We start from the raw sequence: 72,089 nt of genomic DNA, 5'->3' as shown, positions 1-72,089 counted from the left end.
AGTCCTAAATGCATGCTCATGAACGTTTATGCCAATTATATCAAGCAGATATACTAATAGCACATAACACACATACAGAGAATGCACAGAAGCATAGTCAGTCCATTCCTCAGGCTCTACAGGAACGAACTGCTCTGATACCATAATGTAACACCCTACCATACAGAGTCTTATACTTAAGTCATAATTCAGAGATGTCAAGGTATTACGACCTCTAAAATAAAAATTTAGTACGTATAGTAGTATGAATGATTGATTATAACTAGGAGCCTTTGTAGAAAAAAGGGGGTAAACAAAAATCGCATCTCAAAAGCGCAACACTCCGATCGATAACATAACGAACAAGGATAACCAACGCGTGATTATATATATACAAAGGAGTGTCAAAAACAGGAATATCAAGACTCAAGATCCGGCTGCGAAGATAACCGGTCCGAGCATAGCAATATATACATATGATAAAATAAGGAAAACCCCAAAGGAAACCCAAAGGGACACAAATACATAAAACCTAATCTCCAAAATCTCCCATAAGAGGAGTCATCATAGTTGTATTATTTAATAGAGATAAAAGTATCTAAGCAAAACATATAAACCAAAACATATCCCCGAGAACAAAGGATCTTCGCAAAAATAGAAGTCTCCAGCATGCCTCAGCGGGAAACCTCACGTCCTGCATCTGAAAACCACAAAATCCGCATGGGTGAGAACCAGAGGTCCCCAGCATAGTAACAGCTTCCACATATATAATACATAATAATAGAGGAAAGCCGAAGGCAATCCTAGAACTTCCTCCAGATAATATTAAAGCTTATAAACAGGCTAAACCATAAAGGGCATCTGACTAAAGATTCTTCAGTCTAACTAATACTTCCTTTTCCAATTCCTTCAGACCTCCCAACCACCAGCAGGAGTATAATGAAGCAAACACAGTTATATCAAGCAAGAAATATGCAATTAGGAATAAGTAAGGCATTTAGACAATTAGCAAGTAATATGCAGTCAAATAGGCAATCTCAAACAATTCAAATAGTATGCATATGATGAATGCCTGTCCCTAGTGGCTGATGATATCATCTGTCGGTTATAGAGCCAACCTGACAAGTCCTGGCAGTTAACCATTGGACTGTCCCTCTGTCGTGTCTCCCCAACTTGAGTCATGCTCATTATAACTTGATCATAATCATGATCCATATCCATCACCCTCACTGGTGAATATTTATCCATCACCATCACTGGTGAATATTTATCCATCACCATCACTGGTGAATATTTATCCATCACCATCACTGGTGAATATTTTTGGGGGTGAGCTCGTCCGGGAATTTCACAGTGCCCGGCCACCCTGACGACATAGGGTCAAAAGAGCTTCAAGTCTCGACTTGGAGCACATAGTGGCTAGCCACTGCTTTCTCCCAGGGAAACTCTCATCTCCGATAACGGAAGTGCAACATTCACAATTCATTCAACAGCATATATATGCATGTATACATAGCCATAATCATGGCTCCGTCATAACACGGCAATAATCCAGCCATCCGGCTCACGGTTAAATCCATAACCAACCGTTTCATTAACAATTACAGCCTTTCGGCCTATGGCATAACAAGCACTTCCACCACCATCCTCCGCATCTCACATAATCATGCTTGATCCTCATTGATCATTCATTTTTCCCATGCTTCACTCGCAAGTTACCACATTCACTAGCCTTTCTTCTCATAGCTAGACATATCATAATGATTTAAGATATAAGTGGTGAGATCAGAGGCTTAGAAGTATGAAATTTGGCTTTTAAAACTCAAAAATCAACTTTGGGATGAAAACAGGTCCACGCGTACGCGCACTCCACGCGCACGCGTGGATGGCCTCAAAAACTCATCGATGCGTAAGCGTCATGCACGCTAACGCGTGGATTGAAAATAGCCAAACGACGCGCACGCGTCAACCACGCGTACGCGTGGGTACTCTCGTGCCCCAGGCACAAAACTGGCACAGTTCTGGCATAACTCACTGGAAAATGGCTGGGCATTGGGTGCAGCACATCGGCGCGCCCGCGCACATCACGCACACGCGTGGATGGCGCTTTCGAGAAGAACGGCGCGTACGCGCCAAGTGCGCCTACGCGCGGGGGGTCATTGATGAGCGGATAATTTGTACGCTTTTTGGCATTGTTTTTAGTATGTTTTTAGTATGTTTTTAGTATGATCTAGTTAGTTTTTGTATATTTTTATTAGTTTTTAGTTAAAATTCACTTTTCTGGACTTTACTATGAGTTTGTGTGTTTTTCTGTGATTTCAGGTATTTTCTGGCTGAAATTGAGGGACCTGAGCAAAAATCTGATTCAGAGACTAAAAAGGACTGCAGATGCTGTTGGATTCTGACCTCCCTGCACTCGAAGCGGATTTTCTGGAGCTACAGAAGCCCAATTGGCGCGCTCTCAACGGCGTTGGAAAGTAGACATCCTGGGCTTTCCAGCAATATATGATAGTCCATACTTTGCCCAAGATTTGATGGCCCAAACCGGCGTTCAAAGTCACCCTTAGAATTCCCAGCGTTAAACGCCGGAACTGGCACAAGAATGGGAGTTAAATGCCCAAACTGGCATAAAAGCTGGCGTTTAACTCCAAGAAGAGTCTCTACACGAAAATGCTTCAATGCTCAGCCCAAGCACACACCAAGTGGGCCCGGAAGTGGATTTTTATGTCATTTACTCATCTCTGTACACCCTAGGCTACTAGTTCTCTATATATAGGACCTTTTACTATTGTATTTAGGAGCTTTTGATCATGTTTTTATGATTGAACCCTCATTGGGAGGCTGGCCATTCGGCCATGCCTAGACCTTGTTCTTATGTATTTTCAACGGTGGAGTTTCTACACACCATAGATTAAGGTGTGGAGCTCTGCTGTACCTCGAGTATTAATGCAATTACTATTGTTCTTCTATTCAATTCCGCTTGTTCTTGTTCCAAGATATCACTTGTTCTTCAACTTGATGAATGTGATGATCCGTGACACTCATCATCATTCTCACCTATGAACGTGTGCCTGACAACCACCTCCGTTCTACCTTAGATTGGGTGAATATCTTTTGGATTCCTGATACACGATGCATGGTTGATCGCCTGACAACCGAGCCAGCCATTCCGTGAGATCAGAGTCTTCGTGGTATAGGCTAGAACTGATGGCGGCATTCAAGAGAATTCGGAAGGTCTAACCTTGTCTGTGGTATTCTGAGTAGGATTCAATGATTGAATGACTGTGACGAGCTTCAAACTCCTGAAGGTGGGGCGTTAGTGACAGACGCAAAAGAATCACTGGATTCTATTCCGGCCTGATTGAGAACCGACAGATGGATAGCCGTGCCGTGACAGGGTGCGTTGAACATTTCCACTGAGAGGATGGGAGGTAGCCACTGACAACGGTGAAACCCTTGCATAAGCTTGCCATGGAAAGGAGTAAGAAGGATTGGATGAAGACAGTAGGAAAGCAGAGAGACGGAAGGGACAAGCATCTTCATACGCTTATCTGAAATTCCTACCAATGAATTACATAAGTATCTCTATCTTTATCTTTATGTTTTATTCGTATATCATCATTCATATCCATTTGAGCTGCCTGAATAAGATTTACAAGGTGACCATAGCTTGCTTCATACCAACAATCTCTGTGGGATCGACCCTTACTCGCGTAAGGTTTATTACTTGGACGACCCAGTACACTTGCTGGTTAGTTGTGCGAAGTTGTGTTTATGCCATGGTATTGAACACCAAGTTTTTGGATTCATCACCGGGGATTATTTGTGTTGTGAAAAGTATTGATCACAATTTCGTGCACCAGTCATTCTGCTAAAAATTTTCTAAGTTAAAAGCTGCAGAATTCACAATTTCAACCCCCAATCTTCCGACGGACATAACTTCCTCATTTTAAATCGTTTTTCACCCGTTCTTCGAACGGCAGGGACATCTCGGATCCAATTTCCTTTCTAAACAGATTTGATACAAAACAGAGATCCGTAGTCCAAGTTATGTCCCATCAAAGTATGCCCAAAAACCATGTTTTTCATACAAAACCACAACATGCCATTTTCAAAACAAGCCATATTCAACTCTTTTCAAAATCAATCAAAACATGCCAATTTCATCCCTTTTCTTTGAAATCAATCAATATATATCAAATTCAACATCAATCCTCCTCAACTCACACATTGACACATTACCACAATTTACAAAATCACTATCTCATCATTTTAACCCACTTCACCCAAGTGGCTCAAACTCAAACGTATTGACATATCATATACTCTTCCTCATGCCAATTCTCAACAACACCAATTCCAATAAATCATCATTGTACACAATCAATATCATACTCACCATCAACATGGTTCAACCCACAATTCAACCATAACCAATCATCAAGCATATATCACAACATGCATATTTCTCATACATCATACCACCAAGGCATCAATAATCATCATCACATATATGACCACATCATATATCTCAATCATTCAACAACATCAACCATTCAATGTCTATCTTAGGGCCTCTAGCTTAAGTATTTCCTACCACATTACATATTAGATACGGGAAACCGAAACCATACCTTAGCCGATTTCCCAAGCTCAACCGGAGCACTTCCAAATCACTTATCCACAAGCTCTCAAGGCCTCAACGCCTCCAAGAACAGATTTTTCACCACCAGATCCCTTTTTAAGCTTTTCAATATCACCAATCAAGCTCCAATATTTACACATACACAATCTAAGCCACAATCATCATACCCATACACAGCATCTCAATACCCAAACATCATAGAATCAACAATTTACACTAGGGTTGAGAATCTTACCATATCGAAGGTCCAAGGAGACAAGATTAACCTTCTCCTTCAAGAGATTTGGGTCCTATAACATCAAAGAGCCCAAAATCTCAACATTTTTGCTCATAAAACTCGAAAACAAGGCTGGAATTTTGAAGAGAAAAACGTGGCTTACCTCAAGATTAATTGTATGAGTTTTGTAGAGCTCTCTGCGGTGAACGCGTGGCCGCAAACGGAGCGGCAATCGGAGCTCTAGATCAAAAGTTATGGAGGTTTGAAGATCAAGAGAGAGAAAGAACTTGAGAGAGAGTTCTCCCCTCCATGGCCTCCATTTTCAGCATGTGAGTGTGTTTAGTGAGGAGAGATAATGCTGAAAACTAGGGTTTTGGTTTAGTTTAGTTGGGCCAAGGGCCCACTTTGGGTCCGGTTGGCCCGGTTTGGCCCGTTTGGTCCAATCTTGGTCCGAGTTTTATAAAATTGGTACCGAAATTCTTGTCTCAGTCTCCTCTATCACATTTAGCCATAAAAATCACATTTTGGGCTTTCTAGAATAAATTCTCATTTATGGGTTAATTAGCCGTTAATTAACCGGGTTTTACATTAGTTGTTTCTTACAAGTCAAGTCAAATTTTCAAAAATTTAAAATTCTTATCTTTTCAAAATCTTTTTCAAAAATCATATCTTTTCCAATTTTTCCTCTTTTTCAAAAAATTCAAAAATTCTTTTTCAAATTATTTTCAAAATCTTTTTCTTATCTTTATATCAAATTTTCGAAATTACACTAACAAGTAATATGATTGATTCAAAAATTTGAAGTTTGTTACTTTCTTGTTAAGAACGGTTCAATCTTTGAATTCTAGAATCACATCTTGTAGTTTCTTGTTAGTTAAGTAATTAATTTTAATTTTAAAAATAAAATCTTTTTCTAACCATATCTTTTTAATCTTATCTTTTTATCTTATCTTTTTATCACTTCTTTTTCAAAATTTTATCTTTTTCAAAAATTTGAATTTAAAATATCTTATCTTCTTACCTTCGTATCTTTTCAAATTTGATTTTAATATCTTTTTCAACTAACTATTTGACTTTTTTTTTGTTTCTTATCTTTTTCAAAACCACCTAACTACCTTTCCCTCTCTAATTTTCGAAAATATCTCATCCCTTTTTCAAAAATTCTTTTTAATTGTTTTAAATTTTAATTTTAATCATATCTTATTTTTAATTTTCAAAATTACTAACTCCTTTTCAAAATTAATTTTCGAATTCTCCCTCTCTTTTCTTATTCTATTTAATTATTTATTTACTAACACTTCTCTTCACCTCTCTTCATCCCAAAATCCGAACTCACTCCTCCCCCTGTGTTTGGATTCTTCACTCTTCCTTCTTCTATTCTCTTCTTCTTTTACTAACATAAAGGAATCTCTATACTGTGACATAGAGGATTCCTCTTCTTTTCTTGTAAACTAGATACCTGGATTCAGCAAATTTTACCTCAAAAGAGACAAGATCCTGACAAGTTCTTAATACCTTGTACCACAGGCACCATGACCTTTGAAAAAGCTCTGTGTGATCTGGGGTCAGGGATAAATCTTATGCCACTCTCTGTAATGGAGAAGCTGGGGATCATTGAGGTACAACCTGCCTTGTTCTCATTACAATTGGCAGACAAGTCATTAAGACAAGCTTATGGATTAGTAGAGGACGTGTTAGTAAAGGTTGAAGGCCTTTACATCCCTGCTGATTTCATAATCTTAGACACTAGGAAGGAAGAGGATGAGTGCATCATCCTTGGAAGACCTTTTCTAGCCACAACAAGAGCTGTGATAGATGTCAACAAAGGTGAATTAGTCCTTCAAATGAATGGGGACTACCTTGTGTTTAAGGCACATGGCCATCCCTCTGTGACAAAAGAGAGTAAGCATGAAGAGCTCAGTACAAAGTCAAACAGAGCCCCCATAGTCAAACTATAAGTTTGGTGTTGGGTGGCCACAACCAAACACTAAGTTTGGTATTAAGACCCCATATCCAAACTCTAAGTTTGGTGGGGAGTTTACAACATTGACCTGGTCACCTTTGTGGCTCCATGAGAGCCCACTGTCAAGCTATTGACATTAAAGAAGCGCCTGTTGGGAGGCAACCCAATTTTTATTTATCTAATTTTTATTTTATTTTATTGTTATTTTATGTTTTATTAGGTACATGATCATGTGGAGTCACCAAAAAAAATATAAAAATTAAAAACAGAATCAAAAACAGCAGAAGAAAAATCACACCCTGGAGGGAGGACATACTGGCGTTCAACGCCAGTAAGGAGCATCTGGCTGGCGTTCAACGCCAGAACAGAGCATGATTCTGGCGCTGAACGCCAGAAACAAGCAACATCCTGGCGTTTGAACGCCAGGAATGTGCCTTGAGGAAAGCTGGCACTGAATGCCAGTAACAAGCATGGAACTGGCGTTCAACGCCAGAAACATGCTACACATGGGCGTTGAACGCCCAGAATGTGCATCATCTCGGCATTTAAATGCCAGAATGGTGTGCAAAGGCATTTTACGTGGCTAATTGGTGCAGGGATGTAAATCCTTGACACCTCAGGATCTGTGGACCCCTAGGATCCCCACCTAACATATTCCCACCTTACCTCCTAATCCTATAACACTCTTCCCCAAAACACACTTCCCAACAACTTCAATCTCTCTTCCCAATTACCCCCTTCACCACTCACATCCATCCACTCTTCCCCATAAACCCCACCCACCTTCAAAATTCAAAAAGCTTTCCCACCCAAACCCACCCTAAATGACCGAAACTACACCCACTCCCCTCCCTATATATACCCTTCCATTCTACTTCATTTTCACACAACACAAACCCCCTCTTCTACACCTTGGCCGAAACACCATCCCTCACTCTCCTCCATATTTTCTTCTTCTTCTTCTTCTCTTCTTTCTTCTCTTGCTCGAGGGTGAGCAATATTTTAAGTTTGGTGTGGTCAAAGCATAATCTTTTTGTTTTTCCATTACCATCAATGGCACCTAAGGCCGGAGAATCCTCTAGAAAAGGAAAAGGGAAGACAAAAGCTTCCACCTCCGAGTCATGGGAGATGGAAAAATTCATCTCCAAAAGCCATCAAGACCACTTCTATGATGTTGTGGCAAAGAAGAAGGTGATCCCTGAGGTCCCTTTCAAACTCAAGAAAAATGAGTATCCAGAGATCCGACATGAAATCCGAAGAAGAGGTTGGGAAGTCTTAACCAACCCCATGCAACAAGTCGGAATCTTAATGGTTCAAGAGTTCTATGCCAATGCATGGATCATGATTGGAGAGGAAGTAGAAGTTCATGAAGTTATCTCCCATGAATTCTACAAAATAGCCGAAAAGCCCTCCACCATGACAAGGCTAGCTTTTCCTCATCTTATTTGCCATCTATGTTACTCAGCTGGAGTTATCATAGAAGGAGACATCCTCATTGAAGAGGATAAGCCCATCACCAAGAAGAGGATAAGCCCATCACCAAGAAGAGGATGGAGCAAGCAAGAGAGACCCCCCATGGATCTCAAGAGATGCATGAGGAAGCTCATCATCAAGAAATCCCTGAGATGCCTCAAGGGATGCACTTTCCTCCCAACAACTATTGGGAACAACTCAACACTTTCCTAGAAGATTTGAGTTACAATATGGAACATCATGAGCACTCCATCATTCTCCATGAAATAAGAGAAGATCAAAGAGCAATGAGGGAGGAGCAACAAAGGCAAGGAAGGGACATAGAAGAGCTTAAGGACATTGTTGGTCCTTCAAGAAGAAGACGCCACTAAGGTGGATTCATTCCTTGTTCTTATTTCTTTCTGCTCTTCGGTTTTTATGTTGTGTTCATTTATGTTTTGTGTCTCTACTTCATGATCATTAGTGTTTAGTAACTATGTCTTAAAGTTATGAATAATTCCATGAATCCTTCACCTTTCTTAAATGAAAAATGTTTTTAATTCAAAAGAACAAGAAGTACATGAATTTCGAATTTATCCTTGAATTTAGTTTAATTATATTGATGTGGTGACAATACTTTTTGTTTTCTGAATGAATGCTTGAACAGTGCATATTTTTGATCTTGTTGTTTATGAATGTTAAAACTGTTGGCTCTTGAAAGAATGATGAACAAAGAGAAATGTTATTGATGATCTGAAAAAATCATAAAATTGATTCTTGAAGCAAGAAAAAGCAGTGAAAAAAGCAAAGGCTTGCAAAAAAAATGGCGGAAAAAATTAGAAAGAAAAAGAAAAAGCAAGCAGAAAAAGCCAATAGCCCTTAAAACCAAAAGGCAAGGGTAAAAAGGATCCAAGGCTTTGAGCATCAATGGATAGGAAGGCCCAAGGAAATAAAATCCAGGCCTAAGCGGCTAAACCAAGCTGTCCCTAACCATGTGCTTGTGTCATGCAGGTCCAAGTGAAAAACTTGAGACTGAGTGGTTAAAGTCGTGATCCAAAGCAAAAAGAGTGTGCTTCAGAGCTCTGGACACCTCTAACTGGGGACTCTGGCAAAGCTGAGTCACAATCTGAAAAGGTTCACCCAGTCATGTGTCTGTGGCATTTATATATCCGGTGGTAATACTGGAAAACAAAGTACTTAGGGCCACGGCCAAGACTCATAAGTAGCTGTGTTCAAGAATCAACATACTTAACTAGGAAAGTCAATAACACTATCCGAAATTCTAAGTTCCTAGAGAAGCCAATCATTCTGAACTTCAAAGGAAAAAGTGAGATGCCAAAACTGTTCAGAAGCAAAAAGCTACAAGTCCCGCTCATCTAATTAGAATTAATATTCATTGATATTTTGGAATTTATAATATATTCTCTTCTTTTTATCCTATTTGATTTTCAGTTGCTTGGGGACAAGCAGCAATTTAAGTTTGGTGTTGTGATGAGTGGATAATTTATACGCTTTTGGCATTGTTTTTAGGTAGTTTTTAGTAAGTTAAAGCTACTTTTAGGGATGTTTTCATTAGTTTTTATGTTAAATTCACATTTCTGGACTTTACTATGAGTTTGTGTGTTTTTCTGTGATTTCAGGTAATTTCTGGCTGAAATTGAGGGACTTGAGCAAAACTCTGATAGGAGGCTCACAAAGGACTGCTGATGCTGTTGGAATCTGACCTCCCTGCACTCGAAATGGATTTTCTGGAGCTACAGAACTCCAAAAACGGCGTTGGAAAATAGACATTCAGAGTTTTCCAGCAATATATAATAGTCCATACTTTATTCGGGAATTGACGACGTAAACTGGCGCTCAACGCCAGTTCCATGTTGCTGTCTGGAGTAAAACGCCAGAAACACGTCACGACCCGGAGTTGAACGCCCAAAACACGTTACAACTTGGCGTTCAACTCCAAAAGAAGCCTCAGCTCGTGGATAGATCAAGCTCAGCCTAAGCACACACCAAGTGGGCCCCGGAAGTGGATTTATGCATCAATTCCTTACTCATGTAAACCCTAGTAGCTAGCTTATTATAAATAGAACTTTTTACTAGTGTATTAGATATCTTGGGACGATTAGTTCTCAGATCATGGGGGCTGGCCATTCGGCCATGCCTGGACCTCTCACTTATGTATTTTTAACGGTGGAGTTTCTACACACCATAGATTAAGGGTGTGGAGCTCTGCTGTACCTCAAGCTTTAATACAATTACTACTATTTTCTGTTCAATTATCTTTATTCCTATTCTAAGATATTCGTTGCACTTCAACTTGATGAATGTGATGATCCGTGACACTCATCATCATTCTCACCTATGAACGCGCGTGACTGACAACCACTTCTGTTCTACCTTAGGCCGGGCGCATATCTCTTGGATTCCTTAATCAGAATCTTCGTGGTATAAGCTATAATTGATGGCGGCATTCATAGGAATCCAGAAAGTTTAACCTTGTCTGTGGTATTCCGAGTAGGATTCCGGGATTGAATGACTGTGACGAGCTTCAAACTCCTGAAGGCTGGGCGTTAGTGACAGACGCAAAAGAATCAAGGGATTCTATTCCAACCTGATTGAGAACCGACAGATGATTAGTCGTGCTGTGACAGAGCATTTGGACCTTTTTCACTGAGAGGATGGGATGTAGCCATTGACAACAGTGATGCCCTACATACAGCTTGCCATGGAAAGGAGTAAGAAGGATTGAAGGAAGAAGTAGGAAAGTAGAAAAAGAAAGGGCACAGTATCTCCATACGCTTATCTGAAATTCCCACTATTAATTTACATAAGTATTTCTATCCCTTTATTTTATTTATCTTTTAAATATTTAATCCAATAATCTCTTAAATTAGTTAAATCCGCCTGACTGAGATTTACAAGATGACCATAGCTTGCTTCATACCAACAATCTCTGTGGGATCGACCCTTACTCACATAAGGTATTACTTGGTTAACCCAGTACACTTGCTGGTTAAGTTGAACGGAGTTGTGTCCACACATAGCAAAGAGCCATTATAATTATTCCATACAACAACAAAGAATACAACATTGATGATCACAATTTCGTCCACCAGCGGCGTTAGCTTTCACGCAGCACAGTGGTAGAGGGAATCATCGGTGGTGAAAGAGCAGTGGAGGCCCCGCGACGGCTGAGGCACAGCCGCAGAACAGGAACCCCCTTTCGTCGATCTCTTTCTCTCTCTCTTATTCGAGCTCCTCTCACCGGCCCTCCATGGATGACAATGACTTGGGCTCTGTGGTGAGGATGACAACGGCACAAATACAACAGCGGCAGCGATGAGTTGGTTGGCGACGAGAACGGCGAAGGTCCCGCATTCGGCCTCTGATCCGCTCTCTCTCCTTCGCGCGCCTCTCCTCCCCATACAGTCTCCTCGGCATTGGTGCAACGGCAATGCGACGCGACGCGACAGCGGTGGTGAAGCCCGACACGCCAGCTCGGTCTCCCGCCTCCTCTTCTCTTCTTCTCCTTCGGCCAACAGTGCTTCGTGGGTGTGTGTGTGTTGTGTTTCTGATTTACCCCTTGTCTCCTCTTTCTTTCATTCATGGTAAAGGGAAACTTTGAGTGCGTTGTTGCTACTGGGTCCTTGGGGGGAAAGGTTTCAGTGGCGGCTGCTAGGGTTAGAGAGGTTAGGGTGTTGAGTAAAATTAGGATTAGGGGTAATTTGGTAATTTCAAATAAAATTGGAAATAATATAGTAGTTGAAATCCAAATTAAATCCAACACTAATTATATATAGAGAATACTATTTGCTCCTCAATTTTACAAATTATTTTCAATAGAATGCAAATCCAAAAATTATAAATAATATACTTAATTTCTTCATTTTTCAAAACATCAGTATTAATATTTAAAATATTAATTATTGAATCCAATTCATATAAAATTTTTATTATTTCATAACTATCAACTTTATAATTTAAATATAGAAAATAATCTAATAATTGTAAAATTTGATAATAATCATAACTTATTCCAAATTCAATAAATCAAAACTTGCCTTAATTATCTTTAATAAAAATAATTTCTGAAATTAAGACTCAAATAATTATATGATTTGAGATTTGATCATAATAAGACTTTTCAAAAGTTCTGGGTCTTACATTCTACCTACCTTACAAAAATCTTCGTCCTCGAAAATTAAAGTAATTCATAAGATCATAAATAATCTTAGTACCTTCAAATACTTTTAGAAAAGTAAGAAGTCTTAGCATATATGTATAAATGCTCAAATACCGAATATCCATAATATTTAAATATAGGGGTAAAGCATAGTGTAAAGCAGAAGATACCAGCTAGACTCGATGCAAAAGGTCACATAATCTCAAGACTTTACAAAAACTTGAGGTAACAAAATAGGGTGCAAATCAAGATAGGCGTCCACAAAGCAAAGCGGTAGTTAAGATGGAAAAAGGCTACAAGAACAGGTTGATATTAAAACAACGGCTATAACGTTCGCTGACAAATCTCGTACCCACTTCAGAACTTCAACTTCCTAACTCCACCAATCATTTTACAACCTCATAGCCGAGCATAAGCCTAACACCCGCAAGCTCGTTTGCAAGGAACAAAACACCCACAACTCATAACGTTGTACACCTACCGTTTCACCTTCCATATACACATATCAAGTCTTAAAGAACTAACGCATCACATTACTACGTTTACAGGTCGCACATGACATCAAAATAATTCTCGAGTCTACTCAGAAAGATACAAGAGTTTAGAATGGTGAGATAAATGTCAAGGATAATACTCATAGATTCGAGAGAATGTATCCAATCCTGGTAAACAAAGATGCTCAAGCAATAAAGTTTGCTAGAATAAATCAATTGACAACTTCAAAGATAACCCTTGGATCAAAGAAATCCAACCGGACCAATAAGAAGAAAAATCAGTGCATTAGTTTGAACAAATTCAAGATGAGTCGAAGAAGTATGAGGTTTACAGAAGAGAATATTTCAAACCCAAGACAAAGCTCACAGAACTCAAGAGCACGATTAAAAATAATTTCAAATACATTGTTCATAAAAGAATCGAAAACTTGTGGAAAAACCACTTCGCAGTTTAAAAGAAAAGTTAAGCAACAAACATTCTTTAAGAGAGTAACAAAAGCATAAATGTGGCTTTGCTCTAATACCATTTCACGTTGAAGTAGATTATGTAGAATTTCAAGAACAAAATGCGCACCGGTTTGGCTAAGAGCTAAAATATTTTCTCAAATATTTTAGAAAGATAGTTAGGAGCACAACTTAACCAAAAGTAATTCATAAAACTAAAAAAAATCAATTGCTTGTTCAAAGATTCTCAAAGTTCATATTCAAACAAGTGTGTATAAAAAGTTTAGCAAGGACGAAAGAGAAAATCAAACACTATTTAGAAAAGAAAATCTGAGGTAAAAGTCTGCTTATAAATTAGTAAAGGAAATAAGTGGTGCGTTACAAACGGACATGTTCCCACTAAACAAGGAAGCTCTTTAAAACTTCATTTAAAATAGTGCATGCCAACTTTAAATCAACTTTGTCAAAATTGAACAATGGTTTCAATCACAATTAGGCAATAAAAAAATAATTTTAGTTTAGAACTTCTTCAAAGAGAATTCAAAACTTCTTTAAACAAAGTTCAAAATGAGATTCTAAAAGTATACTTGAAATCACCATCTCAGACGGACATTCAAGAAGATTAGGATGTACTTAAAAAGGAGTCAAGCCATACAAGAAAGGATTCTAAATCAAGGTAGTTCAAACAAAATCCACTAGGCATAAGACATCAACAAGCTTTCAATTGATCCAAAAGAATACAAAAGTCATAGGAAAAGACAACTCAATCATTAGTTGCTATGAGTTCAACATTTTTAAAAGAACATCAATGTCATAAACAATGTAATATGCTAAACCAAACTCAAGCCAATATAAATTAGGTAAAGTTTATCAACGAGAATCAATCGGAATAAAAGCAAAAAATCTTTTCTCTCCAAAATTTTGAGAAGTACCTAAATACATAATCAAATAAAAATATGCATTGGAACTATAGTAAAATTATTAGAAAGTCAGATTTGTATCTAAAGTGAGTGCAGTTCAATAAACTAGTAAAAGTACGGGCGAGGTATTAGCAATAAATAGTTGTTAAACTGTATAAGAAATCTTCAAAGCTTTGTATATAGATAAGAGTATATCTAATCAACAGCAATTTTTATAAAAATCTCAAAATTGGCTGTAATTACTGTCAAATAAGAGAAAAACTGAATCAACAATCTCTCTAAGAATGGGCTCGGAATCTGGAGTTAAAAGGCACAACGTATTAAGACAAGTTCAAAGCTATATTAAAGAACACATGGATCACGAAGAAGAATTTAAACAGTGAAGGATTGATACAACAAGGATTTCAAACAAGTATATGCAATTAGAATCAACAAGAATGCATATGAATAGAGGAATAGAGTTGAAAAATCAAACTACTTTTCAAAAGGATTAGCAAATAAGAATTCTAAGTTAGGATATGAAAGAACAGGTCGACTCGAACAGAATTCAAGACACACAACTGAATAGCCTCGAGAAATGGTATCTAACGTTTCCAAAACCCGCGGTTCGCTTTATTCAAAACTCGTATATCATCTATGATAACCCATTAGTGCTCTCATATACATAATTCGCTAGTACTAAGCCGGCCAAACTTAATACCAAGAATTATGCAATGCAAGACTAACAGCGTTAATCAATAGACCGTCATGTGCATAAACCTCTAATTCTCGTCATTCGACAAGACCTAATACATGACAAACGCTCAGGGTATGCAATTGAAGCATAGTCTGTCCATTCCTCAGGCTCTACAGGAAAGACCGCTCTGATACCATAATGTAACACCTTAACTACCAAAGCCCACGCTTCCGGCTGCGCGACCCTGATAGCTCAGACATTCAACGACTCTTATACTATTTAATACTAAAATATGAGCCTGTTTAAAACTTTAAACCACAAGACCACTCCAAAATACTTTCATTAGGTAACGTACATCCATACATACCATACGACTTACAAAACTCACAAAGAGTACATACATATATATTAAATAACTTTACAAGCATTAATCAATACAATTTTCTATCCCTCTTACAGAATGTATAAAGATAAAGGTGAGGGAACAATAAACAATAACTAAAGCAATACAAAACATCACGACAACAACTAGATAAGCTCTTCGTGACTTCTGCGTCCATATCCTGAAAGGAGAAAAATTGTAGGGGGTGAGAACATCATCCTCGAAAGGGTTCTCAGTAGAGGGTTTTTGGGAATTACTGTAATAAGATACGTGAAGGTAAACCGTACCAGTGATTAATAATTGTTTTATGCCTCTTTTTAAAAACCAACGGTTTACAATAAAAGAGAAATCTGAAATCTTTTCTAAAGAGGAACTGTTAAATTTTTAAAAACTCAAAAGCCTTTCAAAAGGTTTATCTATGCTGAACCAAAATAGTCATTCATGCTTTTCCAAACCGGAAATATCAACCAGACATGGCCTCTGGCCCATCTCATGATCAACCACGGCTCTAGGCCCAAACAACCCAAACAGCAACCAATCACCACAGTCCAACAAAGTCTCAGTTGCAAACACAATTAGGAAAGTTCAAAAACAAACAAGTAGTTACAGCAAATAGAACAATTAGCAGTTAATCACAAGTAATCACAAAGGCAAACCAAGTACAATATGCACACCCAAACAATGTCACATAGATGCATATGATGCATGCCTGTCCTAGTGGCTAATGATATCATCTGTCGATTATATAACCAACCCGACAAGTCCTAGTAGCTAACCATTGGATTGTCCCTCTGTCGTGCATCTCCAACTCGAGTTATTCTCGATCATCATCATAATCATAAACATAATCCATATCCAACACTCTCACTAGTGTATATTCACGGGGGCAAGCTCATTGATAAACCCATATTTTATGATGTATATTGAGCTCAATTCAAGTGATTTATCCAACCCTTCACCTACTTATTCATGTAAATTGCATGGTTTCACTTTTCCTTCCTTATTATGTGATATATGAGAAAATATGTTCCTTATGCTTTAAAATAATCAAATTTAATTATCCTTTATTACCATTCGATGCCGTGATTTGTGTGTTGAGTACTTTCAGGTTTTATAGGGCAGGAATGATTTAAAGGATGGAAAGGAAACATACAAAAATAGAAGGAAAGCACAAATGGGAGTTTTGGAGCAGCGGGCAGTGACGCATCCGCATAGACGACGCGAACGCGTGGTTCGCACAAAAGAGAATCAATGCGAGCGCATGGATGAGGCGAACACGTGACTTGCGAAATACAACTGACGCGGGCGCATGACTGACGCGATCGCATGGAAGAGCAACACTCCAGATGATGTGACCGCGTGACCCACGCGGACGCGTGACGTGCGCGATCTGCAAAATTTGCAGATCTCATTTCCAGTGATTTTTGGGCCCTTTTGGCCCAGATCCATATCCAAGAGGCACAGATTAGAAGTTATGAAGTGAGGGAATACATTCATGGGGAGTATGACAATCAGATAGAAAGTAATTTTCACTTTTCATAATTTAGATGTAGTTTTAGAGAGAGAGAGAGAGAGAGAGAGAGAGAGAGAGAGAGGGTCTCTCCTCTCTCTCAGGATTTAGGATTAGGATTCCTCCTAAAGGATTTAGGATTTATTATTATTTCAACATACAATTCTTCTGAGCTCCAGGTTCAATATTCCTTTATTTTGATTTCTCTTCTACTTTGAGATACTTTAATGCTTGTATTACTTATGTTGCCTATTTGGCTTATGAGCCATTCATGTTAGGATTTTCTTTATTTAATATAATTTGAGATATTTCAGACTTATATGTTATGGATGCTTTGTCTTTATCTAAATTATTTTCATTCGAGTAGATTTTCTTCCCTTTTGGCCTTGGTTGATTAATTGGTAACTCTTGAGTTGTCAAACTCATTGTTGACTGAAAATTGGAATTCTTCAGAAATTAACTCAAGTTCCAATAACTCTAGCCTTTTCTAAGGAAAGACTAGGACCTAAGGAATCAAAATTATTTCATCCACTTGATTTACCTTCATAGTTAGAGGTTGACTTAGTGGGAGAAAAATCCAATTCTCATCACAATTGATAAGGATAATTGGGATAGGACATCCAGTTTTCATACCTTGCCAAGAGTTTTATTAGTTATTAATTTATTAATTCTTGCAATCTATTTCTCTAGCTTAAAACCTTTTTCAAACCCAAACACTATTTTCTTTTTCATAACCAATAATAAATCATACTTCCCTGCAATTCCTTGAGAAGACGACCCGAGGTTTGAATACTTCGGTTTATAAATTTATTGGGTTTTGTTACTTGTGACAACCAAAACGTTTGTACGAAGGGATTTTCTGTTGGTTTAGAATCTATACTCACAACGTGACTATATTTTTACAAAATTATTTACTAGCAAAAATCCCAACGTCAAAATGGCGCCGTTGCCGGGGAATTGCAAACGTGTGCCTTATTATTGGTTATTGTAAATATTTTTCTTTTACTTATTTATTTGTTTTTTTTCTCTTCCCCCTTTATTTCTGATAACTACTATGAATTCTCACCCTTCTCGCTTTGAGTTTGGTTCTAATTTTGTTGCAAGGAATGGAAGCTATAATAGGACTATGCATCAAGGTCTAAGCAATCAAATATGGATGGAGCCACGAGGATCTGATCACCCCTTTAGGCAACAACAACCTCCTAGATATCATGGACAAAGACCATTCTACAATGCATACCCAACTGATAGATTTGGTGGACCCCCTTGTAGCTACCAACAAGCCCCACCCTATGCCCAGAGACCATCCTCTCAACATAGCTTCGAACCACCACGCTCACAAGCTTCTTTTCACCATTCACTACCACATGACCCTTATCCACTCCAACGCCAATCCAATTACTCCCAAGAACCACCACTCCCTTATGCACCATGTCCATATCCATCAAGCCAAGAATCACAGGTTCACTTCGAAGAATCAGTAGATCAATTTCATGCAACCCTTCATCAACTGGAGCAAGCAATAAATCAATCATCTTCCAAACGTTCAGACACTCAACAAACTCCCATGGCTTCATGTAGAGAATCTAATGAAGAACACAGCACGAAGAAGACACTAGGAGCTCCAGTAGACAGCATAGAGCACAACTTCGTACTGGAACGAGTAGAGAACGTTGTCATTGTAGAAGAAGAAGAGTTGGTTGAGGATTTAGGAGATGCTGAACCTCCGCAGGAATACAGAGTTGTGGAGAATTCCGTTGAAGACGTTACAATTAATGCTAAGGAGGATAATGCACAACCCCCAAGGTAGGTATCTTATGAGAAATTAGACGGAATAACCCAAGACTCAAGTTTTTCTGATGATGATAGTCACCACTCAAGTTCTCTTAATAATGAACTTGCATCCACAAGTGAATTCCTTGAGACAGAAGAATCTTCCCCAAGTGATTATGAAGATGATGCAGAGGTCGACTTTTCTCAACCTCCCAATTATGACTCAAGTGATGAAGAAGATATCGATGACTTTGGTCAAGACATGGTTGAATTGGAAGAAAATTGCCAAGAAGTGGAGGAATTCACAAAAGACCACAAGGGAGTAGAGCTTGCAGAACCACTGAAAATACTGATCCCAAGGCCACTACCACCCAACACAAACTTCAAGTGGGTAAAATCCTTGACCTTTATCTTCAATTTTTTACTTGAATATGGTTTGCTTGAGACAGATGGCCAGCTTAGAGCTCTTTGCGGCTTTAAAAGCAAACGGGAAATGACTCGCACTCAGAGCTGGTATGCAAGATTCACTGAGGTTTCACACTTAAATTTGAGGTGCAAGAATTGGTGTCAAGCTCAATTGGAAGGGTCTCGAAAGCTGTTTGGTCACTGCAGTGAGGATTCAGATCACTCATCACTTGGCTGGAAAAATGCATATCAAGACAAAAACGGGTGTAAAAGAAGAGTGTGGGATCTTGGAATCTATTCTACCATTCAACACTCCGGGAGCCTGCAAGCTTGTTTGAACTCACCTAAGGGCTTTACGTACCTTGTTTGGGACCCCGGAGGATGCTGGCATTCTGGTGCACAAAATTGCAATCACACTTTTGCAACCCCGCACAACTAACCAGCAAGTGCACTGGGTCGTCCAAGTAATACCTTACGTGAGTAAGGGTCGATCCCACAGAGATTGTCGGCTTGAAGCAAGCTATGGTTATCTTGTAAATCTTAGTCAGGATATCAATAATTATCAGGGTTGATTGTGAAAAGTAAAAGAACATGAAATAAGTACTTGTTTTGCAGTAATGGAGAATAGGTTGAGATTTTGGAGATGCTCCATCTTCTGAATCTCTGCTTTCCTACTGTCTTCTTCTTCAAGCACGCAAGGCTCCTTCCATGGCAAGCTGTATGTAGAGTTTCACCGTTGTCAATGGCTACCTCCCATCCTCTCAGTGAAAATTTTCAACGCACCCTGTCACGGCACGGCTATTCATCTGTCGATTCTCAATCAGGTTGGAATAAAATCCAGTGATTCTTTTGCGTCTGTCACTAACGCCCAGCCTTCAAAAGTTTGAAGCTCGTCACAGTCATTCAGTCATTGAATCCTACTCAGAATACCACAGACAAGGTTTAGACCTTCCGGATTCTCTTGAATGCCGCCATCAGTTCTAGCTTATACCACGAAGATTCCGGTTAAAGAATCCAAGAGATATCTACTCAATCTAAGGTAGAACGGAGGTGGTTGTCAGGCACACGTTCATAGTTGAGAATGATGATGAGTGTCACGGATCATCACATTCATCCGGTTTAAGAACAAGTGATATCTTAGAATAGAAACAAGCATGATTGAATGAAAAACAGTAGTAATTGCATTAATCCATCAAGACACAGCAGAGCTCCTCACCCCCAACCATGGGGTTTAGAGACTCATGCCGTAGAAGGTACACAAAGAAACGTGTAAACTGTCATGAGGTACAGATACAATGTCAAAAGATCCTATTAATAGTGAACTAGTAACCTAGGGTATACAGAAATGAGTAAATGACGTAAAAATCCACTTCTGGGTCCACTTAGTGTGTGCTTGGGCTGAGCATTGAAGCTTTCATATGTTGAGACTCTTTCTGGAGTTAAACGCCAGCTTTTATGCCAGTTTGGGCGTTTAACTCCAATTTTTATGCCAGTTCCATCGTTAAACGCTGGGAATTCTGAAGCTGATTTGCAACGCCGGTTTGGGCCATCAAATCTCGGGCAAAGTATGGACTATTATACATTGCTGGAAAGCCCAGGATGTCTACTTTCCAACGCCGTTGAGAGCGCGCCAATTGGGCTTCTGTAGCTCCAGAAAATCTACTTCGAGTGCAGGGAGGTCAGAATCCAACAGCATCTGCAGTCCTTTTTAGCCTCTGAATCAGATTTTTGCTCAGGACCCTCAATTTCAGCCAGAAAATACCTGAAATCACAGAAAATCACACAAACTCATAGTAAAGTCCAGAAAAGTGAATTTTAACTAAAAACTACTAAAAGTATGCTAAAAACTAATTAAAATATACTAAAAACATACTAAAAATAATGCCAAAAAGCGTATAAATTATCCGCTCATCACAACACAAAACTTAAATTGTTGCTTGTCCTCAAGCAACTGAAAATCAAAATAGGATAAAAAGAAGAGAATATACTATAGACTCCAAAATATCAAGGAAACTCAGCTCCAATTAGATGAGCGGGACTAGTAGCTTTTTGCTTCCGAACAGTTTTGGCATCTCACTTTATCCTTTGAAGTTCAGAATGATTGGCATCTATAGGAACTCAGAACTCAGATAGTGTTATTGATTCTCCTAGTTAAGTATAGTGATTCTTGAACATATCTATGTCATGAGTCTTGGCTGTGGCCCAAAGCACTCTGTCATCCAGTATTACCACCGGATACATACATGCCACAGACACATACTTGGGTGAACCTTTTCAGATTATGACCCAGCTTTGCTAGAGTCCCCAATTAGAGGTGTCCAGGGTTCTTAAGCACACTCTTTTTGCCTTGGATCACAACTTTATTTCTTTCTTTTTCTTCTCTCTTTTTTTTTCGTTTTTTTTTTGAATCACTGCTTTTTCTTGCTTCAAGAATTAATTTGATGATTTTTTAGATCCTCAATAACAGTTCTCTTTTTCCCTCATTCTTTCAAGAGCCAACAATTTTAACATTCTCAAAACAACAAATTCAAAAGACATATGCACTGTTCAAGCATTCATTCGGAAAACAAAAAGTATTGTCACCACATCAAACTAATTCAACTAGTTTCAAGGATAAATTCGAAATCCTGTACTTCTTGTTCTTTTGTGATTAAAGCATTTTTCATTTAAGAGAGGTGATGGATTCATAGGACATTCATAGCTTTAAGACATGAATTTTAAATTTTATTAATTATGAATTAAGAACAAGACTTAAAAATAGATATAAGGTGAGACTAAAAAAATAAAAAACAAAAATTTAAATAGGCTCCTAATGATAGAGGTTTTCACAGAGTTAGGACTCAACAACCTTGACTTTGAGAAGTGGATGCTCCCTCAAATTGAGGGGAGAATTTTTGGAGTTTCAGTTCTTGAAGTTCACGCCCCTGCTTCTCTTGTTCCTTCAGCAATTTGTAGAGCATGCAGTTCTGATTCTGCTGTTCTTCCTTAAGTTGCTCCATAGTTTCTTGCAACTTGGTGATAGATGCTTCTAGGCTGGCCCAGTAGCCAATTTCAGGAAATTCAGGGAGGAACTCCTGCGCCCTCCTTTTGATAGAGTTGTCTTGCATTTGTCCTTCCATTGACTTCTTGGTGATTGGATGTTCAATGGGTATGAATTCATCTACTCCCATCTTTACCCCAGCCTCTTTACAGAGCAAGGAGATCAAGCTTGGGTAAGCCAGTTTGGCTTCAGTGGAATTCTTATTTGCAATTGTGTAGATCTCACAAGCAATCAGATGATGAACCTCCACTTCTTTTCCAAGCATAATGCAATGAATCATCACTGCTCTCTTGATAGTGACCTCAGAACGGTTGCTAGTGGGCAATATGGAACGCCCAATGAAGTCTAGCCAACCTCTTGCAATTGGTTTGAGGTCTCCCCTCTTGAGTTGGTTTGGGACACCCTTTGAATTGGTTATCCACTTAGTTCCAGGGAGGCATATGTCCTCTAGAACTTGATCCAACCCTTTATCTGCTCTCACCATTCTCCTATTAAAGGATTCAGGATCATCTTGCAGTTGAGGCAATTTGAAGATTTCTCTTATTTTGTCCAGATGGAAGTAGATAACTTTCCCTCTGACCATGGTTCTGTAAGTATGGAAAGCAGTTCCAGTCATTCTCTGCTTATCTGTCAGCTACAGATTTGAGTAGAATTCCTGAACCATATTTCTTCCAACCTTTATCTCAGGATTGGTTAGAACTTCCCATCCTCTGTTTCGAATTTGCTCTTGGATCCCCGGATATTCATCTTCTTTCAGATCAAATTTAACTTCCGGGATCACTGACCTCAGACCCATTATTTTGTGATAATGGTCTTCATGTTCTTTGGTTAAGAACTTCTCTTGATTCCAAAGATTCTTTGGGTTATTCTCTTTCTTTCCTCTTAAATTGGTTTGTTTTCCCTTAGGAGCCATGATCTTGATGAATCTTGGCTTAGTGATCACGGAAAAGCACACCAAACTTAGAGGTTTGCTTGTCCTCAAGCAAAAGAAAGGAAAGAAGAGAGAGAGGAGAAGAGCAAATTCAAATGGTGTGGGGGAATGAGGAGGCCGAACGTGTTTTTATAAAGGGGGGGAAGGAGATTTCGAAAAAATTGGAAGGAGATTTGAGAAGATATGGAGGGAATTTGAGAGAAGGGTGAGTTTTTGAACAAGATTTTGGGATTGATTTGAAAGAGATTTGAAGAAGGATTTTGATTTTTGAAGATTTGAAGGTGAATGATCAAAGGTTGAAATGTGTTTATGTAGAAAAGTATGGGTTAAAAAAGGAAAGTTTGAAAAAAATTTGATCGGAAAGCAAAATCTCGGTCCCCCACCTTTCTGGCGTTAAACGCCCAGAATGGCATCCATTCTGGCGTTTAACGCCCATTTGCTAGCCATTGTGGGCGTTTAACGCCCAGCCAGGTGCCCTGGCTGGCGTTAAACACCAGAATCCCCTTTGTCACTGGGCGTTTTGCTAAATGCCCAGGATGCTGCACACCTGGCGTTAAACGCCCAGAATGGTGCCCATTCTGGCGTTTAACGCCCAAAATGGCACCTTTACTGGCATTAAACGCCCAGAATGGTGCCCATTCTGGCGTTTAACGCCCAAAGTACCCCTTACTGGCATTTTTTCGCCAGTAAGCTCTTTTTCTCTGCTTTTTGCACTGAATCCTTCTGTAACTCTGTGAATTCCTTCATTTTTGATACTTGTCCCTGTAGAAACAAAACATATAACCTGCTAATGACTGGGTTGCCTCCCAGCAAGCGCTTCTTTACTGTCTTTAGCTGGACCTTCACTGGGAATCACTCAAGTCTCAGTTTTGAGCATTCTTGCTCAAAATTGCTTTCAAGATAATGCTTGATCCTCTGTCCATTAACAATGAACTTTTTGTCAGACTCAGTATCCTGGAGCTCAACATATCCATATGGTGATACTCCTGTAATCACATACGGACCCCGCCACTGGGATTTAAGCTTTCCTGGGAACAATTTGAGCCTAGAGTTGAAGAGCAGAACTTTTTGTCCTGGCTCAAAGACTCTGGATGACAATTTCTTGTCATGCCACTTCTTTGCCTTTTCCTTATAAATTTTTGCATTTTCAAAGGCATTGAGTCTGAACTCCTCTAGCTCATTTAGCTGGAGCAATCTTTTTTCACCAGCTAACTGAGCGTCCATGTTTAGGAACCTGGTTGCCCAGTAGGCTTTATGTTCCAGTTCCACGGGCAGATGACAGGCCTTCCCATACACCAGTTGGTATGGAGAGGTTCCTATAGGAGTCTTGAATGCTGTTCTGTATGCCCACAGAGCATCATCCAAACTCTTTGCCCAATCCTTTCTTTGGGCTATCACAGTCCGTTCTAGGATTCTTTTTAGCTCTCTGTTAGAGACTTCAGCTTGCCCATTTGTCTGTAGATGATACGGAGTTGCCACTTTGTGGCTAATTCCATATCTGACCATAGCAGAGTATAGCTGTTTATTACAGAAATGAGTGCCCCCATCACTTATTAGTACTCTGGGAACACCAAACCTGCTGAAGATGTGTTTCTGGAGGAATTTCAGCACGGTCTTGGTATCATTAGTGGGTGTAGCAATTGCTTCTACCCACTTAGATACATAGTCCACTGCCACCAGAATGTAAGTGTTTGAGTATGATGGTGGGAATGGACCCATGAAGTCAATCCCCCATACATCAAACAATTCAATCTCTAATATCCCTTGTTGAGGCATGGCATATCCGTGAGGCAAGTTACCAGCTCTTTGGCAACTGTCACAGTTACGCACAAACTCTCGGGCATCTCTATAGAGAGTAGGCCAGTAGAAGCCACATTGGAGGACTTTAGTGGCTGTTCGCTCACTTCCAAAATGTCCTCTATACTGCGATCCATGGCAGTGCCATAGGATCCTTTGTGCTTCTTCTCTGGGTACACATCTGCGGATCATTCCGTCTGCACATCTCTTAAAGAGATATGGCTCATCCCATAGGTAGTACTTGGAATCCGAAATCAATTTCTTTCTTTGCACTCTGCTGTACTCCTGAGGTATGAACCTCACAGCTTTATAATTTGCAATATCTGCAAACCATGGAGCTTCCTGAATGGCAAAGAGTTGCTCATCTGGGAAAGTCTCAGAGATCTCAGTAGAAGGAAGGGACGTCCCAGCTACTGGTTCTATTCGGGACAGATGATCAGCTACTTGGTTCTCTGTCCCTTTTCTGTCTCTTATTTCTATATCAAACTCTTGCAGAAGCAACACCCATCTTATAAGCCTGGGTTTTGAATCCTGCTTTGTGAGTAAGTACTTAAGAGCAGCATGGTCAGTGTACACAATCACTTTGGATCCCACTAGATAGGATCTAAACTTGTCAATGGCATAGACTACTGCAAGTAACTCTTTTTTGTGGTTGTGTAATTCTTCTGTGCATCATTTAGAACACAGCTGGCATAATAAATGACGTGCAGAAGCTTGTTATGCCTCTGTCCCAACACTGCACTAATGGCATGGTCACTGGCATCACACATTAGTTCAAATGGTAATGTCCAGTCTGGTGCAGAGATGACTGGTGCTGTGACCAGCTTGGCTTACAGGGTCTCAAATGCCTGCATGCACTGTGTGTCAAACACAAATGGTGTGTCAGCAGCTAGCAGATTACTCAGAGGTTTTGCAATTTTTGAAAAATCCTTTATAAACCTTCTGTAGAATCCTGCATGCCCCAGAAAGCTTCTGATTGCCTTAACATTGGTAGGTGGTGGTAATTTTTCAATTACCTCTACCTTTGCCTTATCCACCTCTATTCCCTTGCTTGAAATTTTGTGTCCAAGGACAATTCCTTCAGTCACCATAAAGTGACATTTCTCCCAGTTTAAAACCAGGTTAGTCTCTTGGCACCTTTTCAGGACAAGTGCTAGGTGATTAAGACAAGAGCTGAATGAGTCTCCATATACTGAGAAGTCATCCATGAAGACTTCCAGGAATTTCTCCACCATATCAGAGAAGATGGATAACATGCATCTCTGAAAGGTTGCAAGAGCATTACACAGACCAAAAGGCATCCTCCTGTAGGCAAACACGCCAGAAGGGCAAGTAAATGCTGTTTTCTCTTGGTCCTGAGGATCTACTGCAATTTGGTTGTAACCTGAATAGCCATCCAAAAGGCAGTAATAATCATGACCAGCTAGTCTTTCTAACATTTGGTCTATGAATGGTAAAGGAAAATGATCCTTTCTGGTGGCTGTATTGAGCCTTCTGTAGTCAATACACATACGCCACCCTGTGACTGTTCTTGTAGGAACCAATTCATTTTTTTCATTATGAACCACTGTCATGCCTCCCTTTTTGGGGACAACTTGGACAGGGCTCACCCAGGGGCTATCAGAAATAGGATAAATAATCCCAGCCTCTAGTAATTTAGTGACCTCTTTCTACACCACCTCCTTCATGGCTGGATTTAGCCTCCTCTGTGGTTGGACCACTGGTTTGGCATTATCCTCCAACAGGATCTTGTGCATGCATCTAGCTGGGCTAATGCCCTTAAGATCACTTATGGACCACCCAAGAGCTGTCTTGTGTGTCCTTAGCACTTGAATCAGTGCTTCCTCTTCCTGTGGATTTAAAGCAGAGCTTATAATCACTGGAAAAGTGTCACCCTCTCCCAGAAATGCATACTTCAGGGATGGTGGTAGTGGTTTGAGTTCAGGTTTGGGAGGCTTATCCTCCTCCTGAGGAATTTTCGAAAATTCCTTTGTTTCTTCTGGTTCTTCTTGATCAGGCTGAGCATCCTTGAAGATGTCCTCAAGCTCTGATTCTAGACTTTCAGTCATATTGATCTCTTCCACCAGAAAGTCAATAATGTCAGCGCCCATGCAGTCATTTGGTGTGTCTGGATGCTGCATAGCTTTTACAGCATTCAACTTGAACTCATCCTCATTGACTCTCAGGGTTACTTCCCCTTTTTGTACATCAATGAGGGTTCGTCCAGTTGCTAGGAAAGGTCTTCCTAGAATGAGAGTTGCACTCTTGTGCTCCTCCATTTCCAGCACCACAAAGTCAGTTGGAAAGGTGAATGGCCCAACCTTGACAATCATATCCTCTATTATGCCTGATGGATATTTAATGGAGCCATCAGCAAGTTGGAGGCATATCCGGGTTGGTTTGACTTCTTCAGTCAACCCAAGCTTTCTGATAGTGGATGCAGGTATTAGATTGATACTTGCTCCAATATCACACAGGGCTGTCTTGGTGCAAGCTCCTTCTAATGTGCATGGTATCATAAAGCTTCCTGGATCTTGAAGCTTTTCTGGTAAGCTTTTTAGAATGACTGCACTGCATTTTTCAGTGAGAAATACTCTTTCAGTTTCTCTCCAATCTTTCTTATGACTTAAGATCTCTTTCATAAACTTAGCATAAGAAGGTATTTGCTCAAGTGCCTCTGCAAACGGAATCTTTATTTCAAGAGTCCTTAGATAGTCTGCAAAGCGGGCAAATTGCTTATCCTGTTCCGCTTGGCGGAGTTTCTGAGGATAAGGCATCTTGGCTTTATATTCTTCAACCTTAGTTGCTGTAGGTTTATTCCTTACAGAAGTGGTTGAAGAAGCCTTTTTAGAGGGATTACTGTCAGCACTCTCAGGTGTCTGATCCTCCCTTAGCGTCTGAACGCCAGGATTGGGTGAAGATTGGGCGTTTAACGCCAACTTCTCTCCCTTCTCTGGCATTTGAATGCCAGAATTGGGCAGGGAATGGGTGTTTAACGCCAGCTCTCCTCCCTTTTCTGGCGTTTGAACGCCAAAAGTGCTCCTCTCTGGGCTCTTACTGTCCTCAGAGGGATTTTGAACAGTGGTTTGGTTATCCTCTGTTAATTGTTCCTTGTTTGGCTTTTTGCTACTTTGAGCAGTGTTATTCAATGTCTTCCCACTCCTCAGTTGAACTGCTTGGCATTCCTCTGTTATCTGTTTAGATATCTGCTGTTTTGCCTGATTCAATTGCAGTTCTATGTTCTTGTTAGCAATTTTAGTTTCTTAGAGCATCTCTTTAAATTCTGCTAATTGTTTTGTCATCAGGTGCAATTGTTGATTAAGCTCAATCATCTGTTCTTGAGGATTAGGATCAGTGGCTACTGCCATGACTTCCTCTTTTGTAGAGAACTCATTGCTAGAGTATAAATGTTGATTTCTAGCAACAGTGTCTATAAGCTCTTGAGCCTCTTCAATTGTCTTCCTCATGTGTATAGATCCACCAGCTGAGTGGTCTAAAGACATCTGAGCTTTCTCTGTAAGCCCATAGTAGAAGATGTCTAACTGCACCCACTCTGAAAACATTTCAGAGGGGCATTTTCTTAGCATACCTCTATACCTCTCCCAGGCATTATAAAGGGATTCATTATCCTCTTGTTTAAAGCCTTGGATGTCCAGCCTTAGCTGTGTCATCCTCTTTGGAGGGTAAAAGTGATTCAGGAATTTGTCTGATAACTGTTTCCATGTCTTTATGCTTGCTGTAGGTTGGTTATTCAACCACCTCTTAGCTTGATCTTTTACAGCAAATGGAAACAGTAATAGTCTGTAGACATCCTGATTCACCTCTTTATCACGTACTGTGTCAGCAATTTGTAAGAACTGTGCCAGAAACTCAGTAGGCTCTTCCTGTGGAAGACCGAAATACTGACAATTTTGCTGCACTATGATAATAAGTTGCGGATTTAGCTCAAAGCTGCTTGCTTTGATGGGAGGTGTACAGATGCTACTCCCATATGCAGCTGTAATGGGGTTAGCATATGACCCCAGAGTCCTTCTGGACTGCTCAATTCCACTTAGGTCCATGATGGAGAAAGGGAATATGATATGAATTCACAAGCAAAGTATATATATATATTTTTTTAAGGTGATCGAAAAAAAATAAAATAAAATAATTGGAAGATAAAATAAAATTTCAAAAATTAAAAGAAAATAAGATCAAAGCAAATTGAAAATTGGATCAATTAGTTAATTAAAAAGATTTTGAAATTAGCAATTAAAAAAAGATATGATTGAAAATTATTTTGAAAAAGATTTGATTTTTGAAATGAGGAGAGAGAAAAACAACAAAATGACACCAAACTTAAAATTTTTAGAAAATCAAACACTAATTTTCGAAAATTTTAAGGGGAAAACACAAAGAGGACACCAAACTTAGAATTTTTAAGGATCAAAAAGGGACTAAGGACATGCAAATTCGAAAATTAAAAGAAAAGCAAAAGCATGCAATTGACACCAAACTTAAAATATGAAACTAGACTCAACTAAAAGACTCTAAACCAACAAAAATAAAACAGTCCTAATCTAAGCAACAAGATAAGCCGTCAGTTGTCCAAACTCGAACAATCCCCGGCAACGGCGCCAAAAACTTGGTGCACGAAATTGCAATCACACTTTTGCAACCCCGCACAACTAACCAGCAAGTGCACTGGGTCGTCCAAGTAATACCTTACGTGAGTAAGGGTCGATCCCACGGAGATTGTCGGCTTGAAGCAAGCTATGGTTATCTTGTAAATCTTAGTCAGGATATCAATAATTATCAGGGTTGATTGTGAAAAGTAAAAGAACATGAAATAAGTACTTGTTTTGCAGTAATGGAGAACAGGTTGAGATTTTGGAGATGCTCCATCTTCTGAATCTCTGCTTTCCTACTGTCTTCTTCTTCAAGCATGCAAGGCTCCTTCCATGGCAAGCTGTATGTAGGGTTTCACCGTTGTCAATGGCTACCTCCCATCCTCTCAGTGAAAATGTTCAACGCACCCTGTCACGGCACGGCTATTCATCTGTCGGTTCTCAATCAGGTTGGAATAGAATCCAGTGATTCTTTTGCGTCTGTCACTAACGCCCAGCCTTCAGGAGTTTGAAGCTCGTCACAGTCATTCAGTCATTGAATCCTACTCAGAATACCACAGACAAGGTTTAGACCTTCCGGATTCTCTTGAATGCCGCCATCAGTTCTAGCTTATACCACGAAGATTCCGGTTAAAGAATCCAAGAGATATCTACTCAATCTAAGGTAGAACGGAGGTGGTTGTCAGGCACACGTTCATAGTTGAGAATGATGATGAGTGTCACGGATCATCACATTCATCCGGTTTAAGAACAAGTGATATCTTAGAATGGAAGCAAGCATGATTGAATGAAAAACAGTAGTAATTGCATTAATCCATCAAGACACAGCAGAGCTCCTCACCCCCAACCATGGGGTTTAGAGACTCATGCCGTAGAAGGTACACAAAGAAACGTGTAAAGTGTCATGAGGTACAGATACAATATCAAAAGATCCTATTAATAGTGAACTGGTAACCTAGGGTATACAGAAATGAGTAAATGACGTAAAAATCCACTTCTGGGTCCACTTAGTGTGTGCTTGGGCTGAGCATTGAAGCTTTCATATGTTGAGACTCTTTCTGGAGTTAAACGCCAACTTTTATGCCAGTTTGGGCGGTTAACTCCAATTTTTATGCCAGTTCCAGCGTTAAACGCTGGGAATTCTGAAGCTGATTTGAAACGCCGGTTTGGGCCATCAAATCTCGGGCAAAGTATGGACTATTATACATTGCTGGAAAGCCCAGGATGTCTACTTTCCAACGCCGTTGAGAGCGCGCCAATTGGGCTTCTGTAGCTCCAGAAAATCTACTTCGAGTGCAGGGAGGTCAGAATCCAACAGCATCTGCAGTCCTTTTTAGCCTCTGAATCAGATTTTTGCTCAGGACCCTCAATTTCAGCCAGAAAATACCTGAAATCACAGAAAAACACACAAACTCATAGTAAAGTCCAGAAAAGTGAATTTTAACTAAAAACTACTAAAAGTATGCTAAAAATTAATTAAAAACATACTAAAAACAATGCCAAAAAGCGTATAAATTATCCGCTCATCACATTCCAAACGCTGGTGGAGATTTCTGGACGAATTCAAGCACAAGCCACCATAGCAGGAAGCTCATCAAATGTCCAACTTAAGGACGTTAACTAAAAGTGCTAGGTGGGAGACAACCCACCATGGATGTGTAACTCTCAAGGCAGGGGAAAGGGCAAAGTCACCACTGGCAAACGGAAAAGAGGTGAATCCCCTGGTTCCATCCTTGGCATCTTACATGATGATTCCTGGCAGGAGAAGAACTTTACCCCGCAGGAAAAGGCTGATCAGTTGGTACCTTCAGCTGACCCGGTAAAATTTGCAAACAAATATTGTGAGCTGAAATACCCAACCTTTGCCACCACCAAGAACCTATACCTGGAAAGGACCCTCAAAATTCCAAAAGAACTCCAGTAGTACACCTCAGATCAGATCAAACAAAGAGGCTTGTTCTTCCTGGAGAGGAACCTAACTAAGGTCAACTCATCCTGGGTTAGAGAATTCTACAGTAACTACTTTCTATCTTCCCTGGATGCAGTACAGCTCAGAGGCAAACAAATTCTGGTTATTAAGGAAGTAATTGAAGAAATCCTCCATCTTCCACCTAAATCAGATCAGCCAGATGGTTACCAGAAAGCTGAGGAAGATATGAGATTTATGTGGTTTGATTGGGATGCAGTCAAGAAGGACATCAATCTTGATCCTACTGTTCCTTGGGTCATGGGAACAAGCACATTGGTACCAAAGGGAATCAGGCTTATATATCTGAATGATGAGGCTCAACTATGGCAACAGATTCTGAGCAACTATGTGATACCGAGCACTCATGAGACGGAGGTGCCAGCTGCTATGATTACCCTCATCTGGTGTGTGATGACGGGTAAGGACCTTTATCTACCTCGCTTCATTCGGCATTACATGGCCAGGGTCCATGTTAGAGGCACCCTCTCATTTCCTTACCTGATTACTCAGTTGAGTCGCCGAGCTGAGGTACCTTGGGAGGCTGTTGATGAAAAGCCCCCCGCTGCAGAGTGCCGAAAGATCATCCCTCATAGTCGGAAGTTCCTGGCTTTCGGCTACCGCCCTCCATTTCTCACTGATACTACTGAGGCAGCCACCTCTTTAGCTACCCCTTCTGCTTTCACTGGCCCAGCACCACCCACTGCACCCCCACATGCTCCTGAGCCCGTCTACCGTCTAGTGCACCGACTCTTTGACCGCCTAGATCAGATGGAGCGCCATCACCAGCAGCAGTTTGAGAGATCTGACCATCGCACCAGGCAAATTTTTGAGAGGCCTGAGCGTCGCCACAAGTGATGCTATGAGCACCTCAAGCTGATGATCCGCTCTGGTGGTGACATTCCCTTCGAGCCTGACACGCCCTCCGACACATCTAAGGAGGAGGTGAGCGATCACAAGAAGGAGGCACCTACCCAGGCTGAGCAGGGAGGTCCCGGCCACACTGCACCACATCATGAGGAGCACCACCAGCTACAGACCGTAGATTCGGAGGTTCCTCTACGGATAGAGCCCCTGCTTCAGCAGACCACTCCTCCGATCCTCACAGCGACTGCAGACCCTCAGCCTACCATCGAGACACCGGCTGCCCATCCTTCCAGGGATGGCACTTCGTCACACCCTGCTTGACTAAGCATCAAGGACGATGCTATTATTTAAGTGTGGGGAGGTCGCCATCTCTGGCATCTATTTATTTTGGTGAACCACTACAAACTCTTATCTTATTTTAGCTATTTTCTGTATTTTTGCACATTTTTATTTCTTTTGCTTTTGACTGTATTTTTGTATTACGCACTTTGGGCTGTATAATATCTTGGATATTTTAGCTCGATTTGCACCTTAGTTTACTAGTTATATATTAAGTGGATTAATTAGTATAGTTTACCCTGTTTTAGCATATGGTAGTTGATTTGATTTGAAAACAAAAAAGGAAGTAAGCTAGAGACTTTAACAGAATCAATCCACACCCCTTGTATATATAGCATTACATGTTAGTTAGTTAACAATATTTCATCAAGGAAGAACACTAAAACTTTAAAACCATCCAATATATTTTACATTGAGTTGAATGGAAACTCTTGAATTTCTACTTGCATGACATACATAACTGACATATGATTTATGAGCTTGAAAACACACAGCCTGTGAGTTTTGAGCTTAATTGTATGGTTACATTCAGACCATAATTTTTATTCCTGTGTGCTTCGCCCTTCTTTTTTATTCTGGTGTTCTTTACTTTGTTTTAATCTATATGTCCAATATAGAATATAGATACATACCAAGATAGGATTGAGGCCATGTTTGATTATTAACTCACTTATCCCAAATAAAGCCTACCTTTTATGCCATCCTTGTTAGTCCCCTTGAGCTTTTTTAATCCCATTCTGTTTTATAACCACATTACTAGCCTTAAGCAGAAAAATAAAATAAAAATCCCAAGTTGAATCCTTGGTTAGCTTAAGATAAAAATTGTGTATAATTTAAGTGTAGGGAATTTTATGGGAACATGGGATGATAGAAAAAGTAGGAAATTAAATTGAACAAGTTATGTAAAAATTTGGGAAGCATGCTCATGTGAAATCAAAATAATTAAATTACCATGTGCATTAAAAAAAATTTTAATTTCAATAAAGGGATACAAAAAAAATTTCCCCAAACACAAAATAAAAAGAATCAATGCACATGGGACAAAGTTAAATTCAATGCATGAGTTTGCAATACAAAAGTGGAAAAATTTGGGCAAATAGGTTAAGAAACTTTTGATTTGTATAAAGTATGTATATGTTAGGTTAGATCTTAGACTAATCAAGGATTCACTTATTAGCTTACTTAGCCTTATACATACACCCTTACCTCTACCTTGGCCCCATTACAACCTTAAAAAGACCTCATGATCTTTGTATGTCTGTATTCTATAATTGTTGATTGGTTAGATGAAGAACAAAGTTATAGAAAGCAAGGATAAAAAGAAGATTAAAGTGATTAACCCAATAAACACTGAGTGACTAGAGAGTAAACACAAAATGCAGTGAGGGTTCAATAGCTCATCACCATATATCTCTACCTCTATTGTTAATTGTCTTGCAAGTTTGAAAAATATTTTATTTACCCATCTCAATTGTAAAAGTGCTTTAACATTATCTAAGGTTGGCTATGCGTATATGATTCCTTGAGAATGTGAATTAATTTAACTACATGTAAAGCTTTATATATAGGTGAATAATAACTAGATTTGCATGACTCATTTAGGTAGTTGCATCTAGGATAGATTGCATTGCATGAGATTCCACCACTTTACCTTATTCTTTATCTTGGATTTAGCATGAGGACATGCTATTGTTTAAGTGTGGAGAGGTTGATAAACACATATTTTATGATGTATATTGAGCTCAATTTAAGTGATTTATCCAACCCTTCACCTACTTATTCATGTAAATTGTATGGTTTCACTTTCCCTTCCTTATTATGTGATATATGAGAAAATATGTTCCTTATGCTTTAAAATAATTAAATTTGATTATCCTTTATTACCATTCGATGCTGTGATTTGCGTGTTGAGTACTTTCAGGTTTTATAGGGCAGGAATGATTTAAAGGATGGAAAGGAAACATACAAAAATGGAAGAAAAGCACAAATTGGAGTTTTGGAGCAACTGGCAGTGACGCGTCCGCATGGACGACGCGAACGCGTGGTTCGCACAAAAGAGAATCGACGCGAGCGCATGGATGAGGCGAACGCGTGACTTGCAAAATACAACTAACGCGGGCGCATGACTGACGCGACCGCGTGGAAGAGCAACACTCCAGATGACGCGACCACGTGACCCACGCAGACGCGTGACGTGCGCGATCTGCAGAATTTGCAAATCTCGTTTCCAGCGATTTTTGGGCCCTTTTGGCCCAGATCCAAATCCAAGAGGCACAGATTAGAAGTTATGAAATGAGGGAATGCATTCATGGGGAGTATGACAATCAGATAGAAGGTAATTTTCACTTTTCATAATTTAGATGTAGTTTTTAGAGAGAGAGGCTCTCTCCTCTCTCTTAGGATTTAGGATTAGGATTTCTATTAGGATTAGGATTTATCTCATCTTCATATTAGGTTCAATATTCCTTTTACTTTGTATTTCTCTTTTACTTTCAGAAACTTTGATGCTTGTATTACTTATGTTGCCTATTTGGCTTATGCACCATTATTGTTAGGATTTTCTTAAATAATATAATTTGAGGTATTTTCAGATCTATGATTTTTATCAAGCTTTTTATATTCTTGGCTTTAATTGATTAATTGGTAACTCTTGAGTTGTCAAACTCATTGTTGACTGAAAATTGGAATTCTTCAAGAATTAACTCGAGTTCCAATAACTCTAGCCTTTTTCCAAGGAAAGACTAGGACCTGAGGAACCAAACTTATTCCATCCACTTGACTTACCTTCATAGTTAGAGGTTAACTTAGTGGGAGAAAAATCTAATTCTCATCACAATTGATAAGGATAACTGGGATAGGACTTCCAGTTTTTATACCTTGCCAAGAGTTTTATTAGTTATTAATTTATTAATTCTTGCAATCTATTTCTCCTGCTCAAAACCTTTTTCAAACCCAAACACTATTTTTTCCATAACCAATAATAAATCATACTTCCCTGCAATTTCTTGAGAAGACGACCCGAGGTTTGAATACTTCGGTTTATAAATTTATTGGATTTTGTTACTTGTGACAACCAAAACGTTTGTACAAAGGGATTTTCTGTTGGTTTAGAATCTATACTCACAACGCGACTATATTTTTACAAAATTCTTTACTAGCAAAAATCCCAACGTCACTCATCCGGAACTTTCACAATGCCCGGCCACACTTACGACATAGGGTCTCGAGTCTCCACCTGGAGCACATGGTGGCTAGCCACTGTTTCTTCCAGGGAAACTCGTGCCTCGGATAGTGGAAGAGAAAATTCACAATTATCAATATCTCAGCATATATGTAGTCATTCTCAGCCATGAATCAACATTCATCTCAGCCATTCGGCTTAAATTCATAATTCATAGTCAGTCATACGGCTTATAACATATTTCGCAATCAGCCATGATTCATTATCATACACAGCTATTTCGGCTCATAACTAAATAGCACTTCCACCATTCAACATCATCAAATTCATAAAATCAGCATTTAAGCCATAAATCACTTTTTCTCAATTCATTTCACTTTGAAATCAAATTTCAACTCTTTTCAGCCTTGGCTTTAAAGTTCCCATTTCTCAATTCATCTCAGGCTCATAAGCCCCTTTTTCTCAAGGTAAGTTCCCTTTTTAAAACAAAGCCACTCTCGGCATCATCTTTCCAAAACTTCTAAAACCATGGAAATTAAAGATTTATTTTGAAATATTCAGAATCATCCATCCAACAACGGGATTTTATATCAAAAGTTCCTCGACAAAGTCTCAAGTCTTTAGGGGAGAATAACATAACTCATTTCGTCAAATTCACTTAAAATCATTAAAACTTTGGCTTCCTGACTTGAGTAATAAAATAGGATCTAAGCCAAAACTGAGTCATGTCATTAATTACTCCTTTCAAAGCCGTTTCCTTTACTTAAGCAAAACCAGCTTCAACCCCATGATAAATTCTTAAGCGTTTCAAACTGCCCAAAATTTTTTTAGTCTTGTGAAAATTCAGAATCCATAGAGTACTTAAAACTTTTCCCAAAACATTTTAAAAGAAACTTGTCAATAGACGTTCAAGTTCTTTCAAAGTCACTGAAACTCTTCTAATTGAAACCGTGAAGTCAAATTTCAAGACATAACCCTTTTCACATTTAAAACTATTTTAAAACATAAGTTTCATTTAAATAACTTTCTCCCATAAGAGATACAATGCTTTTCTTAAGAAACAAGACTAAATCACAATTTTCTCTTTAATAATTCATTTCAAAAACATGAATCACCTCTTTCTTGATAATTCAAATAAATAGTAGGAGTCTTTAATTCATAATTTTTCCAGATAACATTTCAATAAAGTCCCGAATTCTACCAGAATTTCGATAGCACCTCCCCTAAAACTTGGACTTTGCCACCCAGTTTGGGTCCCAACAAAACCGTTCCACAATCCTTTTCAATGGTCCAAATCCAAAATCAGTTCAAGAGCAAGTTAAATCCAATAGTCACCTCATTTTCATATTTCAAGAAAACCGTTCCAAAATCAAATCAGTATCAGCTGATTAGACTCATTTCCAAAGCTTTAAAGAAACGGTTCAGCAACAATTCATTTATCAAAACCAAATCATTTAAAGCAAACTAGACTAAATTCAAAAGTATATTCTATTTTTCACATTATCAAGAAAATCAACTCAACTCAAATCAATCCTCAATGGATTAAACTCGATCTCAAATCTTTAAAAGAATCAACTTCAAAAACATTATGTTTCACAAAGTCGCACAACAATCCAGTCAAACAAACACCCATAATCATTCAAGACAACCAAACAATACGTAAGACTGATACAATCACCAAATACACATCGTCTCACGTCAGTATCCATATGTAATAATTCTAAAATATAAAATATAGTTTTCGGAAAGCGCCCCTACCTCAAAACTCAAAATCATAACCCAACCGTGTCACAGGAACCTTCTATCTCAATCCCAAATCACCGACAACCGCAACCTCAGCTCCAAGCCACATTCGCAGTAACCATAACAACTCTAATCGCGACATATAACAACTGAAACTCAATCTTATAGCAATTAACGGCACAAACCTCAGTGTGAGGTAACAGAACAGTAACCAAAGGGCTTTCAAATCGAAGATGCTTACCAAAATGAAGAAAGAACAGTTGAACCGAAACAGCGGTGGTCTCCGAGCCGATTTGGCGGCAGCCACCTCAAGCTGCAGCGGCGAGGAATTCCAATCATGACAACTGAAACCAATATGCAGTGACTATAGTATTCTCGAAATTCAAAAGGACAGAGGCTAATGACAAGACCCTTACCGACAAAATTTTCCGACAACCAGGCACGACGGTGCGACTCAACACAGAACCAGACAGAGCGGTGGCAGCCTCCAGCAACTCCGGTGAGCTTCCTCACGACGGTGATGGCCGGAGCTTTGGCGGTGCTAATGGCGACTAGACGACGGCAGGAACGGCGGCATTAGCTTTCGCGCAGCACGGCGGTGGAGGGCATCAGCGGTGGTGAAAGGGCAGCGGAGGACCCGCGATGGCTGAGGCACGGTCGCAGAACAGGAACCCCCTTCCGTCGATCTCTCTCTCTCTCTCTCTCTCTCTCTCTCTTATTCGAGCTCCTTTCTCCAACCCTCCATGGATGACGATGACTTGGGCTCTATGGTGAGGATGACTGCGGCGCAACCATAACAGCGGCGGCGACGAGCTGGTCGGCGATGAGAACAGCGAAAGTCCTGCGTTCGGCCTCTGATCCGCTCTCTCTCTCTCTCTCTCTCCTTCGCGCGCCTCTCCTCCCCGAGCAGTCTCCTCGGTGCTGGTGCAATGGCGATGCGATGCGACGGCGGTGGTGAAGCCCGACACACTGGCGCGATCTCCCCCCTCCTCTTCTCTTCTTCTTCTTCAACCAACAGTGCTTCATGGGTGTGTTCGTGTTGTGTTTCTGATTTCCCCCTTGTCTCCTTCTTTCTTTCATTCATGGTAAAGGGAAACTCTGAGTGCGTTGCTGCTACTGGGTCCTTGGGGGAAGGGTTTCGGTGGCGGCTGCTAGGGTTAGAGAGGTTAGGGTGTTGAGTAAAATTAGGGTTATGGATAATTTGGTAATTTCAAATAAAATTGGGAATAATATAGTAGTTGAAACCCAAATTAAATCCAACACTAATTATATATAGAAAAATACTATTTGCTTCTCAATTTTACAAATTATTTTCAATAGAATGTTCAAATCCAAAAATTAGAAATAATATACTTAATTTCTTCATTTTCCAAAATAGCAGTATTAATATTTAAAATATTAATTATTTAATCCAATTCATATAAAGTTCTTATTATTTCTTAATTATCAACTTTATAATTTAAATATAGAAAATAATCCAATAATTATAAAATTGGATAATAATCATAACGTATTTCAAATGCAATAAATTAAAACTTGCCTTAATTATCTTTAATAAAAAAAATTTCTAAAGTTAAGACTCAAATAATTATATGATTTAAAACTTTATCATAATAAGACTCTTCAAAAGTTTTGAGTCTTACAATATTCATATATACATGGATGCTACCCGTATATTGCAGGTGTTTTAAACTTGTATTATTCTAAAAATTGGATCGTTCTAGTTGATTCAGTGGGAAAAAAAAGTAAAATGATCATTTTTACCATTCAATTAAGAGAAATAATTGCTAATTTCATATAAAATTTATTTTAAAAACTCGTTAGTCAAAACTCAAAAAGTTCTTGGATTTTTCTTTTTAACAAAACAGACTTATACCCTAAAACAATGTAATCTTTATAATAATATAAATAGGAAGCTTGTGACGTGGCGTTCATATATTGAGTTTGGAAATTTATTTGTTTAGGTGTCGTCACTAGAAATTTTAGAATTATATTTATAAATTATGAATTATTATTTGCTTAGGTTGTTACTTTTTAATTTCGAATTAGGTTATTTTACTTAAGTTGTTATTTTTTAAATTTTAAGTTGTTTTGTTTGGGTAGTTATTTTTTAAATTTTAAGTTATTTATTTAAGTTGTTATTTTTTAAATTTTAAATTATTTACTTAGATTGTTACTTTTTAATTTTAAGTTATTTGCCTATTAATCTTTTGAATTTTAAAATTTTATTTATAAATTATAAATTATTATTTTCTTAAGTTGCTACTTTTTAAATTTAAGTTGTTTTACTTATGTGGTTATTTTTTAAATTTTAAGTTATTTTGCTTAGGTAGTTATTTGTAAATTTTAAGTTAATTACTGTTTTAAATTATAAATTATTATTATTTGCTTAAGTTGTACTTTTTAATTTTAAGTTATTTGTTCATAAAGTATCGCTCAATATGGATTTAGTTTTGTGAGTTTTGACACTCTCAATGCCTCTGGATTCGATTTCATATATTTGGTTGGTAAATTTATTGTTTTACAAAAAATTAAATTCAATTATGAAATTATTTATTTTATCGATTTTTTCTTAGCATAGTTATTAACAACAAACCCTTTTTATCTTAATCTATTTTAGATATGATTAAATATCGATCTTGCTCAAATTGAAAGTGAGAAGACTCTTAAAAAGTATCATAAGTCTATCAAATATAATGTTATTGAATTGGAAGTCGATGATGGGTAATCAATTTTTTTGGATTCTTTAGCTATATATTTAAACTTTTTATTTTCTATAAACATAATTTTTTGCGAATCAATTCAATTCCTTCAAGAAAATTGTGACTCGAGTTCCTAAAAATATAATTTGTTTATAAGTAGTTCATTTTGAATTAGTTCGAATAACGTGTGAATAAAATACGTGTAAGTTAAATGCGTACAAATTAGTTTGTATGGAACATTTTTTAAGAAAAAAATATTTTAATATTGTAATATTAACTTTTAACTAAATTTTTAAATTTTAGTTTATAATAAATTACAATATTTTATAATCATAAATTTTTCTATACTTAATCTTAGTAAAGTTATCTATGTTTTTTTTTGTTCATAGATTATTTTTATTTGTTTATTTTATTTATTCATATATTTTTTATATTTAAAAACTCACCGAATCAAGAAATTTATTTTCTATATTCAAATCAAATTAAATTTATTTTTTTACGTCATTAGGTTGTTTTGTTTAGGTAGTTATTTTTTAAATTTTAAGTTATTTATTTAAGTTGTTTTACTAAGGTTGTTATTTTTAAAATTTTGAGTTTTTTTTTTTCTCACGTGTTGCTCATACATTGAATTTGAAAATTATTTTCTTAGGTTTCATCATTAGAAATTTTTAAAATTTTATTTATAAATTATAAGTTATTTTCTTAGGTGATTATTTTTTAAATTTTAAGTTATTTGCTTAAGTTGTTTTGCTTAGGTTGTCATTTTTTAAATTTTAAATTATTTACTTAGGTTGTTAATTATTAAATACACTTTCTTAAGTTGTTAGATATTTAGTTTTTAATATTGTTGAACTAATTTAAAAAATTATTTATAAATTATTTACTTAAAAACTTACTTTTAAATGTTTAAATTATAGTTACATTTTACTTTAATTATAATAATATTACTCTTTTATTTAAAGAAAAAGCTAATAAATTATTATTTTCGAAAAAATTAAGTTCACTTAATAATTAACTAATAGCAATAAATAAGTTCACGTCATTATTGTAGTTACCTTATATTTCTTTTACTCTTTTTGATTTTCGAAAAAACTATAGCGTTAAATTAGTTAGTTATTAGAGTTTATAATTTAAAGTTATTTATTTTATCTTAAATTTAAGTCAATTCAAATCAAACTCAATTACGTTTTAGAAAATTCAGTTATAAATCAACTATAAAAGTATGAGTTAGAATTACATAATACAATATTTCTATTGTTTAGTACAATCAATTGCTTTCAGTTAATATCCTTAACTGAAAAAAATTTAAAAAATAGATAATTTCAATTTGTTGTGCATAAATTATTTTTATTTATTCATCTTATTTATTTAATTCTTTTATATTTAAAAATTCACTGAATAAGAGGTTTGTTTATTTTTTATATTCAAGTCAAACTTAAATTTATTTTTTAAATTTAAATTATACTTAAATTAAATATTGATAAGTTAATGAAATTTAAATATAAAATATCTTTTGCAACCATAACAAATTGTAATTCTAATATTTATTTTCTCTAAAAAAATAATTAATTAATTAATGTTTTAAAATTTTAAAATTAAAATAAAATAAAATAAAATTTGATATCAACTCATCATTGTAAAATAATTAAGTAACTGACATTTCAAAAGATTGTTAATTATTTACATGGAGCTAATTTTTTAATTTTATTTTATATAATAAAATTTAAATTTTAAATTCTACCTATATTTTTGTAAAATTTAAAGAAATCTACATATGTTTTTATAAAAATTTTCAAGTATTCAAGTTGTGGTTATCTCTTTCAAAAGGTTTTTTTGTTTGTTTTTTTAAAGTTGAAGTATAATTTTATTTAAAAAATATTATTGAGTTAAAATAAAATGTAAGAATGATGTCTTTTATTTAACGTAGTATTTTGTACAGAATTTATTACTTGAATTCTCTAACGAGATTACGGACAATGGTAGATCTAAAGTGTTGAAAAATGTTATTACACCAACCAAGTGACTATTCTCGGAGTCCAATGATTCGGGGGAGGAAGGAGATACTTCAACTTGTCAGATGATCAAGATTGAGAATAAAAATTGAGAATTTGAATGGGCATATTTTAAAATTCCCTTTTTAAGTCTATCTAATAGAATAATACCAAATATATATTTATTTTGGTGAAAATATTATTTGTTCTTAAGTTGTTATTTTTTTTTTTGAATTTTTATGTTTGAAATTTAGAATTTTCTTTTAATATAAGTTAATGTTATTTGGTTATTGCTTGTGATTTTTTTTCAATTCATACCGTTGATATTTTGTTAATTTCTAATTTAGTATTTGATATCATAAAATTTTATATTTTTAATATGAAATATTGTTGATATAATTAAGTTAGTTATTGATTTTTAATGTGTAATTATTTAAAAAAACCCTAATTCTAATTTCTAATTGCTAATTAAAACACTTTGTTTAAACTTTTTAATTTAAAATATAATTTTTTTTTAATTCTTAAGTAAGCAAATGTCTCTAAAAATATCTTTTTAATTTACATACTTTATAAGCAAATTTGCTAACTACAAAATATTAGATTAAAAAAAACTAATATATATTTTTCTATACTTAATTTTTTTTCTATCGTTTCTAAAAAATTGAACTAATTTAGTAGTTTGAAAAAAATGGAGAATTTTTTGCTGATGTGACGTTAATACATTAAGCTTGGAAATTGTTTGCTTAGGTGTCGTTATTAGAAATTTTTTAAAACTTTATTTATAAATTATAAGTTATTTGCTTAGGTGTTTATCTTTTAAAATTTAAGTTATTTGCTTAAGTGGTTATTTTTTAAAATTTAAGTTATTTGCTTAGGTTATTAATTTTTAAATTTTTAAATACATTTTCTTAAGTTGTTAGTTTTAGATATTTACATAATTTATAAGATTATTAATTTTTAAATTATAATTAATTTTTTATTTTTATTGACAAATAGTAAGATAGATACAATTTATAATGAAACTAAAACAATTATCTCTAATTTCTATTTTCTAATTAGATTAAAAGAGTTTTATATTTTAAAACAATATTGAATTTCAATTTTTCTCATACCATTATTTTGAAAGGGGCATAAAATAAAAATATTAATTAATTAATTAATTTAATAATAAGATTAGGAGTGATATATACAAGGGGTTGGGATTCAAGATATAGTTGTTAGGGATGAAATTCGTGCTTCCAAAACAGATAAATGTGTCATTCTAAGTTCTAGCTACCCGCGTCTTTCACAGATAGCATGAGATACATGTTTAATAATTATCAAGATACTTTAGCAATTTGTAAGAAATATATGAATATTCAGATCTCTTCATCACAATGACATGTAACTCGAGTTGGCAAGAGATCGGTAGAATTAATAATCCAAAGAATTTAAAGGTTAAAGACTAACCAGATATATTATGTAGAGTGTTCAAAATTAAGCTTGACATGATAACCTCGGATCTTAAGCAAGAAATTCCATTCGAAATGTTAGAGGCAGGTATTGCTCAACATTTAACCTTATTTTTAGAAATTTTTTTTTGTTAAATTATTTGCACAGTTATATATTTATCAAAGCATATATATATAATAGATAGTTTATTTATAACATATTATTTTTTTATCTTTTTATTATAATTATGTACATGGTAAAATTCTAAAAGAGAGGTGCACCATATATTCATATTTTTTTGTGGAGTGGAGAACACAAGATAATAATAATAACTTAAATTGACCGGTTAATATTGTTAGGATTGTCCGATCCTGTTCCATACCCAAAATTATTTAGAACTGTGTCAAAATATATGATTTATGGACCATTTGCTCAAAATCTCCCTGCATGAGAGATGGATACTACACCAAATATTATCCTAAAATATTTAATAACACCACAGTTATTAATGATAGTGGATACCCATCATATAGAAGATAAGACACAAGAGTAGTTACTGAAAGGAAGGGATTCCATATGGATAATAGGAATGTAATTTCTTACAATGCGTATCTGCTAATGTCTTATCAAGCGCATGTTAACGTAGAATACTACAACAAGTCAAATACTATCAAATATTTGTTCAAGTACATGAATAAATGTTCAGACAAGGTGGCAGTTGAGGTTTCAAAGGAAGCTTTCAGTCAGGAACGGAGGTAGATGAAATATTAGAGGGGGCTGATGAGCAGATAATTTATACGCTTTTTGGCATTGTTTTTACATAGTTTTTAGCATGTTTTAGTTACTTTTTATTATATTTTTATTAGTTTTTATGCAAAAATCATATTTCTAGACTTTACTATGAATTTGTGTATTTTTCTATAATTTTAAGTATTTTCTAGCTGAATTTGAGGGACCTGAGCAAAAGTCTTATTCAGAGGCTGAAAAGGACTGCAGATGCTGTTGGATTCTGACCCTCCTGCACTCGAAGTGGATTTTCTGGAGTTATAGAAACACAATTGATGCTCTCTAAATTGTGTTGGAAAGTAGACATCTTGGGCTTTCCAGCAATATATAATAGTCCATACTTTTACCGAGATTTGATGGCCCAAACTGGCGTCCAAACGCCCACCAGAGACCCTTTTTTCTGGCGTAAAACGTCAGAACTGGCACCAGAACTAGAGTTAAACGTCCAAACTGGCATCCAAGATGGTGTTTAACTCTAGAAAAGGCCTATGCACGTGTAAAGTTCAATGCTCAACCCAAGCACACACCAAGTGGGCCCCAGAAGTGGATTTCGGCACTATCTGCACTTAGTTGCTTATTTTCTGTAATCCCTAGCAACTAGTTTAGTATAAATAGCACTTTTTACTATTGTTTAATAACTTCATATACTTTGGGAGCTTATGCAATTGTTTACCTGGGGAGGCTGGCCATTCGGTCATGCCTAGACCTTTTTCTCTTATGTATTTTCTATGGTGGAGTTTCTACACCTCATAGATTAAGGTGCGGAGCTCTGCTGTTCTTCATGAATTAATGCAAGTACTATTGTTTCTCTTTAAATTCACGCTTACTTTTTCTCCAAGATATACTCTCGTACTTAATTCAATTAAGTCAGAATGAAGGGGTGACCCGTGACAATCACCCACTATCTTCGTTACTCGCTTAGCCAAGATCCGCGTACCTAACAACCACAAGCGGTCTACATGATGTTCAACGTAGTCATTGGACGACAGTCGGAGTATAATCTCTTGGGTCTCTGATCCACGGACCGAGTCCATGAGGTTAGAACCTTCGTGGTATAGGCTAGAACCAATTGGTAGCATTCCTGAGATCCGAAAAGTCTAAACCTTGTTTGTGGTATTCCGAGTAGGATCTGGGATGGGATGATTGTGACGAGCTTCAAACTCACGAATGTTGGGCGCAGTGACAGTGTGCAAAAGGATAGAGAGATCTTATTCCGACACAAGTGGGAACCGACAGCTGATTAGCCGTGCGGTAGCTGTGCCTGGTATTTTTCATCCGAGACGAGAAATCCGACAGTTGATTAGTCATACAGAAACCGTAGCCTGGACCATTTTCACTGAGAGGATCATACAGCTTGCCATGGAAGGGAGCACGCATGATTAGATGAAGACAATAGGAAAGCAGAGGTTCAGAAGCAACAAAGCATCTCCAAACGCTTATCTGAAATTCCCACCAATGAATGACATAAGTATTTTTATTTTATTTTATGTTTTATTTATCTTTTAATTATTAAAACCTCATAACCATTTGAATCCGCCTGACTAAGATTTACAAGATGACCATAGCTTGCTTCAAGCCGACAATCTCCGTGGGATCGACCCTTTCTCACGTAAGGTTTATTACTTGGACGACCCAGTGCACTTGCTGGTTAGTTGTGCGGAGTTGCAAAAGTGTGATTGCAATTTCGTGCACCAAGTTTTTGGTGCCGTTGCCGGGGATTGTTCGAGTTTGGACAACTGACAGTTCATCTTGTTGCTTAGATTAGGTAACCTTCTTTCTTGTTTCAACCTTTATTTTCTTTTCAAAAAGTTTTCGAAAAAATGTTCTTCAGAATTTTTAAGAATGAATTCTAGAGCTTCATGAGATATATTGAAGCCTGGCTGGCTGTTAAGCCATGTCCAATCTTTTGGACTGAGGTTTCCACATATCTGTATTTGTTATGCTAAAGTTTGGCTGGCCATTTGGCCATGTCTAATTCTTTTGGACCGAAACTTTAGACTAACATTGTATGAATCTTGGAATTCTTATTAAAAATTTTGAATTTCTTTATTTTTTTTTCCAAAATAATTTCAAAAAAAAATTAATAAAATCATAAAACCAAAAAAATTTTGTGTTTCTTGTTTGAGTCTAGTGTCAAATTTTAAGTTTGGTGTCAATTACATGTTTTAATTTTTCTTAAATTTTCGAAAACTCATGCATGGTATTCTTCATGATCTTCAAGTTGTTCTTGATGATTATCTTTGTTTGATCTTTACATTTTTCTTATTTTGTGTCTTTTCTTATTTTTCTTGTGCATTTTCGAATTCATAGTATCTAAACATTCAAAATTTCTAAGTTTGGTGTCTTACATGTCTTTCTTTTCTTAAAATTTTTAAAAATATGTTCTTGATGTTCATCATGATCCTCAAAGTGTTCTTGGTGTTCATCTTGACATTCAAAGTGTTCTTGCGTGCATTATTCATTTTGATCTTAAATTTTTATATTTTGTCTCATTTTGTTGTTTTTCTCTCTCCTCATTCAAAAGTCAAAAGTAAAAAAAATATATTTTCCTTTTTCTTCTCATAATTTTCGAAATTTTGAGTTGACTTGGTCAAAATTTTTAAAATTTAATTGTTTTTTGTTAGTCAAGTCAAAATTTTAATTCAAAAAAAATTAAAATTTAGATCTTTTCAGTAAATAATACAGAGAAATGAAGGTTCAGAACATAAAGGAGAAGATTCACTGAGAAAAAGAGCTCACTGGCGTTAAAACGCCAGTAAAGAGGCATTTTGGGCATTAAACGCCAGAATGGCTATCATTCTGGGCGTTTAGTGCCAGTAAAGATATCATTCTGGGTGTTAAACGCCAGAATGGGCAATATTCTGGGCATTTAACGCCAGAAATGGCAGCATTCTGGGCGTTCAAAAAAACGCCCAACAAAGAAGGATTCCTGGCCTTTAACGCTAGTCAGGGTATTTAGCTGGGCGTTAAACGCCCAAAGAGGCAGCCAAGTGGGCGTTGAATGCCAGAATGGATAGCATTCTGGGCGTTTAACGCCAGGATGACACAAAGGAGGTAAGTTAGTTTCTAATTCAATTTTTTTTCGAATTTTCATGTTTTAATTCATAATTTTCTGCATAAAAATGTTACAAATATTCATTTTTCAATTTCGCTTTCCAAAAATTAATGATTGTTTAATTTCTTTTTAATTTCTTTTCAAAAATCTTTTTCTTAATCTTATCTCATAATTTCGAAAATCCTTGCTAACAATTAATGTTTTGATTCAAAATTTTAAGTTTGTTACTTTCTTGTTAAGAAAGGTTCAATCTTTGAATTTTAGAATCATATCTTTTAGTTTCTTGTTAGTCAAGTCATCAATTTTAATTTTAAAAATTAAATCTTTTTAAATTCTTTCTTAATTCTTTTTAAAAATAAATTTCAATCATATCTTTTAAAATTTTAATTTCAAAATCTTTTTCTAACTTCTTATCTTTTTCAAAATTTACTTTCAAATCTTTAGCAACTAGCTACTTGACTTGTTTGTTTTAATTTTAAAAAGTTTACTATTTCTTATTTTTTCAAACTCACATAACCACTTTTTCACTTCTCACTTTCGAAAACAACCAACCACTTTTTCAAAACTCTTTTTGATTAACTAATTGTTTTAAATTCTAATTATATTTTTTAATATTTTCGAAACTAACCTAATTAATTAAATAAAAATAAAAATGTTTTTCTTTTCCCTCTTTTAAATTTCGAATACTCTCTCTCTCATCCCCTTCTATTTATTTTATTTAATTGCTAACACTTCTCTTCTACTCATAATTCGAACCCCTCTCTCTTCTCTCTTCTCTCTTCTCATTCTTCTCTTCTTCTATTCTTATACTCGCATAAAGGAATCTCTATACTGTGACATAGAGGATTCCAGATCCTACCCTCTTTGTTCTCTTCTTTTTTACATGAGCAGGAACAAGGATAAGGACATTCTTGTTGAAGCTGATCCTGACCCTGAAAGGACTCTGAAGAGGAAGCTAAGAGAAGTTAAAGCACAACACTCCGGAGAGGACCTTACAGAAAATCTCAAAAAAGAAGTAGACATGGTAGCCGAACCCAACAACAATGTTAGAGATGCAAGGAAGATGCTTGGTGACTATACTGCACCAACATCCAACTTCTATGGAAGAAGCATCTCAATTCCTGCTATTGGAGCAAACAACTTTAAGCTTAAGTCTCAATTAGTTTCTCTAATGCAGCAGAACTGCAAATTTCATGGACTTCCATCAGAAGATCCTCATCAGTTCTTAGCTGAATTCTTGCAGATCTGTGATACTGTTAAGACCAATGGGGTTGATCCCAAGGTCTACAGACTTATGCTTTTCCCCTTTGCTATAAGAGATAGAGTTAGGACATGGTTGGACTCACAACCTAGAGAAAGCCTGAACTCTTGGGATAAGTTGGTCACTGCTTTCTTGGCCAAATTCTTTCCACCTCAAAAGCTGAGCAAGCTTAGAGTGGATGTCCAAACCTTCAGACAGAAAGAAGGTGAATCCCTCTATGAAGCGTGGGAAAGATACAAGCAATTGACCAGAAGGTGTCCTTCTGACATGCTTTCAGAATGGAGCATCTTGGATATATTTTATAATGGCCTGTCTGAATTGTCCAAGATGTCATTGGACCACTCTTCTGGTGGATCTCTTCATCTGAAAAGAACGCCTGCAGAAGCTCAGGAACTCATTGAGGTGGTTGCAAATAACCAGTTCATGTACATTTCTAAAAGAAATCCTGTGAGTAATAGGATGACTCAGAAGAAAGGAGTTCTTGAGATTGATACCCTGAATGCCATATTGGCTCAGAACAAAATATTGACTCAGCAAGTCAATATGATTTCTTAGAATCTGACTGGGTTGCAAGCTGCATCCGGCAATACTAAAGAAGCTTCCTCTGAAGGAGAAGCTTATGACCCTGAAAATCCTGCAATGGAAGAAGTGAATTATATGGGAGAATCCTATGGAAACACCTATAATTCTTCATGGAGAAATCATCCAAATTTCTCATGGAAGGATCAACAGAAGCCTCAACAAGGCTTTAATAATAATAATGGTGGGAGAAATAGGTTTAGCAATAGCAAGCCTTTTCCATTATCTTCTCAGCAACAGATAGAGAATTCTGAGCAGAGCCCCTCTGGCTTAGCAAACATAGTCTCTGATCTATCTAAGGCCACTCTCAGTTTTATGACTGAAACAAAGTCCTCCATAAAAAATTTGGAGGCACAAGTGGGTCAGCTGAGTAAAAGAGTTACTGAAACTCCTCATAGTACTCTACCAAGCAATACAGAAGAGAATCCAAAGAGAGAGTGCAAGGCCATTAATATAACCAAAATGGCCGAACCTATAGAGGAGAAAGAGGCAGTGATTTCCAGTGAGGAAGACTTTGTTGGACATCCACTGACCAATAAGGAGTTCCATAATGAGGAACCAAAGGAATATGAGGCTCAGACAGAGACCATAGAGATTTCACTGAACTTACTATTGTCATTCAGGAGCTCTGATGCATATTCCTCCTCTGAAGAGGGTGAAGATATTATTTAAGAGCAAGTTGCTTGGTATCTAGGAGCAATCATGAAGTTGAATGCCAAGTTATTTGGTAATGAGACCTGGGAGGATGAACCTCCATTGCTCATCCATGAACTGAATGCCTTGGTTCAGCTGAAAATACCTCAGAAGAAACCGGATCCCGGAAGGTTCTTAATACCTTGTACTATAGGCACCATGACCTTTGAGAAAGCTCTGTGTGACCTTGGGTCAGGTATAAACCTCATGCCACTCTTTGTAACAGAGAAACTAGGAATCTTTTAGGTACAAGCTGCAAGAATCTCACTAGAGATGGCAGACAAATCAATGAAAAAGGCTTATGGACTTGTAGAGGATGTCTTAGTGAAGGTTGAAGGCCTCTACATCCCTGCTGACTTCATAATTCTAGACAATAGGAAGGATGAGGATGAATCCATCATCTTTGGAAGACCCTTCCTAGCCACAGCAAGAGCTGTGATTGATGTGGATAGAGGAGAGCTAGTCCTTCAATTGAATGAGGACTACCTTGTGTTTAAGGCTCAAGGATCTTCTTCTGTAAACATGGAGAAGAAGCATGAAAAGCTTCACCCAATTCTCTCCATACAGAGTCAAGCAGAGCTCCCACATTCAAACTCTAAGTTTGGTGTTGGGAGGCCATAATCATGCTCTGAGTATCTGTGAAGCTCTGTAAGAGCTTCCTGTCAAGCTACTAACATTAAAGAAGCGCTTATTGGGAGGCAACCCAATCTTATTTATCTATGTTAATTACTTTTTCATTTTATTTTCTATTGTTAGTTTATGTTTTCTTTAGGTCGATGATCATGTGGAGTCACTAAAACAGCTGCAGAATTAAAGCAGGAATAAAAAACAGCATAAAAAATAGCACACCGTGGAGGACGAGCTTACTGGCGTTTAAACGCCAATAAGGATAGCAATATGGGCGTTTGACGCCCAAAATGGCAGCATTCTGGGCGTTAAATGCCAGTAAGGATAGCAGAATGGGCGTTTAACACCTAGTCTGACAGCATTCTTCAACAGCGCAGCAACACACCCTCCCTCGTCCCTCCCATGACCTTCGAGCTAGCTGTTCCTCTCAACGCCGGTGGGCTCAGTCCCTCCCTTTCATTCAGCCACCGGACCTCCTAACGCCGTCGCCGGTTGGAGCTTCGAAGCTCACTCGGTCTCTCACTCAGCTAACGTCTCAGACTCTCAACAGTGGAAGCTTATAGTCACCGGGCTCGCCTCATGTCTCCGTCGCGAAGCTCTGTTCCACCATTGCCGGTGCCATCTCTGTTCCTGCCTCCGTCGCCAGCTCTCCGTTTCCAGCGCCGTCATCCTTCCTTGCATTTGAATCTGTAATGGAGCCTCTGTTTGATTTTGATTCTGATTTGTTTTTATTCTGAAGTTTTTTATTCTTATTGTTGGTTTGATTCTGATTTATTTTTATTCTTTCGTGGTCTTCCCTATTGTTGATTCTAATTTGTTCTTTGGTTGGGTTGTTCTTGATTTTTTGGTTGGGTTGTTAATTCAATTTTTTTTTTACTTTAAATTCTTTGTTCTGTGTTTTTTTATTAATTGCCAAATCAGAAGGTACAATTTAGTATTATCATAATTTTTAAGCGTACTTGATTTATAATTCTACTTTTTTGGTAATTGTCTCTAAGCGTACTTGATTTTCTAGATTTAGAGATATTTTTTATTGAATTTATGGATTTGAATTTTGAATTCGTGCTTGAACTACAATTTCTGTGTGATTCTTGTTGTTGTTGTTGTGGTTGAAATTCAAAATTGAAATATGATTCTTCTTCTTCCACAATTTCATATTCTGGACTTGTTGAATTGTGAACTGATCTTGTGAAATTGAATTTGTGATCTGTTGTTAGATTTGTTGCTAAATTGCTTGTTGAATCTGAATTTGCATCGATTTCGGCCTCTCTTTTTTTTTGAATTTCTGTTGATGCTGCTGCGAGTCTTGTTCTGTTGATAGCTGAGATTTGGTTGCTTCTTGATCGATTTGAGGTGGTTGCTGTGGTTACTTTAGTCTAGCTTTAATCTCTTCCCACTCAATTTTTCATTCTGCAACTTCATTCCAGCAAATTTTTAGCAAGCTTGGACGCATATTCGGTTGGTAGCAATGATAGAACGCAATTTTGAATGTTTTCAAATTGACAAATGGATTGAGTGCCTTTCTTAAATGAAATGCCTTTCAAACCTCTTTTCACCTCTATGAATCTCTGCTCCTCAGTTTCTCTAGCGTTCCAGTATTGCTTAATACATATTGTCGATCTAAAACCATCTTTTTCATCGAATATTGGAAATATATCTTCAAATTGTTGAGTTATTTGTTTTTCCATGAAAAATGGAAGAAACCTCTCAAGAATAAGAATAAGGATAGCACCAAGGTTAGAACTCCCTCCTTGAGTTATTTGGTTTTCGGCGGTTTTGATTGGTCAACGCCAGGTTAAATGCAGCTAGAAAGCAAATCAAATCAAATCGGCCGGTTCTGATAACATGCATTTGCTGTCCTTAGCCTCTTAGGTTACATTTTTTAAAAAAGGAAAAAAAAGGGGAAAAAGACAAATAGGTCCCTGACTTTTCAAACTTTTGACAAATACATCCCTGACAAAATTTAAATACAAAAAAGTCCCTGACTTTAACAAACGGAGGACAATTTAGTCCTTCCGTCTATTTGCCTCTCATACACCTAACGGAACTAGCTGACGTGGCTGAAACGTTGTCCAGGTGTCCGTTACAGTGCCACGTTGGAAGGGGAAAAAAGTTCAAAGGACAAATAAGTCCTTGACGTCATTTTACAAATAAAGTTCGAAAGACAAATAGGTCCTTGAAAATAGTTATGCTTTAATTTTAGAGAAGAGTTGGTTCTTATTATATTTTTCTAAGTAAATTTTTCCCTGTCAAATAATGGGTGGAGTCTTAAAAATTTGGATATTTTTACATGCTAGCTTATAAGAAGGTATCAAGGTAATATAATGTTATGGCCCGGTTTTCACCCGATTTTTACCCGGTATAATCATGATCCAAAAGTGTATAAGTTTCATCGGGTCTAGGGTCGGATTCGGGTCTAATAAATAGACCCGGTATATATTTCAGACCGAATCAGGGTCACATCAAACCCGATTTCACCCGACCCATGCACACCTAAAAGACACCCTAAATCACCCTTGGCTACTCCTGCTGCCTACCTTCCTCTTCTCTCCTTCATCCTCCGTCTCTGTCTTCCAACACCGCAAGAGTGGTCGCCGCCGGCATCATTGGTCTGTTTTCCATCTCTCTTCCTGTGCTGCTAATCGGTTCGACTCCTGCGTCGTCGTCCGCTTCTCTGCCTGCCCGCGTCGTTGCCACCAGCATCTCTGTCATCCGCATCTCTATTCGCCTCTCTGCTCTCCTCTCCGGCCACGTCTCTGCTCACCTCTTTGCCCCGACTCTGCCCACCCTCTCTCGTCCTTTGCTGCCCTCTTCACGACGACGCTCTTCCTCTCTTGGAGCAGGCAATTCGCAGACTTCCTTCCCTGTCTTGATATTGATGACTTGAAGGATAAACTCGATGATGGCATGTTTTTGCTCAATGTAGGGGTTGACTATGGCAGCATTAAAGAGGTGCATCTTTCTTTCTTTATTGGATTAATACATATTATTTGTTGTTGAATTTTGCTCATGTTGCTTGTTTGCAATAATTAAGGGTTAAATGTAGTTGTTATTGTTAGTTTACCATAGTGTTTGAAAATAAAGTTATCTAATTTGTTAAGCCCAATGGAAGTGGGTTGAATGTTAGTTGAACTTTAACTACAAGGTTGAGGGTTTGAATCTTAGGAAACTCTCTTTGGAGAGGGTTGAATTTTTTTTACCACCTCGATCACATCAGTCTTCCCTGTCTTTTTATTCATAGGTGGAAACTGAAAACTTAATATTTGGCCATCATAGGCATAATTAATGGTACTCTATTTAGTCTTTAGTTTTTGGAATGAACATATCATTAGTCACCAATTTTCAGGTACATGTCATATGTTTCTATTTTGTATTTTAAAATCTTGATATACCTTTTGTTTTGTATGTATTTTATTCGAAAAGAAGCAGTTAAGTAGGGCTCTGGTGTCCATATCCATTTGCAGCATAGATTAAACTTAATGTGAACTGTGTCCTAAGGTCTTTTCTTCAAACTTAAAAGAAATTAAAGCTGTGTATGCCACTGCTAATGACTCCTTTGTGATGTATCTGTGTATTTGCAGTGTTTTATTGTGATTCTCATTTTTTCCATGTTCATGTTACTATTACGAACTAATGTAGGTAGCTGAAATTCTAATGGATATGCATGAGGAATGCTTAGAAGGAAACTTTGTGACCATTGAGCGTTATAGGCAGGCCATTGTTAACCAAGCTGCGCATCCTCGTGCAGTGCCACAGGTAAATGACAGCATAATATTTTGGAATGAGTATGAACCTTGTGTTATATTGCTATTCTATAAATTTGCATTTACACTTGTGTATATGGTTGATTGAGGCTTTTCCTTGTCCTATATGACTGGATTTTTTTAGGAGGGAGCAAGTTAGGTCATACTATATTTAGGTCATATTATAGGAGGAGAAACATTAATATTTTAATTCTATAACTTCTAATTTCTAAATGAGCTTAAATGTTCAAACATGATTCATAATAGCGCATCATGGTGTCATTTTGGTTCATGTACTCAACCCCACATATAGTGAAAAAAGTGTTTTGTTGGCTGACACATGAACATTTTCTCTTGTTTACATCTTTGCTAAGATGCAACTGGAAGCTCATCCACATTACTTGAATTTTGAAGTAGTAGGTAGTAGTAGTTTTTTTTTAATGATTTTTTTTTGAAATAGATTGTGAATGATAAGGATGATGATGAGGATGAGGAAGATGATGATGTCCAAGGTGGTCAAAATGGTGAAAGCAGTGCTAGGCAAGCTACTTCAAACATGGATGTGGACATTCCAAAATCTGAATCAAACATGAGTTCAGGTAACATGCGGATTGATGATGAGCCTCTCAAAAAGGATGCAGGTGAAGCAGAGGATGGATGGGTTGTAGTTTCAAAGAAAAAAAAAACAAGGTTAGAAAAAATTAGATGAAGAATAGTTCAAATTTTCCTTTAGGATGGTGCAATCTTCCTCTGGTTTCTATTGGTTTTTGTTTTATTGCACCTTTTACCTCAAAGCGTGTTACTTTGTAATTAATTTTTGTTTCGTTATTTAAAGGAATCGATCGGCTGAGCCTGAGGTCTTTAAAAATAGTAAAATACTGAGAAGCACATCTCATATTTAGGATTTTAACAGTCCAACGTTAACATTCCTAATATTATGTATCCTTTAGTTTTCGCGACCTTTATGCAAAATATGAAAGTTCATTTCGAATACTTACATCGAAAGCCTTGAATTATGTGTTATCCTCGCTTCTATTTTCCAAGCACTTTCTTCAATGCATTGACTCAATTATTTTTTTCTTGCTCCTACATGAGTAGTAGTATCCTGCACTCTCCTGAATTTTTACCGCATCTAAGTATTAGAAACCAAGTATTTGACTATTTGCAAGAAGTGAATAATGCATAATGGATTTATTACCTTTGGAGCATGCTGGACTTCTCGAGTTTCTAATTTTAGGAAATAAACTGAGGCATCGATCTGTTTTTATTGTGCGGAGTAACTTAAGAAAGTTTTGAAATTGGAGGTTGTTCTTGAAATAATTTGGAATCCAAATCTTGGTGATATGAAAGGCTAGTTTGAAGAAAGTCCTTAGGATCTTATTGCGAACTGCAATTAGATACCTTAATAGATTTATTTGAGTTTATGGCCACAAACCAAGAAAAAGAAATGGTAACATAACGGTATAGAAAAAAAAAAAAAAGAATTTACTCAATATTCTGAAAATTGGTTCAAACCGAATTAAAAATCGGCCGATTTTAGAATTTCATCGAAACTGCACGAAGTGGAGGGGGAGGTAGGAGAATTAGAAAACAGAAAAATTTTATTATCTTCTTTTTTCCCCTCTCAAAGGGGCTCATCTTCTTTCCCGCACCACCGCCGGATACCATGCCCATGGTAACTGACACAACTTTGTGCCCCTTTTGTGTTCTTGTTTCATTGCTTGTAACTTTCTTTTTCTGTTCTTCAATTACAACGATGCATCCTCAGTTGCTCATAACTAGGGTTGGAAGTGAGTCGAGTTAAACCAAGTTTGGCTCACAAAAATTGAGTTTAACTCACGACTCAACTCATTATCAATCGGATTTATTTTTAAAATTCAAACTCGACTGACCAAAAGCTCACAACTAACTCAAGTAATAGGAACATAATCTATAATTCTATATCATAAAATTATAACTTGTATATTTTAAAAAATATTTAAAAAAATTAATTTTATATATTATCTATCTATCAATAAATTATAAGTTTTTTATTTATATTTTACATCAAAATTATATATAAAAAATAAATATAAAATTTTAAATAATTAAAATATATATATATTATTATTCATATATATATATATATAACATTAAAAGTATAAATTAAATATATATATATATAACCGAGCCAGTTTACAAGTTAATGAGCTGATATATATATATATATATATATATATATATATAAAACCGAGCCAGTTTACAAGTTAATGAGCTGAGTTTATCCAAATTTAAGTTCGGCTCATTTAATTTTTGAGCTCAATTCTAGGCTCAAATTCGACTCACCAACTCATGAGTCGAATTTGAACTGACTCATGAGATGACTTAACTCACTTATAATCCTACTCACAACCACGAAAATACCACAAAACAATGCATTATCAGAATTGAAATGGACTTTCAGATGTACTCTCAACCACGAAAATACCACAAAACAATGCATTATCAGAATTGGATGGACTTTCAGAAGTACTCTCAAGTCACACTTTTTACAACAATTTTTTTTGGTAGACAATGAAAATTGCAACCACCTAACACAGCATAGTACAAACATTAATCAATAAAGAAATCACATAGTTTGAAAGTTTTTTTTTTGATATAATGAAAAAATTAGTACCCAAAGAAAATTAAGTACAAATTATTGGAAGGATAAACACACTTTGTTTATCATTAGTTAAAAGATTAATCACCTCTATAAAAAATGTATTTCAAAAATAAAGACCTTAATTAATATCTACATTTTTACAGATAAAAAAATCAGCACGCATATTATCTTCTCTATATATGTTAACAAAATGTATTTTTCAGTTTCTATCTTTTCAGTGATTAATGTTTTTAATAAGGGCATTTGGATAGTTGTTGATATTTTTTTGGCCATTAATAATGCAAATAAAAGCTTAAAAGTTACTTTCTACGGCAGTCTTCTAATTCTCATAATCCAGACAATTTCCAATCCTTTTATTATTTTTCATAATTCAATTTTAAATGCTGAGCAGTCACTAACGAAAAAGGAAAAATCCACTATCCAACTTCCTCTTTTATCCCTTAATAAACCTCCACATCCAGCTCTCTTTAATCTTTCATTTGCTGAATTATCAATGTTTAAGGTTATCCAATTAGGAAAAGGGAGTTCCATCTAATTGCAATAACCTTTCAATTACTAGTATTTTTACTTTAATAATATTACGGAAATATAAATTTTTTAAAATTACAATTTATTTTATTCTAATAGTATAGATTATGTATAACACAAAAAATTTATGAAATCAAACTATCTTTACAAAAAAATTGTAAATTGACAAAAATTTTCGACTAAAAAGACCAATGTCTCTACAGATAAAAAATCAAATAATAAGATTTTTACTTATTATTTTTATATAAAAGTCTAATTTTTATTATGAATTAATTTTAATATTTTTTATTTAAACTTTAAAACAATTTAACGTGTATACGTTTACATTTAATTAGGTGTTAAATCTGTTGCACAAATAGAAATAATTAATTTTTATACTTGCTATTTAAAAATAATATTTTTTTCTCTCTATATATAAAAATATAATTAGATATTAGCATAAAAAAATTATACTGCTAGTTATAAAATTAACTCAAAATTAATTTTTTTTAAACAATTGAATCTTAATTCTAACTTTAATTATAACATTAGTATTTTCTCCAAATTATATATAATAAATATTTGAAAGAAGAAAAATAAAAATATAGATTAGAAAGATAAGCGGTGAAAATTTAAAACTAAATAAAAAACTAAAAAATATGTATATAATAATAATATTTTTTATTTGAATTATATTATTTTATTAATTTTGTTTTCTGTAAAACAGAAAGGTAAAAAAATAGAGAATGAGAGAAAAGAGAGAGAACGATAAAGATGAAGAATGAGAGTGAGAGTTTGTTAATTTTAGAAGAAAAAATTTATTTTAATTATAATAAAAAATATCGGATGACATATTTTGATTTGTCAAATTACTAATATAAAATATAAAATATATATCGAGTAAAAATGGTAGAGAGAAATAGAACAATGAAAAAAGGTAGATGAAATAATCTAGGAAGAAAATTTATTAATTTTGAAGAAAAATATTTTTTCTCAATTTTAATAAGAGAGTGTCATGTGACACATTTGGTTATTAAATTAGATAGTAATTGTTCATACCCTGGCCCAATGCAAAGGCCCAGGTCCAACTAAAAGGCCTAATCTAAAGGATTAGAGCCTTGCTAAGTGCCGACCTTCACATAAGAAGTCGGTGTCAGCCACGACTTGGTCTGAAGAGGTCGGATGTGAGATTAGCTGGCAGATAAACACTCATTCAAATGAGTAACCACCCCTAAAATCTCTCTAACCGCCTCATAAAGCCATATCTTAACCTCCCCAAGATAATAGGGACGGTTACCACCCTAAAGATACGGCACTACACCAACGGTGGTTATTGGCTCACCACTATAAATACATTGACACCCCTCAGGTATTTCTAAGCCCAATACTCTCTAGACCTGCTTACACTCTTGCTAACTTAGGCATCGGAGTGTCTTTGCAGGTACCACCCCCCATTCACACGCGAGCACAAGTCGGACGGAGCCTCCCGAGCTGCGTACCTACCCGGAGTTCTCATCCATCGCACACTTGGGCCGCCAAACGCCATCCGTCGTATTAATCTCCGGTTACCTACCGTAACATTGGCGCCGTTGCCGGGGACCCGCGAGATCATCCCTCGATGGCGGTTAGATCCCACGAAGAAGGCCATGCCGAAACAGATTCTGAACAAGAGAACCTTGATATGGGTAATGGCAATGAAGACAACGACCAACACAGAGAGGGTACCTCCGGAGTAAAGAATCCAAAGGTAAATTCCTCAGATGGGCGTGAATCAGAAAAGGACGGACCATCCCACATAGCTGAACTAATGGGATTGGTCCATAGCCGCCTGGAGCAATTGGAGCAAGAGCGGGAAAAACAGAAGGAAACCGAAAGGTACCTTAAAGAGGAGATGGAACGGCGAAAAGAGTTAGAAAGAAAACTCTTACAGCTAGAATCCTCCCTCAAGAATTCCCGCGACGAACAAGAAGACCAACTCCCGGGCGGAGAAGATCCTTTCAGCGAGGACATAATGAGGGCAAAAGTTCCAAGGAACTTCAAAAGCCCTGATATGGACCTCTATGATGGAACCACGGATCCGAAGCATCATCTAAGTAACTTCAAAAGTCGGATGTATCTAGCTGATGCCTCCGACACTACGAGATGCAAGGCTTTCCCGACCACTTTATCGAAAGCAGCGATGAAGTGGTTCGATAGCCTCCCCCCGAGATCCATCACCAGTTTTGAAGACCTCTCAAGGAAATTCTTGACGAGGTTCTCAATCCAAAAAGATAAAGTAAAACATGCACCGAGCCTCTTGGGAATAAAACAGGAGGTCGGAGAGTCTTTACGAACCTATATGGAAAGGTTCAATAAGGCATGTTTAGAGATTCAAGACCTGCCGACAGAGGCAGTAATAATGGGGTTAGTCAATGGACTTAGAGAAGGTCCCTTCTCACAGTCCATATCTAAAAGACACCCCGTTTCTCTAAGTGATGTACAAGAAAGGGCCGAAAAGTACATCAATATGGAAGAGAATGCAAGACTAAGAGACTTGAGTTGGCGACCTGGACCCACTTCCTCATCCAAGGAGAGGGAAAGGGAAGCCAAGAAGAAAGAAGAACTCGGTCTCGAAAGGTCCAGAAAGTATCACTCTTATACTCCTCTAAAGACTTCTATAGTGGACGTATACAGAGAAATTTGCAACACTGAAAGGTTGCCACCCCCAAGACCTATTAAAAATAAAAAAGGGGGAAGTCGCAGCGAGTATTGCGAATACCATAAAATATATGGTCACTCCACCAACGACTGTTACGACCTCAAAAATGTGATAGAAAAGCTGGCTAGAGAAGGTCGGCTTGACAGATATCTCATGGAGAGGTCGGACACCCATGGAAAGAGAAAGCGAGATGATATGGACAGGAGAGACCCTCCACCACAGACCCCTGAGAGACACATCCACATGATCTCAGGAGGATTTGCGGGAGGTGGAATCACTAAATCTTCTCGCAAAAGACATCTCAAAAGAGTCTATCAGGTCGGGGATGAGACACCCGACCTCCCCACTATATCATTCACAAAAGATGATGGGCAAGGGATAATCCCCGGGCATGATGACCCCGTGGTGATAACCATGATCCTAGCTAACGCCCATCTCCACAGAACCCTAGTAGACCAAGGAAGCTCGGCGGACATCCTTTTCAAGCCCGCCTTCGACAAGCTAGGGTTAGATGAAAAAGAGTTGAGAGCTTACCCCGACACCCTATATGGGTTAGGGGATACGCCAATAAAACCACTGGGATTTTTACCCCTTCACACCACTTTTGGAAGAGGGGAAAAATCAAGGACTCTGAGCATAGACTTTATAGTCATCGACGAAGGGTCAGCCTACAATGCCTTAATCGGCCGGACTACCCTTAATCGCCTCGGAGCAGTGGTATCCACTCCCCACCTTTGCATGAAATTCCCGACTCCAGGAGGAATAGCAACGGTAAGGGGAGATCAAAAATTGGCAAGGAAGTGCTACAACGAAAGCCTAAATCTGAGAGGAAAGGGCAAAGAAGTCCACACCATAGAGCTAGGCGGCGCAAGAACCAGAGAAGAGCTACGACCCCAACCGGGAGGAAAAACCGAAGAGATACAAGTCGGGGCGGAGGAAGGAAAAAACACTTACATAGGAGCCAACCTAGGGGAAACCCTAAAACGAAGGTTGGGTGAACTCCTAAGAGCTAATTCCGACCTCTTCGCCTGGAAGGCTTCCGACATGCCCGGGATTGATCCCGAGCTCATGTCCCACAAACTCTCGGTTTACCCAGGGTCCCGACCTGTACAGCAAAGAAGACGCAAGCTCGGCCCAGAGCGAGCCTCAATAGTGGAGGAACAAGTACGGGCGCTCCTAGAGGCCGGCTTTATCAGGGAGGTCAAATACCCAACGTGGCTAGCCAACGTAGTGCTAGTCAAGAAACAGAATGGTAAATGGAGAATGTGCGTCGACTATACCGACTTGAATAAGGCATGTCCTAAGGACCCTTATCCCCTACCGAGTATTGATACCCTGGTGGACTCCAGCTCGGGGTACCAATACTTATCGTTCATGGACGCCTACTCGGGATATAACCAAATCCCGATGCATGAACCCGACCAGGAGAAAACATCGTTCATCACACCAAGAGCCAACTATTGCTACGTGGTCATGCCATTCGGGCTCAAGAATGCAGGAGCCACGTATCAAAGGCTGATGAACAAGGTGTTTTCCCCCCATCTAGGGACCCTAATGGAGGTATACGTCGACGACATGTTAGTAAAAACCAAGCAAGAAGTCGACCTCTTAACCGACCTCTCACAAGTCTTCAACACCATAAGGTTGCATGGGATGAGGCTAAATCCCGCAAAATGCGCCTTCGCGGTAGAAGCAGGAAAATTTCTAGGATTTATGCTAACACAAAGAGGGATTGAAGCCAATCCCGACAAATGCCAAGCCATCCTAGAAATGAAAAGCCCGACTTGTTTGAGAGAGGTTCAACAACTCAATGGCCGACTTGCAGCCCTCTCCAGATTTTTGGCAGGATTGGCACTAAAATCCCTTCCATTATTCTCCCTATTAAGGAAGGGATGCCAGTTTGAATGGACTCCGGAATGTGAGGAGGCGTTCCAAGAGTTCAAAAAATTCTTAAGCCAACCTCCTATATTAACTCGACCAATACCGGGGAAAGACCTCGTCCTATACCTATCCGTCGCAAACAGGGCTGTCTCATCAGCCCTGATCAGAGAAGACGAGGTCGGGCAGCACCCGGTCTACTTTATCAGTAAGGTCCTACAAGGCCCTGAACTAAGGTACCACAAACTAGAGAAGTTTGCCTACTCCTTAGTGATAGCCTCACGAAGGCTACGACCTTACTTTCAAGCTCACACAATAAGAGTCCGTACGAACCAACCCATGAAGCAAATCCTCCAGAAGACGGATGTTGCAGGGAGAATGGTTCAATGGGCGATCGAGCTCTCCGAGTTTGATCTGAGATACGAAACTCGGGCAGCAATTAAAGCCCAATGCCTCGCCGACTTCATTGCAGAATATGCTGGTGAACAAGAGGAAAAACCGACTACATGGGAGCTCTATGTAGACGGGTCCTCCAACAAGACAGGGAGCGGCGCGGGCATAATATTGGTAGATGGAAAAGGAACCCAGATAGAGGTCTCCTTAAAATTTGAATTTCCGGCTTCAAACAATCAGGCAGAATATGAGGCCTTGATTGCCGGATTAAAATTAGCAGAAGAAGTCGGCGCCACAAAGGTGATGATCTACAGCGACTCACAAGTGGTGACCTCCCAAATAAGTGGAGAGTATCAGGCAAAGGACCCCAATATGAAGAAGTACTTGGAGAAAACCTTGGAGCACCTTGGACGCTTTGCAGAAACCGAGGTTAAGCATATAACTCGGGATCTAAATAGCAGAGCTGACGCCCTATCCAAGTTAGCAAGCACCAAACCCGGAGGGAACAATAGAAGCCTGATCCAAGAAACTCTCCAAGAGCCCTCGGCGTCAAAAACAGAAGACGAACAAGAGGTACTTGAAGTAGTCGGTCTAGACCTCGGATGGATGAATCCCTTAGTCGAATACCTGAAATTCGACATCCTCCCCAAGGAGGAGAAAGAAGCTAAAAGGATCCGAAGGGAAGCACAGCTTTATACCTTGGTGAGAAATGTCCTTTACAGAAGAGGGATATCAACACCATTGCTGAAGTGCGTACCGACCTCAAGAACCACCGAAGTATTGGAGGAAGTGCATAGTGGGACCTGCGGAAACCATCTCGGAGCAAGGTCGCTGGCCAGGAAAGTAATCCGAGCAGGATTCTATTGGCCGACCTTGCAGAAAGATGCCACAGACTTTGTGAAAAAATGCCAGCCGTGCCAGATGCATGCGAATTTCCACGTGGCCCCACCAGAAGAGCTCATTAGTATAACTTCCCCCTGGCCTTTCGCAAAATGGGGAATGGATTTGTTAGGTCCTTTTCCCCAAGCACCAGGGCAAGTCAAATACTTGATCGTGGGAATAGATTACTTCACAAAGTGGATAGAAGCAGAACCACTAGCCACCATCACCGCTCAAAGAAGTCGCAGGTTCCTCTACAAAAACATCATAACAAGGTATGGGATACCTTATTCCATCACCACAGATAACGGAACCCAATTCACCGACGCCACCTTCAGAAGCCTGGTAGCCAGTATGAAAATCAAACATCAATTCACCTCGGTAGAACACCCACAAGCCAATGGGCAAGCCGAGGCAGCTAACAAGGTCATACTGGCAGGTTTAAAGAAGAGATTACAGGAAGCAAAGGGAGCTTGGGCTGAAGAGCTCCCTCAAGTGCTGTGGGCTTATAGGACAACCCCCCAATCCGCCACAGGAGAAACACCCTTCCGACTAGTATACGGCGTAGAAGCCATGATTCCCATAGAAATCAGTGAGCAAAGCCCAAGGGTAATTCTCCATGATGAGGTCGGGAATGTACAGGGGCACAAAGAGGAGCTCGACTTGCTCCCCGAAGTCCGAGAGAACGCCCAGATAAGAGAAGCGGCATTAAAGCAAAGGATGACTACCAGATACAACAAAAAAGTCATTCGAAGAACATTTGCCATAGATGACTTGGTCCTAATCAGAAACGACATTGGGGTCAACAAATCAGGAGATGGAAAGCTCGCCGCAAATTGGAAAGGGCCATACAAAATCAAGGAAGTGTTAGGGAAAGGTTATTATAAAGTAACCGACCTGGATGGCACTGAGTTACCAAGGTCGTGGCATGCTTGTAATATGAAAAGGTACTACAGTTAGAAGCGAACTCTACTCCCTGATGTACTCTTTTCCCAGCTTTATGATTTTTTCCCAAAAAAGGGTTTTTTCTGAAGAGGGGTTTTTAACGAGGCATCATAGTAGAGGCTAAGGGAAAATATGCTGTCAAGACCCTTAGTAGCAATAAAGGTACCTTCCCGATTAATAAAGATCTTTTTTACAATATCTCTCTTAATATCCTCCTTTATTTTTTATAAGTCTTTCTACGAAACGCGCCGACTTAAGCTCGACAAAGCGTGAAAATCCCATGAACCGACCTAGCATGGTCGTCAGGATGAAACGATGAGGTACAAGTCGGTGTAAAGAGGTTATATGAGTTGATCGTATTAAACTCGGGAATTATCCGACTCCTAAGTCGAACGAAATTCTGAGTCAGATAAACTCGGAAGAGCTCCGAGTAGAGGAAAAACGCATCGCAAAAATAACCTAAGTCATAAAAACTCACTACAGCAAAGTTGAGTATAAAGGATAACAAAAGAGATATGAAAACCTGAAAAGTTTAAAGTTTGCATACAAGCCTTTACACGAAAAAGGCTCAAGAAAACAATGCAAGCTAACAAAAGGTTTTTCCGAAAAGATCAAACATACTCAAAAGCATGTACACGCGCAAAGTAACTTAAACCCTTATCCAAAAAGGGGGCACCTACTTCGATTAGAAAACCCTTATCCAAAAAAGGGCATTTATTTTGTTTAAAACCCTTATCCAAAAAGGGCACCAAACAGAATATTTTGTTTACGGCCTTAAAAGGCCAGAAGGGAATTGTTCACAACCACCAACAAATAAATAAGTTTAAAAAAGAGGGGACCCACAGGCCGGGCCCCCATATAGCCATAAAAATAATAGAAGTCATTTTTTGATCGGAGTAGAGGAATCACCACCACCAGGGGAAGCGCCACCAGGACCGGGAGGAGGAACCGAAGAGGAAGTCGGGGCAAGGATTGAAGAACTCGGAGCATCTTTGGAAAGAGGAGGAGACTCAATAATCCTCTGTCCCCGAGTCTTTAGGTCTGACTCGGAAACAACCTCGGGGGCAGGAGGATCAACAATGGCACCATCAATAACCACTTTGTCAGGATGTAGTGGAGAAAGGTCCAGGTCGGGGGCTATAACCCTGACCTGCTCCAAGAAAATTCTCCAAGACTCCTCGGCGCCCTCGGTGATAGAATCCTCCAACTCGGCGTATGCGTTCCGGGAATTTAGCAAGTCCTTCCTCACAGCAACAATATCTTGAAAAAGACTGTGATAGCTCTCTTGCGCTGTTTTCCTCAAATTTGCCTCCAAGGTGCATTGGGCCCGCAGCTTACCCTCCTCCTCCTTAAGGTGATCCCTCTCCTTCCTCAGTCTATCTCTCTCCTCCTTCAATTCTTTCTCATGTTTTTCATAAATGAGAAGTCTCTCCTCCAACTCCTCAACCCTCGAGGATGCCCCCAAAGAGCTGAGGGGAGCCTTCTCAAAAATGTCCAAGAGTTTGATACAAACACCCGCTGTCCTAAAACTCTCCTCGGCCATGGCGGTGAGGTGGTTTCGAACAGAAACATCATCCATACTTATAAAAGGATAGATGTTCTTTCGGACGAATGCCAAAGCATCCGCCTTAACCCCGCCATCAAAAGAAGAAGAGCCAGACTCTGAAGTCTTGCGCTTCTTCTTCTCGGGCTCGGAGAGAGTTTGGGCAGAAGGGGGTGGTCGGGGCAAACTTGAGGAAGAAATGACAAGGGGTTGAGAGGGAGTACCCACATTCTTAGGAGGAGGAGGAGGAGGTGGAGAGATGACCGTCTTGGCCCTAGCCCGAGACTTTGCCTTAGCCTCCTGGACCCTTTGGTAGGCCTCCTGAGCGTTCCTTTTTGCCATATCTACAAAAGAAACAACCAAGTTACAAGTCGGTAAAATACAAGTAGGCGGGAGCAACTCGGAAATAAGAAATGCATGCGCTACCTATGCAAGACTGAACAAAAGTCGACGTCCCCTGAAGGATTTTCCTCGTGTCCAAGTATGGGGCCCTCCCCTATGCTTCTCGGAAAAACTCCACAACTGCCGCCTCCACCTCGTCCAGGTCATCTGGACCAATCTTTTCGCAAGGGGAGGCCGGCAACCAGTAAAGGGGAAAGCGAGGGGAGGAATGCTCGTCCAGGAGAAAGGGGTGGTGACCCTCTACGGCTTGAACTTTGAAAAAGAAGTTTTTGAAGTCGTGGAAAGATTCGTCAAAAAGGGTGAAAATCCTCCGACCTTGAATGGCTCGGAAGGATACCCATTGTTGCTTGTTGTTTAGCCCACTGAAGGGCTTAGTCATATGAAAAAAGAAGAAAAAAAATCCTCAAAGAGGTCGGGAAGTCCAGAGCATGGCTTATAAACTGATAAATCTTCAAAAAACCCCAAGAATTGGGGTGAAGTTGAGTAGGGGCGACTTTACAGTGGTGCAAGACGGATATCTCGAAATCTGAGAAAGGAAGAAAAACACCCAAACGGGTGATCATACATTCATACATGAAGAAAAAATGAGGGGCCGCCTCATTGACTCTCCCAAAACAAACCCGGTCTTCAGGACCCGGGATTATCAGTTCATATTTGGGCTCGTCCTCATCCGAAGTACAGAGCCTATGGTGAGTACGAAGGTGAGTGATGAACTCAGCGTCGACCAACGGTTCCTCCCCAAGGACCGTATCGTCAACCCACTGAGAAAGAACGTCTACAGAAGCCATTTTTTATACAAAGAAAAGTGGCGGAAAACCTACAAAAGGGAAAAAGAAAAAGAAAATCAAAAAACACGGCCGCTAAAGAAAAGAGATTCGAAACTAGAACCTACAGGTCGACCTATCTACTCGCAAAACAAAACATGCAAACATAAAGCATGACATGGAAAAAGCAAAACTAACCTTTATCCGAAAGTGAAGGTTGGAGAGAAATAGAAGTCTTCGAACGCAAGGATGTAGTACGAACAAGATAAGGAGAAGTTTGAAAGATTGCAGAAACGGAAAATGGAAAGAGAGGGAAAATATTTATAAAAAGGCTAAGGGGCATAGTGGTAAAAAACGAGGCAGTCATTAATGAGACTGCACCGTTACCAAAGCCCTCAATCCCTAAATGATCCCTCAACAGACACGACGCTTGAATTGACGTAACTGTCAGAAACCAAAAGTCGCGAAAATCACGTCGGTTTCCAAGATCCGTGTTTTTTCAAACAAGTCGACTACGCACCCGAGTTGAATACTTGAACCCAAACTTTAAAGAAAATTTGGGCTCAAGTAGGGGCACTGTTCATACCCTGGCCCAATGCAAAGGCCCAGGTCCAACTAAAAGGCCTAATCTAAAGGATTAGAGCCTTGCTAAGTGCCGACCTTCACATAAGAAGTCGGTGTCAGCCACGACTTGGTCTGAAGAGGTCGGATGTGAGATTAGCTGGCAGATAAACACTCATTCAAATGAGTAACCACCCCTAAAATCTCTCTAACCGCCTCATAAAGCCATATCTTAACCTCCCCAAGATAATAGGGACGGTTACCACCCTAAAGATACGGCACTACACCAACGGTGGTTATTGGCTCACCACTATAAATACACTGACACCCCTCAGGTATTTCTAAGCCCAATACTCTCTAGACCTGCTTACACTCTTGCTAACTTAGGCATCGGAGTGTCTTTGCAGGTACCACCCCCCATTCACACGCGAGCACAAGTCGGACGGAGCCTCCCGAGCTGCGTACCTACCCGGAGTTCTCATCCATCGCACACTTGGGCCGCCAAACGCCATCCGTCGTATTAATCTCCGGTTACCTACCGTAACAGTAATATATGATACATAACATAGGTATATTTCAATTTTAATTTTAATACAATTAAAGAATGTCATGTTGCACATTTTGATTTTCAAATTACTAATTAGTCATTGATATTGATAATGATATATAAAAGAGATATAGTGGTTGAATGAATGAAAGAGATAGATAAAAGAAGAGGGAGGAGAGGAGAATTCCTTAATTTTGGAGGGAGAGATTTGATTTTGATTATAACGAGGGAGTGACATGTGACATATTTTGGTTGTAAAATTAGTAGGGAGGAGGAAAGAATTCTTTAATTTTGAAAGAAAAGATTTAATTTCAATTACAATGAGGAAGTGACATGTGGCACATTTTGGTTATAAAATTAGTAAGGAAGAGGGGAGAATTCTTTATAGAGGGAAAGATTTGATTCCAACTGCAATGAGAGAGTAACATGTGGAACATTTTAGTTGTAAAATTAGTAAGAAAGAGAGGAGAATTCCTTAATTTTGGAGGAAAAGATTCAATTCCAATTGCAATGAAAAAGTGACATGTTGCACATTTTTGTTGTAAAATTAGTAAGAAAAAGGGGAGAATTTTTAAATTTTGGAAGGAAAGATTTGATTTCAATTACAATAAGAAAGTGACATGTAGCATATTTTAATTGTAAAATTAGTAAGAAAGAGGAAAAAATTCTTTAATTTTAAAGGAAAAAATTTAATTCCAATAATAATAAAAAAGTAATATCTAGCACACTTTAGTTGTAAAATTAGAAATATAAAATAAATTTATCAATGAAAAAAATACAATTAGATAAAGGATTATTTATCACTAATCTAAATACTATTCATATTATAACCCAAATAATAAAAATCATAACTCAAATAAATTAGTCTACTAAAACTGGGCCCACTCTAATTGAAAAGAGTGGTCGATACCCACTAAGATGTGCTTTAAGAAGATACAGCCATACAGGTCAACCTACCCGACTTGCTTGGAGTGCCAGTAGTACAATCCATGCCCGACCTGACTTGGAGAATAATTCACTTTTTTAACAATGAGAAAAAAAAAATCATCTACTACTCATACATAAAAATTTATCAATGATAAATAAATTATCACTCGCCTCTATAAAAATCTTATCAAATTAGATATTATAAAAATCATCTACTACTCATGCATAAATAAGATTTTTATATTTAATGGGCCTAATTTGATAAGATTTAGCTAAATATCTATTAAATATATCATGAATTTCATACGTATATAAATTTTGATATTTATTATTATTATTTTTTATTCAGTTCTTATGTTATACTTATCTAAAAGAGTAAAATATTATTTTGATTCTTAATGTTTGGGCTAAATCTTAATTTGGTCTCTAACATTTTAAACGTTTTATTTCATTTTCAAAAAATTTTAAACAAATTTAATATTATTTCGCTGTTAAATTTGACATGAACAATTAACGAAATGAGTAACGTAGACGTTAACAACGTTTTTAGATAAATTATATCTTCTTATTTCATGTGTTAGATAAGCATAACCAAAATATTTTTTTAACACTTCATATTCTCATCGTTCTTCTTATATAAAACTCCAAATTCTAACAATCAATCATCAATCATTTAGAATTGTAATACCTTTATCACCAAAATGTCACGCTTCCAGTTGCGTCACTCTAATAGCGAGAATATTACGACGACATCCATGTATATAATAATAAGATAAGAGTCTTTAACTCAAAACCAAGTAAACTTTTCATTGGCAAAAAACCAGAAATACTTTTTCTTGAAAATATACATACATACATACATACATACATACAAACCAATCACAACACTTCAATAATAATAATAATAATAGTTCCTTATACAAATAACTTACAAACATTACAATCAACGACTCATATCCCTCTTTACAAAAATATAATATTAATGGCGAGGGTAAAAAATAATGACTAAGCTAATATAGCAATATCGTATAACCAAAAACATATTAATCTCTTCGTAAGCTTCTTTGTCAGTTTCCTGAAAAGGTAAGACTCTAGGGAGGTGAGAACCTAACCACAAGGTTTCACAGAAAAATTTTAAAATTGTCATAAAAAGATATATATATATATATATATATATATATATATATATATATATATATATATATATATATATATATATAGTTAACCACCTAAAATCCTAATTCATATTTTTTTTATAAAAATCTTAAAAGTGACCTAAACTGTATGAATGACCATCCTCTTTCAAACATAGGTTCATTAAGTCTATGCTGAATTAGTTAGATTTTTCATACTTTGCTAAACTTCAACACAAATTAATCATGGCCTCCGGCCGATCACGTAATCAATCACAGTTTTTGCCCCAAGCAACTCAATCAACACTCATTCACCACAATCCAATCAACCAGACAAAATCACAACTAATAAAATTCAAACACAATCAGAAGCAATTACAGCAAGTATGGCGATTAGCAATTAATCAGAAGTATTCACATAGGCAAACCAAATACAATATGCACACCCAAACAATATCAATAGATGCATATGATGCATGTCTGTCCTACTGGTCATAAACTCACGTGTCGGTTAAACTACCAGGACCCGACACATCTGGTAACTAACCCAGATATCGTTTCTCTTATGCGCATCCCCACGAGGCATATAGTTGGGGGAAGGGGTTGAGGAGTGGCATCATCGGCCATGGTCTTGCAAAAGAAAGTAAGATAAAATTATCGTGGGGTTATTTAAGTTCTGGCCTCACGATGGGCGCCAAATGTTCCGTTAAGGATACTCTTTCGAGTTATAGATCGGCTTCATGCTATTCTGCTTGTCTTTGAAGCCTCTTATCAGAACTAAACTGGTAATTGACCTGGTCATACGAATGAATTACTGGTTCAATCGGTGAGTCACTAATCTACCCCGTTGATTGGGTCATAATTAAATAAAAATATAAAATTATAAAATTAAAATTAAAATTAAAAGTTATATGCATATTTTCAAAATATATTAATAACAATTAAATATCAATTCTTAGATATAATTTATACTGCAAAAAAAGATAATAAATTAGTCATTAGTATAAAATATTTTCTCAATTTAAATAAATAAATAAAATAAAATATAACACAATTAATATTAATATATCTATATATTTGTATATCATATGTTGTTACTTATTTGGTATCTATATGAATCTATACTTAAAAAGATAAAAAAAATTAAACATTCATTCATATTTTGTTATATATATATATTTTTTTTGACATACATAATAGTATGAAACAAGTTGGCATAGTGGCAAGGAGGATGCTATGTGCACACGTTCAAACCCCACGTTGCATGTAATGTAGATCCATTTAGAATATTCATGAAATATTGTACTTCATTTGGTTTCTTTATGTCATTTTACCTATATTCAATGAAAAACTTTAGGAGATATGTTTCAATTTCTCTTACTTATAGTTAGAAGACAACTCTAAATATTTATAAATTCTTACACTTAAAATTTTGATAGTTGTATAATGTACTCTAAAAAATAATAAGAATGCTATAATATAATAATTTCGTGACATTAAATAATTACATCTAAAATAAATTATAAAATTATCTTTTGAGAATCAACTTAACATTTTTTAAAAATGGATAAGACATGTGTATGAATTTTTAGATTAAATAAATTTAAATTAAGTGATTTAAATAGAATTATAGGTAATTTAACATAGTTAATACATACTATATATTTATATATTATATCAATATCACATGTTATTTTACATAAATTATGTATAAATTTTGTATTTTTATTTATCTTAAATTTTACTTAGATAACAAAAAATTAAATTTTAAATTTTTATTATAAAAAATTTAATATAAAATTATAAAATTATTTAACTTAAAAATTTAATTTATTCAAAAAAAATTCAATACATGAATAATGGTTTATAAAAATGCAGCACGTAATCTG

The 72,089-nt window shown here is 37.4% G+C and overlaps 1 protein-coding gene, 1 long non-coding RNA gene and 1 other non-coding gene across 3 annotated transcripts; 1 reads left to right on the top strand and 2 right to left on the bottom strand.

Annotated features, from left to right (window-relative positions):
• Positions 1-30,393: 30,393 nt before the first annotated feature.
• LOC140175309 (uncharacterized) lies at positions 30,394-56,193 on the bottom strand. The gene is made up of 3 exons (XR_011865649.1): positions 55,578-56,193; positions 55,378-55,494; positions 30,394-30,802 (listed from the first exon to the last, which is right to left on the bottom strand). It is a non-coding gene; the product is annotated as an uncharacterized lncRNA (long non-coding RNA).
• On the bottom strand, positions 48,903-49,010 carry LOC112713287 (small nucleolar RNA R71). Its single transcript, XR_003158261.1, has one exon. It is a non-coding gene; the product is annotated as a small nucleolar RNA R71 (small nucleolar RNA).
• On the top strand, positions 53,054-55,376 carry LOC112709064 (uncharacterized). Its single transcript, XM_025760966.2, has 3 exons — positions 53,054-53,588; positions 54,276-54,392; positions 54,840-55,376. The coding sequence occupies exons 1-3, from the start codon at positions 53,544-53,546 to the stop codon at positions 55,086-55,088; spliced, it is 411 nt and encodes a 136-aa protein (XP_025616751.2). The 5' UTR covers positions 53,054-53,543; the 3' UTR covers positions 55,089-55,376.
• Positions 56,194-72,089: the final 15,896 nt, after the last annotated feature.

The sequence above is a fragment of the Arachis hypogaea genome, chromosome 9 (genome assembly GCF_003086295.3).
Source record: "Arachis hypogaea cultivar Tifrunner chromosome 9, arahy.Tifrunner.gnm2.J5K5, whole genome shotgun sequence".
Taxonomy (NCBI): Eukaryota; Viridiplantae; Streptophyta; class Magnoliopsida; order Fabales; family Fabaceae; genus Arachis; species Arachis hypogaea.
Note: the sequence above shows the minus strand (reverse complement) of the source record. Positions and strands in the feature narration are given on the sequence as shown.

Coding starts and splice junctions, on each gene's coding strand:
- LOC112709064 (XM_025760966.2), top strand. CDS start 53,544: ATGTTTTTGCTCAATGTAGGGGTTGACTATGGCAGCATTAAAGAG. Junction 53,589..54,275: donor ACTATGGCAGCATTAAAGAG/GTGCATCTTTCT, acceptor GAACTAATGTAG/GTAGCTGAAATTCTAATGGA. Junction 54,393..54,839: donor ATCCTCGTGCAGTGCCACAG/GTAAATGACAGC, acceptor TTTTTGAAATAG/ATTGTGAATGATAAGGATGA.